At 39.0% G+C, this 72,089-nt stretch overlaps 1 protein-coding gene across 1 annotated transcript; it reads left to right on the top strand.

Annotated features, from left to right (window-relative positions):
• Nucleotides 1–9,365: 9,365 nt before the first annotated feature.
• Nucleotides 9,366–55,959, top strand: LOC143617110 (LEAF RUST 10 DISEASE-RESISTANCE LOCUS RECEPTOR-LIKE PROTEIN KINASE-like 2.4). The gene is made up of 7 exons (XM_077089766.1): nucleotides 9,366–9,383; nucleotides 10,510–10,695; nucleotides 19,965–20,156; nucleotides 22,046–22,050; nucleotides 42,645–43,291; nucleotides 54,597–54,626; nucleotides 54,702–55,959. Exons 1-7 carry the CDS (start codon nucleotides 9,366–9,368, stop codon nucleotides 55,832–55,834), a joined length of 2,211 nt encoding a protein of 736 aa, XP_076945881.1. The 3' UTR covers nucleotides 55,835–55,959.
• The last annotated feature ends 16,130 nt before the right edge of the window (nucleotides 55,960–72,089 follow it).

Raw genomic sequence — 72,089 nt, forward strand, 5'->3', positions numbered from 1 at the left:
AGAGATATAGATGGCGCGTGCTGATATTTCCAGATTACTTGAAGTCATGGAGGATGAGTTTATGTTTGATTTTGAGAAACATATGGATAGTGTTGGTGGTTTTGATGCTGTTCTTCATAACCAACCAATTCTGGAGGAGGAGTTAGGCAAAGAGCCTTTGACATACGCGAATGCTGATCATGAGATTCCTGAATTCGATGAAGAGTTTGATGAGTAGATTGACATGATAAGTCAGGGCAATCCTATTCCAGGTGATAAAGGAAAGTCTGTTGAAGAGGATGAAGTTAATAGCCAGGAATAGGAGGATTGGTTCGAGAGAAGAAAGATTGAGCCTAAACGTATATACTTGAAGCCAATCAAGTACAATAAGAACGAAAAGGAGGTGAAACTCGGGAAAGTTAGTATTGCTTACTTGAAGATTAAAAAGATCGTTGTTCGAAGGACATACCGAGTGCAATATTTTGAGAGCTTATGTGAGCTGAAACCTTTTCCCTTGATGGATGTGGTTGATATTGTGGATAAGAAGTTGTTATATTGACCCAAACGAGCCCATGTTAAGGAGATCTAGGAGTTTATTAAAAGGAAAGTTGTGTGTAATTCAGGAGTTGGACACCTCAAACACCGTTTCTACATGTGTCTCGCATCAAGAAAGATCTTGAAACTAATGATTTTGTCAAGACTTGGAAGGTACAAAAAGCTAGAGACTCTGAAGATCATTCCTATGTACCCGATAGAGCAGGATTTCCATGTTTATTTAGGGTGGTGGTACTATGATGTGAATAAAGGTGAGGCTGTGATAGTTTTGAATCGGGATGGTGTGTGGGATGTTATTGATGTCATGGATACCATGTGGCTTATCAATTTCTCAGAGAAAGACATCGATTTGCTATACAAGTACAAAATCCATATTGGAAGTCCAAAAGATGTAGAATCAGCTATGCAGCATCAAAGAGTTGTGAAAGTTTGTCATAAATACAAGATACATGCAGGTCAAGTATGGAACAGCAAATAGAGGAAAATGGGAAATGAGGAAGAGCGTAAAGGGAAAGAACGTGAGGAGACTATCAAGGAGAATGTGACATGAGTTTCATGGTCAAAGTTTAAGTATAAAGGGATTGGTAGTTCGATTCCTACCAATCAAAAGCCGTCTAACAAGCGTTCGTGGGAAGATTTGAGGAGGGAATACGGGGAAAGAGTTTTTGGTATGAGGGAGTGAAGAATTTTGAAGACTGAAGACCTAGCAGCATCTAAGGGGGAGTTTGTAGAGTCATAATTTTGTTTTGTTTTGCTTAAAGTCAAATATATGTTATGTAATAGTTGGTAGCGCGTAAGTAAACTATACCGCATAAGTTATGCGGCGCACAACATATCCACCGTATAACATATACGCTATAGTGTGTTTTCATGTCAAACCTATATATAGTTTGACTTATGCGTGAACAGGAACACTTATGCATATTGTCATATTCTAGAGAGAGAAAGTGGTCTGTAAAAGTCATATCTTTTGTAAATCTTTGATTACGTTAATGAAGATGAGCTTAATGTTTCTTGTGCTCTTCCATCCTTGTTGATTTTCGCACTTCAAGGCTCGAGCGATAACATTCAGATCCGTACGTACGTCATGCGTCACCCTTCAACGTCTTTTCATAAGTGATGATGTTAAAGTATGTGACGATACCGTGTTATGTGCTTATGCGGACATGCATGAAACTGGTATCCTAAACATCACCAAATACACTTGCTTTGTATCTCAGATAGAGCCTACTAGTGTTTCTATGGAACTGAAGGAACCATCTTGGGTTGAAGCAATGCAGGAGGAACCGCAACAGTTGTAAGACTGGGTGTATGGGATCTTATTGATAAACCTGATAGGGTGAAGAAAGCGATTCCTACCAAATGGGTTTATAAGTGTAAAAAGGACGACCATGGGGTGATCGTGCAAAATAAAGCACGACTAGTCGTATTGGGTTATAATCACTAGGAAGGCATAGACTATAGCGAGGTGTATGCTCCAGTGGCATGACTCGAAGCTATATGTGTCTTTCTTGGCTACGCAGCTTTCAAGAACTTTAAGGTGTATCAAATGGATGTTAAAAGTGCGTTTTTGAACGAAGAGATTCACGAAGAAGTGTATGTGAAGCAGCCTCCCGGGTTTGAAGACCCTGACTATCCTGAGCGTGTTTATCGTTTGAAAAAGGCTCTGCAGGGTTTACACCAGGCCTTGAGAGCTTGGTATAACACACTTGCTGACCATTTTATTAATAGCGGTTTCAAATGGGGGACTGTAGATTGTACCTTATTCTATTAAACTCTTAGTGACGATCTGCTCCTCGTCCAAATATACATTGACGATATCATTTTCGGCTCAACAAACGACAAGTTGTGTAAGGAGTTCGAGAGAACGACGCAGACGAAATTCGAGATGAGTTCGATGGGGGAGATGAATTTCTTCTTGGGGCTGCAGGTTCACCAGTCTGATTCGGGAATCTTCATTCATCATACCAAATACGTGAACGACGTCTTGAGCCATTTCAAACTACCTGCCATAAAAATCCCCTTGACACCTCTACCCGTGGGTCACAATTTATCACCGGTTGAATTGGTGGAAACCGCTGATTCAACCCTGTATCGAGCGATGATCGGATCTCTTATGTATTTAACTGCATCTTGACCTGGCATAATGCTTGTTGTTTCCTTGTGTGCCAGGTATCAATCGAGTCCCCGAGTGACTTATTTGGCGGTTGTGAAGCGTATCATGCACTATCTCAGGGGTAGTCCTGACATCGGGTTACGGTATCCCAAGTATGATAGTTTTTATCTTACCGCTTACACCGACATGGGCTATGAAGGATGAAAGATCAACTTTAGATCGACTACAGCAGGATGTCAATTCTTAGGAAACCGGCGGTTTCCTGGCAGTGTACGAAGCAGATATCAATCTCCACTTCAAACGCTGAAGCCGAATACATGGAAGCCTCGAGTTGCTGTTCACAGGTTTTGTGGATCCAGCAGCACTTGTGGGATTACGGTTTGAAGTTTCTTACTACTCCAATTTTTATTGATAATTCTGCTGCAGTAAGTATAAAAAAGAATCCCGTTCAACATTTAAAAACAAAACACATTGAGATACGATATCATTTTATCCGTGACTGTTTTGAAAAGAAACAAATTAGTATTGATAAGATACACACCGATTTTCAGAAAGCTGACCTTTTCACCAAAGCCTTTGACAAAACGCGATTTCAATATTTGCTTGGTATAAATGGTTTAAAAACGTTAAAGAAAATTCAAACGCTTGGTTAATCATTTTATGGTTTGTACAGTTTTCATTTGTTTTTATTTCTTTATATTTTTTTCTTTGAGGGAGAAAATACAGAAAAATCCAAAAATATTGTGTTTTCTATTTGTACAGATAAAACCCAAAAACATTCAAATATTAAAAAATCCAAAAACATTTAAAAATGGCTTCTCAAAATGAGTTCTTGAAGCATAAAGGGAAAATGATAGTACATTGATCTTACGGACCTAGCACATGAATAAATTAGACTGAAAAAATTGTCGTAAGACCAGCAATATGATATGTAAGATAGGCTTGACAGATTATACAGGTGCTTAGAAGATATAAACATAAAGAATTGTCGAATCTAGTGGTATAACATCTTAATGCATAGTTATACATCTGATTTGACATATACCAAACCGAACCAATTCCACTCTAACCTATACCAAAACACTCGAAACTACAATCCAAACCTATTCAAACTCGTCCGAAATCACAATCCGAATCACAACCTATCCAATCAAATCCTCAAACTCAAACACACTTTCCCTCCATTATCCAAAACTCACAAATCATCCAAATCACACACTTATAATACAATTAATCCTTTCTAAACTGATCAACAAGTGTTCGAAGCAAATCCTCAATCCATTACAGATTCAATCAATCACAAACACTTGGTTAATTGATCAATTACGTTACTATTGAAGTCTGAATAAGATTTAAACAATTAATTGACCTATTAATCAATCAATTGATCTCAATTTCGATACTATTAACTCACGAATCAAGCAACAATCAGAACACAAAGCTCTGATACCAATTGAGGGACCATTGTGTTCATGATTATCGTTACGGATCTAGTTCAATGATATGTAGCTTGATTCGTTAGAATGAATACGTTTACGGAACGAAGGTGTATGGAGAGAATTCGGCAGAGTAACGAGGCACAGATCAATAATAATAACATTTCGTTTATTTACAATACGTTTACAGGGTATTTATAGATATGAGGTTCATTCGTTAAACAGACTTAACGAATGAACCCTCATTCATTACACTACTTTAATCGCCTAACGAATGACCTCATTCGTTCATCCCATTCGTTATTACTCATAACAAATGAGGATATACATTAGTGAATGGCCACGTTCGTTAAGACTCTTAATGAATGTGCCTTACATTAGATAACGAATGAGGCATCATTGACTTATACATTTACCAAAATGCCCCTATATATTTAATCTAATATAATAATACTTAAACAAAGATTGAGACGGAAAAACATGTACTAACATACTCTAAGTTAATTTGGCATTTGGAGTAGGCTACTCTGATCCCGGCGTAGCTTACTCTGGGAGCTGAAATCCAACCAATTTGTTCCTTTTTATTTCCAACACTTGTGTAACGGCTCCGATCTTCCCAAAACTTCAAATCATGCTCGTAAATTCCTCTAAATAGTATCTTTAACTCTCATCAACCTACAAATCAAAAGCATACTTGAAGTACCAAAATTCTAAATAAAAACCATGTAAAACTACTAAAATAAAACCTAAAAATACATGATTTACACCCGATCGTCACATTTTCATTAAAAGCAAGGGAAGATTTCAAGGCTGCAATATTAGAATCAGTAAGAGAGCACTTATCATGTCCAGAAAGATTAAGAATGCGTTTATCAACGAACTCATCCGTCGAAACATTCGAAGTAGATGAATGAAATTTAGGCGTCTTCTTCCCCATGATCTACCAAAGGAAAAAAGCAAAGAGAAAGCAGGGGAAAAGGTGAAAGAATTACCTAGAGAATATCGAAGAACCGACAAGCAAGGGCAGATTATGATCTTGATGAAGTTAATAAACCACAATTGCAATGATCGCACCTCGTCGCACCATGTCATACCAAGTTAGCATAACCGTCATTATTGAGAGGGAGTTTAAAATATTTGAAATATTGACAGCCACAAATAGTTGGATACGGTTGTAAATATTTGGGCAATTGTTGTGGGTAGAAATGTCAAGGATCATGACAACCAGAATCCTCACAATGCATTAGGATCACAGACAGACAAGATTCTCAGTAAGTATCATTATTAACTATCATTATCCTTTCACCCTTGACTAGGTCTTGCAAGAACCGGTCGGTAAATAATGCTTAGCTGAAGACATGGTCAAACATTGAAGATTATGAACATTGGAGGCTATTACAACATTATTAAGACAAAGATATGCAATCCGTAACCGCTCCAGGATCCTCGCCAAGGCAATTAATGCTCATTATTACTAGTTATTATTAGTTATCCTTCTTTTAACTATATATAGAAGATGTTTAGATCGCATAAGACACATTCCACACACCTGAACGCACTTACTTGTATTCGTAGTAGCAATTAAGCACTTCCAACACTTGTATTCACCGTTTTTTACTTAATATAATTGTGGCAGGTGATAGTCTTCCCCTCCCGAGGTCTTTGCTGGAGATCCTCTAAGGATCAAGGGTTTTTTCCTCACTAAATCGTTGTCAATTGCAGCATTTACTTCTTATTACGTGTACATCACCAAGAATCATACCTCACATTTAAAGTTTGGTTACTTGATTATCCTTGTGTAATTTTTGACCAAAATAGTAGGAAATCATTGTAACGATACCCTGGTGATCCTAATGCCTCGAAATTCAAGGCTCTGGGCTGCAACAGAGTGAATGATTCCTCCGCCGGCTTCTTTACTTGTGCCCGGATATCCCGGAGCGCCCTCATGACAGAGTTGTTGGTTTCCTTCTGAGTTTCCATATGCTCCATCAACTGCATTAAAATATCAAGTATATCATCGTTAGACATGAGAACAGATCTCATGTTGGAAGACCCTGATCTTTGAGTTGGAACGCCAGTGGAAGGCCTTGTTGTAGGAGGAGGCATGCCACTCGATCCTCTGGCTCCTGAGACGTTAAGGTCGGCATTGGTCATCTTTCTCTTGGAAGCATGTGGAGGAGAAAGTGGTTGAGTGACTCTGGAAATTGCAGACAACATGGAGGAAGAAGCAGCTTTGTATTGAGAAGCCATTTTTAGTATAGTTTGGGAAAGTAATGGTTTAGAATGAATTTAAGTAAGGATTTGAAGATGAAAAACACCATTTATCCCACGGTGGACGCCAAACTGTTTTTGGTCAAAAATTGCCGAAGCAAATTAATGAACAGATTCGTTAAGTGAGGTAGAGTGTTCTTCACTAATATGGTAAGTACGTGCAGTAAAAGTAAAGGGTAGACACGCAATGTAAACCTTAGATCCTGGTGAGGATCCTCAGAAAAAAAACCTCGGGAGGGGAATTATCCACTGCCTCAATTTATTAATGGTGAAACAGTGATTACAGATCGAGAACTTTGATGAAAACGATGACTAGAGTACAATAGCAGGTGTTGGTTGTGAGTGTAGATAATGTGTCCTATATCGTTTCATCAAGCCCCTTTATATATAAAATAAAAATAACTAAAACTCCTACAAATTCGGGAACCCTAGCTCTAGTGAAAGTTAGTGGACTTGTTCTTCTATCCACCTGTGCTTCAACTGGTTCTCCGGAATTAGGTGAGAACTAATCATTCTAGCCGTTGTAAATTGTTATAGACGTGAGCAGCCTGCAAGCAAAAATAAATACAACTTATAGCCGGTTAGTTCAGGATTCTGGAGCTTACTAGGAATCCCAACTGCCGGAATGCTTGTCAGGGTCATGCTCGAGATAAAATTAGCCCTAACAATATATAGAACCAAACTTAGAAAATTCCATGTTGATTTGGATCTGTCTCCAGGTCACCAGGTTAGTTTGACGGCTCGGATTAGCAAGGTTAAAGAAATGACCTAAAATTTCTCGTTTTCAGATTCATCTAAAGTGTTAAAACCCTAAAACTAACTGTACATAAAACGAACAACCCTAGACCCTAATTTCTGAACAATCAAATGAAACTCAACTAAATAATGTAACCCTAAATCATAATTCCTAAACTAATCAACAATGAACAATAAATTGATACTAAACTAGAATGAACAATCAATTGATACTCAACTGATTAACTAAATATAATGATCCACACGTGATAATTTAGTTAATGTTTCAACAAATTAAACAATGAACAATTGTGATAATTTAGTTAATGTTTCAACAAATTAGACAATGAACAATTGCTGAGAAGGAAGTTCATTCAAATCTATTCTTTAGGGTTTACTACATGAAGATGATGATTAAAGTTTGATGGTTCAATTTGAAAAAAATCTCTTAAAATTCATAAAACATACAAACGAAATTCAAATTTCAACAAATTAACATCTACAACTCAAGTTAGATCAAATTTAAAATTTAACATCACTTACTGTCTAATTGAATGTTAACATAATCATTCTATTTTCAACAAATTAACAAAGCATGTTTGACTTAAATATCCAATTCAAATGGAAAATAAGCCTACCTTAATGAGTTAATGGACTTATGGAGGCTGTAGCATGTAAGACGGCAGGCGGAATTCATGGTGGTCCAACAAAGGTGGTCGTTATATGGGCAGAATCTGATTGTTGCCGTGGCAGAAACCTATAAAAGTTGAAGTGAAACCCTAACTTGTTACGTATTTAAAAAAATAGTTAAAAAAAAGGATACACGCTGGAGAAGACTTGATCCCTGGTCTTCAAGGTCTTCAGTTATAAAGCATAGCATTAACAACCGGAGACCTCGTTCACTTTGTATATGGGTTCACCCCAGGCTGGCTTAACGGACACGAAGGCCTAAAACCAACTAAAATGTTGAGGCCTTTTTCTCCTTTCTTTATGCATATAGCACCCAAAAGTATCCAAAAATTATGGAATATGAAGGATATGCACTCATAATTGATATGAGACAATCCTCCTTGGCTTGTGGCTCATCAATGAGTTAATAATTCTATAAAAACCTCTACTTTCAAAACCCATTATATATAACCCCTATTTAAGATTGAGGCCCTATAACTGGAGGCCTAAAGTTGTTGCCTCATTTAGCGGACCCATGACATGGCCTTGGTTCACTCTACAATTTGTTTACAGGTTCACTCCAGCTTTTTTTATATATAGCCAGTTTACTACAATTCCAAACTTCAGCGCGGGTTCCGGTGAACCCAGAATCTACTATGTCGGTCCCCCTTGGTTCTAACTGCAATTTGTTGTATTAGCTGATTGACATGGCAGAATTTTATCCTCTTAATATCGAAGCCTTGATCGATTTTCAATCAAAAAAGCAAAAATGTGAAGATGGTAGCAAACAGTTGAAGTCTTCTAATCAATAAACTTCAAGTAAATCATAGTCTCAAAATGTTCGAACAGAAATAAGTTTATGTGTACTATATAATAGGACACCTTGTATAGCAAACATTTGAAGTCTGATTTCTAGCTGGAAACAAATCTAGAGAGTTCGAGTTTGTCTCGAGCTCGTTTTATTTATTATATACTTAATTATTTTATTTTTACACATATATAATTATCTTTTCTTATTATGTATAAAATACCATAACTATTTTGTTATCATTATCATAATGTATTATTATTGCTTTGATATATAAATCTCAACTATACATAACTAGGGTTTTACCAGCGCGTTGAGTCGGGCAGGTTGTAAAAACCAGTGTTATCGGTCCCGGGCAATGAGGTGATAAGTCGACGCGAATTCAATCGGTTTCAGTGTCGTGTATTATGATATCGTAACTACAAAACAAAAATAAAACGAAAAAAATATAAAAATTGAGGTGGGCCAGCAGGTGGCATCGGTCGCTAAAACCCGAAAGTTGGGAACGCTCGAGCATTGAGACAATGAGTGTACGCAAATTCGACTGGCTTGTGTCATGTTCGTTATGTTACCAGAGCTAAAACAAAAAAAAATATTGGCATTCGGTTGGTTTTCGTTACGTGCGTTACATTACCAAATTTAAAACAAAATGCGGCGATTCTACGTGAATTCGTTCGGTTTCCGTCACGTTCGTTAGGATACCGAAACTAAAAAATAACAAAATTGGCACTAGGTCAGTTTTCATTACGGTACCAGATCGAAAAAAAAGGGATAATATAAAAATTGAGGTGCATAAATGGGGTGGTGTCCGTCGGTAAACTCGAGTGGTGTCCGTCTCGGACGTTGAGGCGATGAGTATAGGCGGAATTAGTTGGTTTAACTTCACGTTTGTTACGGTACCGGAATTCAATCAAATAAAAACCATAAAATTGACGTTTAATCGATTTCCGTTATTTCGTTACAATACTATAACTAAAACAAAATAAACAGTAAAAAACATGAACATTAATGAAACAAAATAATTGACTAGCATGATGCCGCTAAGTGGTCTAATCAGAGCTTAGCTGCACCAAACTTATCAATTATTATATAATAATACAATACACTATTAACTGTACATTAATTTACGTTTGAGGTCGCGTTGAGCACCCTTATGCTTGATTTTAGCTTATCGTAAGCTAAGCTCGAATAGGTCATTAGTTGGTCCTTTGCCGTTAGGGTTGTGCATAATTAGGTCCGACCCGAAAAAACCCGATGAACCGGCCCGAAAAAACCCGATCCCGACCCGACCCTAATTAAGGTCACCTAAAATCGGTCTTAGAAATAACATCAAATCGGTTATCGGGTCAGGTTCGGTCCTTTGCTCATGAAATAATGTATAGTGGGCCATAACCCTAGAATAATATGTAGCGGCTGTAACTATAATACATAAAAATCCAATTTAACCTTATATCAAACTCACTGTTCGATCATCAGAGGGTCTCCATTGTATCCAAATTAAGCTGCTAGTATTGCTATTGTGGGTATCTTTGCTTCACCAAATCACCAGGTTTGCATTTAACTGTTATCATCAATCAGTTATCAAGAATCAGTTATGATCAAATCACATATTTTTGTAAAACAATGCGTGCTTTCAATACCTGTTGTGATCTTTTTTAATGAACGAACAATACATGTTGGCTGCTATGATCAATTACTAAATAATCCAATAGAGGCTTTACCTGCATATATAAAATTGATAGTAAGTTATATAACAATCACATATATTAATGCAATCATTATATTTTTATAACATCTACAATACAGTATTGCTTCACCAGTTTACCTAATTAATCCATAAATACATATAACATATTATACGTTGCACAATCTGGTATATTTTATGTGGTTGATGTTATTCATATGTTTTCATACTGTATTTTTTTGTTAATTAAATGTAGATGGAGTCAATGAATGTTGAGAACTTATCAAGTGATGAATCTCACGGAAGAGATAAGAGGAAGTCCCCGCCTGTTGTTGAAATAGAAACTGAAAAAAGAAAAGAAAAACCACACGTTCCAATAAAACGGCAAGATCCAACAACACGGGTGCTTCTAAAAACACAGGAGTTTCTAAAAAGACCGGAGGTTCAAAAAAGCCTAGTGTTTGGGTTGATTTTGATAAGTTTGAGGACGAGGACGAGAAACAAAAAGCAACATGCAAGCATTGATCAACTGAATTGGCAGCGGACCTAAGGTTAAACGGCACATCGGCGTTGCGTCGACATACCCTTAGATGCGAAAAACACCGCGATTACATGAAAAATCAAAGCAACATATTTCTCAAAAAGAACGATGATGTTGAGGGTGGTACTTGTGTGGTCAAATCTTGGAAATTCAATGCCTATGCATGTGACAGAGCTATAACTGAAATGGTCTACTTGATGAACTTCCATTTTCATTTGTGGAGCATGTGGGTTTTAGAAGGTTTATATAAACTTTGAATCCGAATTATAAGGCACCTAGCAGGACCACTGTTGGGAGGAATACTGGGAATATATATTTGTAGGAAAAGGCGAAACTGAAGTCATTTTTTTGCAAATAGTAATAGGAGGATCTGTCTAACCACCAACACATGGACATCGATCCAAAATGTCAACTATATGAGCGTAACAGCTCACTTCATCGATGACAACAGGGTGTTGCGCAAGAGGGTCATTAATTTTAAGTACATCACCAGCCACAAGGGAGAAGATATCAGTAGGGCTCTAATTTAGTGTCTAAAAGAATGGGATATTGAAAACATCTTAACCATTGCAGCAGATAACGCTTTGGCAAATAATACGGCAATAGAGTTTGTAAAAGGTAGGTTAAACAATTTATTGTGCGACGGGAGCTATGTACAAGTCAGATGCATGGCGTACATTATCAACCTGATTGTGAAAGACGGCTTACGTGATGGCGCCACCCCAATTGAGCAGATAAGAAACGCGGTTCGATATATCTGACATTCTTCGAAAAGACTAGACGCGTTTAAAAAATGTGTTAAAGCAGAAAGGATTGAAAGTAAAGCATTATTATGTTTGGATATGCCCACTGGGTGGAATTCCACATATGACATGCTGGGCAGGGCCGAAAATTTTGAGAAGGCGTTTCAGGCGTTTGATTTGGCACACCCAAGTTTTAAAAATGATTTGGGTGATGGTCTTCCTAAAACTACAGATTAGAGTTACGCGAGAAAGATAAGAGATTTATTAGAATTGTTTAAGCTTAAAACCACCAATGTTCTGCTACTAAACATGTGACTGTTAACATGTTTTATAGTGAGATAATGGATATCTACAGGCATTTAAGAAAAATGAGAGGTACAGACCTTGAAAGTAAACTTATGGCTGATAAGATGCGGGATAAGTTTGACAAATATTGGGGGACTAGTAATAAAGGTTTTAATTACATTCTCTACTTTGCCGCTATTTTAGATCCTCGGTTGAAATTGCGTGTTTAATCATTTGGATTTGAGAATGTATTTAGGGCAGAAAATAGGAATGAGACAAATGATGAGCTTAAAAAAAGGATTGAGACTGCAGTTAAGTTTATAACAGATGAACTAGAGATAATGTTTAAGCACTATGAGTATGAGTTAAATAGTGAAAGGCCAAGTTCAAGTTAAGCTTCTCAAAAGGCAAGTAATGTTGCGAGTTCAACAGATGGATCGAGTAGTTTTTTTGCTCAGTTTAAATCCGCTGGCGGTTCTAACTCGTATGAAACTAAAACAGAACTTCAGAAGTACCTTGAGGATATAGAGGAGCCTGATTATGAGGGATTTGACATTCTACAATGGTGGAAAGCTTCGTCTTCAAAATATCCGATAGTAGCGAAAATGGCGAAGGGACGTTTGCCAGTTTACTAATAATTAATTTTTGCCTTTTAAATTAACGTATCATCCATTATAATTGTTGTAGATATATTAGCTATCTCGGTTTCTAGTGTGGCTTCGGAGTCTACTTTTAGTACGGGTGGGAGAGTTGTGGAACCGTACAGAAGTTCTTTGACCCCTTCGCTTGTTGAGGCATTCATATGCACGGGGGATTGGATTGGCATGTCAAGCAAGAAGATAATCAAAGAAAGCCAGACTGATTTTGACGATATTTGAAAAGGTATGTCTACAATACCTACACTATTGCATGCCTTTTTGTAGTTTGTTTGTGTTGTATTTATATTTATTAATATATGAATTTTTTGTAGAAATTTGTGAGAAAGCGGAACCGAGTAACATGAATCCATGGGTCGAATAATCGGTGGCTGTGTGAATGTCGGTTTGAAACATGACGGCTGTTTTTTTTTTGGGTTTGATTAGATTATTGGTTTATTTTGTGTTTGCGGGAAAGTACTATTGTTAGGTTTAGACGTTTAGTTAAAACATATTTATGGATAAATCATTTGGGTTAGCTTCTTTGATTTGAGTGCTTCTTTATTAATTTAAAAACGAGCAGTTATGAAAAGTTATGAAAAGGATTATTGGTGTCTATTTATCTAATGTCATTTTGTTTGCTATTATGGTATACATTTCATTAATTGCTGTGGAATTGTTATCTCCATCTGTTCCAAAAGAGCTGGACTGTTGGAGTATATTATATATCGTTGTTCGGACCCTTTTGAGTTTTGACTCATATTTTAGTGTAAATATCTCATTATTATAATATTAAAACTATTATAATCAACAGTGTCAAAATTTTATAGGTATAGCCGAAAATAAAGAGTCAAAACCGGTTATTAGTCAATGGTATATGACTATATTCTTACTTATCACTTTATCAGTGTGAAAATTTTAAAAATACAAAATATGGGTGATCAATTTGTAAGTGTAAAATTATTAAGAGAAATACAAAAAAAGAAAATCTGGACATGAAGACAAAATTACTAGATAAAAACCCTACAGTAAAAACATAATAGAAACGCAAAGAAAAACAGTTTTGCCATTCTGACTTTGAACTTTCCGTCCCCGTCCACCGAAAGTAATGGTTTGGTTTCAATTTTCCACGGTTCGGTTTTGGTTTTTGATTCTCAAAAACCGTTACTATCGGTTTGGTTCACGGTTTATACGATTACTCATATAACTTATAATTATATCGGCTGGATTATATTATTAATATAAGGGATATGTTATAATTCAAATATGTTATATGTGAATTATAATTCTACTTATAATTATAATTCAAATATGTTATATTTAAATAAGATAAACTTAAGCCCAACAAAATATTTTTTTTAAAAAAAATCTGCTAGAGTTAACAGAACCCTATAAAAAATCGCTCCCCACCCCCCCCCCCCTCCCTCCATTCATCTATAAATCAATATTTCTCCACAATTTTCAATCAACTCAATTTTATATTTGCACTACAATCTTTAATTTGATCACAGTTATAATGTATTAATGTTTATTCATTTGATTTATTTTGTTGTTTATGTTTGATCAAATCATGTATCAAATAAATGTTTTTTTTTCTTGTTAATTTAGCATAGATGGATTCAAGGAGAGTTAGGAAGATTTCTACAATTTTGACAGAGTTTGAGAGGTTTAGTGATGAGGAAGCCAAATAAAAAACAAGATGCAATCACTGCTCAAGGGTTTTCAATGCGGACATGGCTGTACATGGAATATCTTCATTGATAAGGCATCTTACTATATGTCCACAACTTCCGACTAATCGAGATGAGGCTTAGAAGATGGTTGTGGATAACTATTGAATAAAATAAATGATTGTTCTTTTTTCTTTTCCATAGACTTTATCATTGTGTTTGGTTTGAAGTTTGTTATTGATCTTGTGTTCATCTGTTGGTGCATTTTGTGACCGTCGCTATGCAATTCTGTTCAGTGGAAACGAAGTACGAAGTTAGAACAAATTCGCCATAGGCGAAGTTATAACAACTTCGCCATAGGCTAAGTTGTAACAACTTCTGCCATAGGCGAAGTTAGAACAACTTCGTCTTAGGCGAAGTTATAACAACTTCGCCTACAGGCCCAAGCCCAAGCCCGCGAAGTTTTGTATCTATATATAGGTGTGTCTTGTTTAGAGTTGGGAATCCAGAAAAGTTAGAGTGTGTTTTGTGTAGTTCAATTGTCTAGAGAGAAACAGAGAGGGAGAGTCGTGTGGGACGACCCGAGGTAGAGCTCACCTCGGGTCGGCCGTGTCTTTGTTTTCGTGTTTGGTATGTAACGAGTTATGATTATTATATGAAAGGATCTGCAGATTCGTTTATCCCGTTCTTGTGTTTGTTCGTGTGTTTATGTATGTGTAACTATGTTCTTCGTCTTCTACACCAATAAACGAGTCTAGGAGGATTCCGCACTCCTAGACATCGTGCGGATCTCGTATCGATCAGCGACGCCCCGCGGGAACCTACAAGTGGTATCAGAGCCTTAGGCTCTTATGCTATGGTTTGAGATCTGCGTTTTGGTGTTTCTGGCACGTTTCTGATGCGTTTTTGGCCGAACAGCCGCCGCATGCGAAGTTATGGGGTTCAGGCGAAGTTGTCGCTTAAATTTTAGGGTTTAGGCGAAGTTATCAGTCAGGCGAAGTTATGGACAGGCGAAGTTATGGACAGGCGAAGTTAAGGAGGGGCGAAGTTGACTTTTAGGCGAAGTTGACTTTTAGGCGAAGTTGACTTTAGGCGAAGTTAAAAAAAAAATAATAATAAAATAAAAAAAATAAAAAAAATAAAATAAATAAAAAATTGTTTGGAGTTTTCGTCTGTATGGCAAGGTGTACACGATTATTGTGAGACCGAAGACGTTGTTCCGTCAACGAGTGAAACTTGTTATCTCTTGGTCTTACGTGTGAACAAATACGTGTCAACTCTGGATATGGAGTTGAGGTTGTGAATGGGATATTGATTGAAACTGGATATTGACACATATTTGGGTGTTTGTGGGCAATGAAATAGTTGTTGTTCGAGGTTGACCAACTGAAGAAAGTCAAATTGAACTGAAGGTTTTTGTCATTACTAGATTGCGGTCAGAGCATATTATTTATGTTATTTTCAAGGCGTTCGAGAATTGGATCCTGAAACGTGATCCTTATTTATTAAAGTGAAAATTCTGGAACAAGTTGGATTTAATCGGGAATTAAAGTGTTTATGTTCTTGATCGTTATCCCTGGTGATTGAAGATGCTTCGGATTAATTAATGGTCATGTGTGTTAGATTCTGTCAAGGTGGTTTTGTGATGAAATTGATCACTTGATGTTGAGTAGTTGAAGATTAAACCTTATCGTATGCCGACGTGTTGGTGAAGTTGTGGAGGGAGCCCAACTTCACGTGTTGGTGAAGTTAGAAGAACTTCACGTGTTGTGAAGTCAGAAGGACTCACGTGATTGGTTGAGATGATCAATTAGGCACGGAGATGCATGCATTTCAAAGACCTCAATCTATATAGTCGGAGAAGCTTACACTGAAGGGGAGATCTGATATGGAAGACGCTGGGTGATTGGTAGATTTGTGAAGCTACAAGACAGTTTCAGACACGGCTGGTTGAAGAGCAAACAGAAGATCATCAGTTAAGAGGGAGTCTGTTGGTGCATGTTTTGTAACAGATGATCTTTTGTGTTTGTTAGAATTGAGAGAAACGGTCAAAGGGGAGTCTGTTGGTGCATTTTGTGACCGTCGCTATGCAATTCTGTTCAGCGGAAACGAAGTACGAAGTTAGAACAACTTCGCCATAGGCGAAGTTATAACAACTTCGCCATAGGCGAAGTTGTAACAACTTCTGCCATAGGCGAAGTTAGAACTTCGCCTTAGGCGAAGTTATAACAACTTCGCCTAAAGGCCCAAGCCCAAGCCCGCGAAGTTTTGTATCTATATATAGGTGTGTCTTGTTTAGTGTTGGGAATCCAGAAAAGTTAGAGTGTGTTTTGTGTAGTTCAATTGTCTAGAGAGAAACAGAGAGGGAGAGTCGTGTGGGACGACCCGAGATAGAGCTCACCTCGGGTCGGCCGTGTCTTTGTTTTCGTGTTTGGTATGTAACGAGTTATGATTATTATATGAAAGGATCTGCAGATTCGTTTATCCCGTTCTTGTGTTTGTTCGTGTGTTTATGTATGTGTAACTGTGTTCTTCGTCTTCTACACCAATAAACGAGTCTAGGAGGATTCCGCACTCTTAGACATCGTGCGGATCTTGTATCGATCGGCGACGCCCCGGGGGGACTTACATCATCTTTGAAATATTAAGTTATTAAGTTCAATTTCGATTAGATTATTTATGTTTTCATGTTATGTTTATATGATTGTATCAAAACATTGTGTGTTTGAGTGACGAATCGCAAGTTGTTAATCAAATATTATAAGAAACAACAATTATCAAACACGTTTTCATTAAGGCATTTCATTGAACACTTGGAGTGCATACTAATCAAATAGTAGATTAAACCTATATTGATCTATTCTAGTCCAAATTTGAGAAATCACTACGTAGTAATCAAGTAACAAAGAAGAATCATAGACCAAATTAAACATAAGCTTAACAAATTTTACCAGTTGAACAGTTGTCTGTTGTTTGTGTTTGCTTGAAGAGTAGCCCATGAATTGCATCCAGATTTCGTTGCTGAATTGAATTGCCATGGACTGAAGATGGAAATCAGTGAATTGCCATGGATTGCCATCGGTGACATCGGTCATGTGTCAAAAGAGCCGATGACCGATCAATTTCAAGACCGATACCCGATCATTACATAGGTCATATATTCGGTCTTATAATTGTTTTTTACGATAAGGGAATATAAAGAATTGATCGGTTGACGGAGAAAAACGGAGGGGAAGTCAATTAAATCGGGTATCGGGTCGGGTTAGGTATATCGTGGGTCGGGTCGGGTCGGGTCGGGTTTTACAAGCTGCGCACCCCTATTTACCATACATTAACAAAAAAAAAATAAATAAATAAAAACTTGAAATGGTGTGGATAATAGAAAGTCGCAACACTTTTGTTCTAATAAATTTTGCTAACATGTGATTTGGAGCATATATGTTGTCGAATTTGAATATAATCTGACAAGTGTTACCCGACGCGTTGTGTCAGGACAATAGTAAAACCCAAGCATTGTCGGTCACAAGTGTTGAGGCGGTAAGTAGACGCGAATTGGTTGGTTCCGGTTACGTGTGTTATTGTACTAGAAGTAAAACCAAAATAAAAAAACTAAAAAAATTGAGGTGGACCAATGGGGTGGCGTTAGCTAGTAAAACTCGGGCATTGAGGCAATGAGTATACGCAAATTCGATTGGTTTATGTCACATTCGTGACGGTACCGGAACTAAAACAAAAAAACAAACAAAATCAGCATTTGTCGATTTTCGTTACGTTTGTTACAGTACTAGAACTAAAACAAAACGCCTTGAGTCTACTCGAATTCGGTCGGTTTCTATCATGTTCGTTACGGTATTAGAACTAAAACAAAACAAAATTTACATTCGGTCGGTTTTCGTTACATTTGTTACGGACCGAAACTAATTAAATATACCAAAAGGGACTAATACAGTGCCGCAAAGTTGCCCAATCAGGACTTTGCGGCACCAAATTTCTTGTTTGTATTATATAATAATAATAGTTTAATTAACGATAGCAAATAAATAACTTCATTTAATAATATACTGTTGTTGAAAAACTTAAAAATGTAAAAAAAAATAGAAAAAAACCCGTTTGACCAATCATATTCTTTAATTACCAGCCCTCAAATTTTACAAAAGCCCTAAATGGTAATTCCAAGAACAGCCGAACCAACCCTTTAAATATGTCGTCCGACGGTTTATGAAACTAACAAGATCTTAGACGTGTCCTTAAAACAACAAGATCTATCATCCTATTGATCTATTCTGTCAGCAAGCTAATCTATTCCATCGGCTGACTTGTTTATCTGGTCGGGTATTTCTGAAAATGACTAATTTTTAAAACAAATGACCTACTGAATAAATTAGTGTGCCAACAAAATGGATTAGTGAGCCGACATAATAAATTAGTTAGATGACATATTTTGTTGTTCTGAGAACACGTGTTAATATCTTAAGTCAAACGGTAGATTTAAACAATTGGTCTGACCGTTTTTGAAATGGCTATTTTGAGTATTTATAAAAGAGTTAATGTTCATTTTCGTCCTTGTGGTTTGCTACTTTCGCCACTTCAGTCCAAAGTTTGAAATTTTGTCAATTTAGTCCTTATAGTTGTAAACATTAGCCAATTACGTCATCTTATCTAACGGCATCCAACTATGCTGTTAGTTTAAGGGGTATTTTTGTCTTTCTCCTGTTTATATTTAGTTAATAGCCAGTTTCGTCCATGTGGTTTGATATTTTTGCTACTTCAGTTCAAAGTTTGAAAATTTTTCAATTTTATGTTTAATTTATTCAGGCTTTTTTTTTTGTCTATAGCCCTAAAGAGCATAATCCAAGCCCAAAACTATCGAGCATCGACCAAAACAGGTTTACGTTTACTCTATCGATAACAATAATCATACCCCCTCGTATTTAGTTTCTAGACATTTTCTAAACTCTCCCCCATGGTGGAATTCATTGGTAAAGTGGTCAAGGTAATTCTCTAAAACCGTACTATACCGATAAAACTAAAATCCTTTCTTTGGTTATGCATAATAGTTACGGTTTAGAGATTAACATATTGTAGCAAACATCTTGGTCGAAATCACATCAGGAGGTCGAATATCCCGCATTTCCATGTTTGCTCAAGAAATCGATACACTAGATCGCATGTGTGTTCTTCAAATCGTGGTGTTGTTCTTGAATTCTTCATATCGACTACAATTCTAAGGTTGAATTTGACGAATTCAAGAACAATACCACGATTTGAAGAACACACATGCGATTTAGTGCATCGATTTCTTGAGCAAACATGGAAATGCGGGATATTCGACCTCCTGATGTTGATTTTGATCCAGATGTTTGCTACGATATGTTAATATCTAAACCCTAACTATTATGCATTAATCAGAGAAACGATTTTAGTTTTTTTGGTATATTTCGGTTTTAGGTATTAGGGAATTACCCTGACCACTTTACCAATGAATTCCATCATGGACTGAAGTAGCAAAAAAAAAAAAAAAATTGAATGAATTAAACATAAAATTGAAAAATATTCAAACTTTGGACTGAAATAGCAAAAGTATCAAACCACAGGGACGAAACTGATCATTAACTAAACATTAACAGGAGAAAGACACAAATACCCCTTAAACTAATGGCATAGTTGGATGCCGTTAGACGAGAGGACGTAATTGGCTAATGTTTAAAACTATAAGGAATAAATTGACAAAATTTCAAATCTTGGACTGAAGTGGCGAAAGTAGCAAACCACATAAACGAAAATGGCTATTAACTCTTTATAAAATTGGGAGCTAGTTAAGGGAGTTGATTAAATAGGCCATATTGACCGTTTTTATACTATTGACTATATATACAATGGATGAGTGGACTCGTTCTTTAAACGTTTCCATAATCATGTCTCACCTCCTCTACCTCACCTTCCTTCTCCTCTCCATCTTCTTCATCTCCCTCTTTGCACAATTCGATAATCCGGATTACCCAAATTGCCCTTCATCCAGGTGCGGTGATGTTAGTGAAGAAGCGTGTATCGACTTACTTGTATACGATCAACGTTTCTCGGGTACGAGTGTGCTATATCACCGATGGTTTTCCGGGATACGAGTTCTTCCACCTACAAAACAAACAGCACCGTGAGCTTACCCCTCAGAAAGGGACAGAGGGGTCCTCTTCGGGGTAACCCTCCGGTGTGAGAATTAGATATTGTAGGAGAAGATAATAAGGATCTAAAAATGAGTGAAGGACTTAGAATATATATTTTCTTTTTTTCCTGCTTTCCAACTGTTGAGGTGGTGTGGTATTTATAGTATTAGGGTTTCCAATGATTGGGTTCAGACCCAATTAGGGCCTTTTTGGCCTCCTCCTATTGCTTCGCGCCACGTGTACTTAGGACACCTGGTGCTTTTTCATTGATTATTCTCTGACCAAGGTATTTCACCTGACCCATGTGCCATCACGTGGTGGCACATGGGCTTTGCTGAGTTGTCCACCCTTCATTGGCAGCTGTCAACATCAGCACATTCTTTATTCCTTAAAAGATACCTTCTGGAAGGTTGTCTGATGAGTACAATCATGGTTGTCCTTATCCTGATTTGGATTAGACTATTGTCTCATTTGTTGTGTGTCGCTTACGCGCGGCCTTTATGCGCCTATCCCGGGGATGCGCAGGGTCTTCTCTTTATTCTCACACTAAATGTGTATGTTGTGTGCATATGTGATATGCGCCACGCGCAGATGTTTCATGCGCTTGCGCATAGGTTTTGGCTTTGTGTCTTCATGACATCCTGATTTCAAGCCTCTTGTCTATATCTTGTGGGTTGACCCGCCCCGCTCGATGTTAAGGCGGGTGCATACCCCTTCAAGCCCCCCCAGTCTAATGTGTGTCTTGTCTCGCGCGAGCGAGGTAAGATAGATATTAGACTTAATAGTTTGCTTTTTCAATAGGGCTTGTTTTTTCTTTTTCTTTTCTTGTACGCGCGTTGCGCGAAATTCCATCCCTTTGGTTAAAACGAATCGTCAATGCATGTGGTTGGTTGGTGTTGACATGCATCAGAGATGGAGACGTTATGTGTCAGACCTTTCGTGTGCTCGAGGTGCTACAGTGGCTTTTCACGTCTCCTCATACAGTGTCAGGAACACGTGTCGCGCTTATGTTGACCTACGCCTGCGAGTGGGGGCGCGTGAGCGTAGATCTGATTATTACTTGTTTCTCTCTCTCTCTCCTGGGCCTATAAAACCAAACCTTTTGAACGGTTTTTTCTTCATCTCCATTGTCATTTTCAGAGCTTTTGCCTATCATTTACATTCCGATTAAGAGCTTTCGTCTTTGTCCCTGAATTCCGTGCTTAAAGTAACCATATTGTTCGATTCGCAATTGTATGTCTGATAACCCAGACACCACAATTTCCCCTAGTAAAGGCCGTGTAAAATCAGTGGTTATGTCTACTTTGAAGAAAACCGGCAAGGGTACTCGGGTTGCCGAGGCCTCGTCGGAGGAGGGAGGGAAGAACAAGACGGTGAAGAGATGGGATGAGATTCCCTGCAAGTTGAAACAACCTGATTTTGATAATCTCGTCGCCTCTCAGGGTTTTCTCCCTGAGTATGGTTGTCTGCTGACCGGGCAAACGGCGGCGGATCCTCTCGCCGGCTATATCTCTTTATATTCTCATTTTTTCACCCACTGTAATCTTCGTCTTCCGATGACGAGGTTTATAGGTGCGCTCCTCCAATTTTACGGGATTCATATATCTCAAGTCCATCCATGTGGATTAGTGCGCATGACTCATTTTGAGTTCATGTGCAAAGCTCAGCGCGAGGAGCCCACCCCTCGGCGCTTTCAATATTTTTATAAGCCGAAAATCCAAGATTCTTGGTTCTCGTTCACACCGCGCAGTCAGAAGGTTAAGTGCTGCACTGTTACCTTCAAAAGCCTTCATGACTGGGCTGAAAAATTCTTTTATATCAAGGCTGGTGTTATTCCCATTCGTATGACCATGCGCGCGATTACTTCCGCGCCCGCGGATGATGACGTTCTTAAGAATCCATCTGGCGCGTGGGTTAAAAAATTAACTGCTGAACCATCCCCCGCCAAGAATATTTGCGAGGAAGCGTTGGTGGGGGTTGGTATGAGCAAGAGGTGGACTGACAGCGAGACTGAGCCTGTCATCCATGTTGATGGCTCAGGTGGGTTGTTTGTTCATTGCATTATTTTTTGCGCGAGTATAATTCGTTTTGCTGATATCACTTGTCTTGTTTTATGCAGGAAGCAAGGAATACATCCACGCCGCCTATGACGAGCATACAGAAGGTGGCTCTGTTGCCCTGAACGCTGGGGAAGTTGCTTTCCCTGATCGCTTCGATGATATGTTCATCCCTGTCGACTTAGAATTTTGCTTTGACAGCGATGCGCCTGGTAAGCCCTTGTATTTGTGCTTAGGCCCTTAGAATACCAAATTTGGTTTTAACATTTCTGTTGCGCGTATTGTAGATGCGCTCGCTAATTATGAGTTGGAGCCTGTGGAAGAGGAAGGGGAGGAGGAAGAAGCTGAAGCGCAAAAACTCAAGCGCAAGGCTAAAGGCAAAACTGGCGCAGGGGCCAGTAAAAAACAGAAAAAAAATGATGCCTCTGTTGCCCAGAATCTTCCTCCTACTCAAGTGAAGGAACCTGAGAAAACCAAGGGTTTTACTTCCAAGTTTTCCTTGTCTTCTTTGCCTCAAGGTGTGGGCAATCCTCCAGTCCACACGAGGTATGGTGCTGCAACCTCATCTCTGCGCGCGGCGGACAAGGGAAGCGGTGCTGCGCCTGCTGTTTCGTCTTCTCCAACAGGTATACTTTGTTTATATTTTGTGGTTTTATGAGTGTGATTCCAATGGAGTTATTAATGAAGCTTTGTTCACTCAAATGTTTGTAGAGCCGGCAACATTGGTGGCTCAACCTCAGGCGCAGCAAGGTGCCAAGGTTATGCCGAAAATTGTTTTGAAGTCCTCTGTTTTGCCCTCAAAAAGGGGAAAAATGGACTTCATGGCGATGCTTAATTCGCGGACTGCGGTGCGCCAAGGTATATATTGCGCTTTGATTGTCTGATTTTTTCCTTTAGTTCAGGTCATGAATCATTTCTCCTTGTTGGTTTTTTCATAGGAATTATAACTGGCACACAAGCTGCTGGTGGCACTGCTAGCGCTGGCGCCGTTAGTTCTGCTCCTGCTCCAACAAGTACTGAATCTCCCCTCATTGGGTTCACTAAGGAACAAGAGACTATTTTTCGCGCTGCTCTAACGGCGTCAGACCTCCCTCACCTCCTCCTGCGCGCAGCCCTCCTCGTGAGACTATTTTTGATTCTTCCAAGTCGCAGGAGAAGAGACCTGTTATAGAGGATGATGAGGAGGTTGATTTTGAAAATTCTGATGGTGGCCGCGTAAGCCCTATAGCGCCGCGCGATTTCGTGGCGCAGCCTTTTTCTCATGGGGCGGGCAGGAGCTCATCAGCTGGCGCTAATCTTTCTGCCAGTTCTCCTCAGGTATAACTTTATTTTGCTCCGCTGCGCAGACTTCCAAATTAGTGTTTAGATAACTAAAACGTTTCTTTGCGTTGCTTTGTGCTTGTAGGGAGCCGATCACATATACCGCCCGAACTGGAGTATCACTGAAGAGAGCTCATTCCAATCCTTGGGCGTATGTGAAGACTTTTGGGCTCACTCTGTTCCTCCAGCTGAAAGGAGGTTTCAAAAGGACAGCGCTCGCGTGGATTTGCTTAATGACCACCTTTTTGCTGGGTCTGCGTTTTTTGCTGCCTCCCAAGAACTTCGCAATGATTATATAAAGGTACGTGATGCCCTTGTGGAGGCCAAGCAAGAGGCTAAGATTTCTGCTTGGAATATTTCTGATGCCCGAGAGAAAGCTGAGAAACTCCAAGCAGAACTTAGCGAGAACCGGGCAAGTTCCAACGCTGCTTTTGTGAAGCGCGGGCTTGAGCTGCAAGCTGCGCGGGAGAAACTGCAAGTGGCAGAGGCAGATGCGGCAAAGCACACGCGTCAAGCGCGTGACCTGGAGTTGGCAGTGGAGGCGCGTGACCGAACTATTGCGCAGGTTAATACTGAAAAATCTTTGTTGGAAAGTGAGGTTGCGCGCCTGAAAGAAGAGCTTGTTGCTGCGCAAGCAGAGAAGAAAGAGGCCTTGGCGGCGGCGGCGTCCGAAAAGGAAGAGCTGAAGCAAGCCAAGGAAACTGTTGAGTTGTTAAACTCTCAGATTCCTGCTTTTGAGACGTCTGTCTCTTCTCTTGCGCAGGATCGTCATTGGCTGATTTCACAGGGTGTGACTCGTTGCGCTTATGCCATGAAATATTCAGACGAGTTCCAGACCCTTGTGATGGACTGTAATGCGGCGTCGCGCTTGGTGGGTCGGGCTGAGGGGTTTAAGGATTGTTATGAATATGACATGCTAAAGAAGAATCCATCCGACTACCCTTATCAGCTTGACGCTGTCTGCGCTGACATGGCTGAGGTGGGGGAGAAGTACTTGAATACTCCAATTCCCATCCTTGAGCAGGTATTTTAACCTTAATGAGTTTACTTGAATTATTTTCATAATCTTTTGTACTTATACTGTTCCTTGTGACTTGCAGATAGCCGCGCTTGCTGACCAGCCCGATCTTGGCGCTTTAAAGAAATTACTTGATGAATGTGAAGGGACTGGTGGCAATGATGATGGCGCGGGCAACGCTACCTCTGCCAGCGGCTCTGGCGTGGCCAAAGGACCTACTCCTGACGCTATCATGACAGAAGACGACTATATTCAAGACGAACAGCTTGATTATGGTAAATTTGGAGATGACGAGGAGCGGGCTGCGCCAGATGCTGAGGGAGGAAATAATGATGAGGAAGATGAAGAGGCTGACATTACCATAGAGACTTGAAAAGCTCTTTTTTTTTTTTTGTTGTGTTTGTAGTTTTTACCTCATCATTTGTAAATTTGTAAACTTCTATATTTTGGAATGAAATTTTGTGTTTCCCTTATTCGCATCTTGCGCATTCCCAATTCATCTCTTTATATTGCATGCGTGTGCTTGTTGAATATAAGGTATGCTTACACATTGAAACTTGAACAAGGTTGTAAGGAAATTATTTTTACTTAATCCTTAACAGTTGTCATATTTCAAGTTATTTTGCGATATTCTGAATATGCTGACACGTGCGTTGGCATTTCATTATTCCTCTTTTGCGCAACGTTATCGTGCATTTATTATAGGGAATTATGAATGAGTTTTTTAGCCTTTACGTGTCAGTATGTGTTACTCTGCCTATATCCATTATAATCCCATGCACGGCCCCGACCTGAGACCTTAACAACTATGCTTTGGCATATGCTTGCCTTAGTTGTGCTTAGGTATTTTTATGGTCCAGCTGCGCAATACGTAGGATGGATGCTATGAGTAATTTGAGCTAAGGCTCATATTATTGGGCTAAGGCCCTGACGTTTTAGAGTTAAAACTCGTTAACGCGTCTGAGCTTGAAGCTCGCGCATGTATGTTTTACTTCGTTTTATTTTTAGTTTGATGTCAATACAATGTTGTCATATTGTTCAAAATTAATAAAAGGAAGTGTGAAACATGCATGCAAAAGGTAATGGAACACATATTAAGAAAGAAAATAGAGCATATCATTATTCATAATGGCTTAAAAAGCCTTGATTACAAACTTGACAACTTTTACATGAAACATTTTCTAAGTTGTGCTGCGTTCCATGTGTGCGGGATCTTCTTTCCTTTTAAATCTATTAAAGCGTATGCGCCTTTTCCCAATTCTTTCGAGACTTGATAAGGTCCCTCCCAGTTGGGAGACATCTTTCCCGGGGGTATTGCGCGACTAGCTTCATTGTTTCGAAGGACAAAATCATTCTTCTTGAAGTGGCATTCTTTCACGCGTTGATTGTAGTATTTTTCTAGCTTTTTCTTGTATTTGGCTTCACTGATGATAGCCGCCTCTCTGCGTCCCTCAAGTAAATTGAGATCCAACCTCCTTTCTTGCTCGTTATCAGTCTTACTCATCATGAGCACTCTATAGGATGGGCATCCAATCTCTGCTGGAATCATAGCCTCCGTTCCATAGGTTAGGCTGAACGGGGACTCGCCATTGCTGGTTTTGCTTAATGTCCTGTGCGCCCACAGGACATTGGGTAACTCCTCGACCCATGCATGGGACTCTCCCTCCAACCTTTTCTTCAGCCCATTCAGCAAGCTTTGGTTCGCGCGTTCCACTTGGCCATTCCCTTGAGGGTGGTATACTGAAGTGAAAACCTGCTTGATGTGCAATTCCTTGAACCAATTGGATATCTTCCTGTCAGTGAATTGTTTGCCATTGTCGCTCACGATTTCCATGGGCAGGCCAAAACGGCATATGATGTGGCTCCAAATAAATTGCTTCATTGCCTCGGCTATGATTTTTGCCAGTGGCTTGGCTTCAACCCATTTTGTGAAATAGTCTACTGTCACTACCAAGAACTTTACTCGCCCTGGCGCTTGTGGTAAGGGACCCACAATATCGATTGCCCACTTGTGGAAAGGCCATGCAGAGGTCACCGGAATCAAGTTGTTCTTTGGCCGCATGGTATTTGGCGCATAGCTCTAACATGCTTTGCATTTTTGGATCTCTTTTAACTCGTCCAAGTACATGCCTGGCCAGTAGTAACCTGCGTTCATTGCCTTGGCGATCACCATGCGCGGGCCAGCATGTATTCCACAGATTCCTTCGTGTATCTTTCTAATCACATAGCTTGTTTCCTCAGCGTCTAGGCATTTCATGAGCGGTCCAAGATAAGAGCGTCTGTATAACGTACCATCGAGCATTTCGTAGTTCTGCGACTTGTGTCTTATCTTCCTCACCTGTGCGCGATCGTCTGGTACCTTTCCCTCCTTCAAGAATTCCATTATTGGAGTCATCCACGATGAAGGTATTGTATGAATTACAAGAACAGACTTCGCTCCCACTAACGGGCTGCTCATTACTTCCACCCTGACATCTTTGCCAAAATGATCGAAGCTGGTTGATGCCATCTTACTTAGCGCGTTGGCAGACATATTTTCACTGCGCGGAATGTGTATTATTCTGAAAAAGTCAAATTGTTCGGTGAGTCTCTTCGCCTGCTCTAGATACAGAGGCATGGTGTTCTCCTTGGCATCATAAAGGACCGTTGACTTGTGCTGCTACCAGGTATGAATCTACATGAGCCTCTAGCTTTTTAACTCCGAACTTGTGTGCGATGTTCAAACCAGCCAGCAGGGCTTCATACTCAGCTTCATTGTTGGTGCTCTTGAAATCCAACCTGATTGCGTAAGTATACTCATGATTTTCTGGATCCACCAGTTTGAGGCCTGCGCCGGACCCTTCGTTGTTTGAAGCTCCATCAGTGAATAATCTCCAAACGTTTTTTCATCATTGGCTTGCGGAGGGTCTACTTTGCGCTGAGCCTCTTCGACTTTTCCTTCAGGGATTTCTGCGATGAAATCAGCTAAGACTTGTCCCTTGATTGCTGGACGAGGCATATAGGTGATCGTGTGCTCCCCTAATTCCAGCGCCCATTTTGTCAGCCTTCCTGAGAGCGCGGGACATCGCAAGACTTGCTGGATATTGTAATCAGTCAGGACTTCAATAGGATGACCATTGAAATATCTGTGAAGCTTGCGCGACGCATGCGTTAGTGATAAAACTAACTTTTTTATGATGGTGTAGCGTGTCTCAGGATCTGTCAGCACCCGACTTACATAGTAAATTGGTGTTTGGATTCCCTTGCGATCCACCAATAATACTGCGCCAATGGCGCGCTCTCCTACTGACAGGTACAACGTTAAAGTTTCACCAGGTAGTGGAGCTGTGAGCGCAGGCAGATTTATCAGACATTCTTTTATCTCACTGAAAGCTTGCTCGGCCTCAGGCGTCCACTTGAATTGGCTTTTCTTTAAGCAATTTCTCAATGTGTTAATGAATGGGGTAGATTTGCTTGCATGGTTTGCTAGGAACCTGTTAATTGATACCAATCTACCATTCAACTTTTGAACTTCCTTCATGGTGGATAGTGAGGGCATGCCAAGGATAGCCTCCACCTTCTCTGGGTTCCCCTTGAAACCATCCTTGGTGATCATTACGTCAAGAAATTTTCCTTCTTCCACGCCGAATGTGCATTTGCTCGGGTTGAGCTTCATGTTTACTTCCTTTAGGCGCCGAAGGGTTTCTTCGATGTCTTTGAGCATTTGTTTTTCCTCCCTGCTTTTAATCACCAAATCATCCACGTAGACTTCTATGTTTTTTCCAATCTGCTCGTTGAAAATTGCATCCATGAGTCTTTGGTAAGTGGCTCCTGCATTCTTCAAACCAAAGGGCATTTTTGTGTAACAGAAAACACCCTTGTCAGTTCTGAAAGCAGTCTTGTCTTCATCCTGTGGTGCCATTTGAATTTGGTGATAGCCCTTATAGGCATCCAAGAAACATTTGAGCTTAAATGGCGCCACAGAGTCCACCTTCATGTCAATGTTTGGGAGGGGGTAACAATCTTTTGGACACGCTTTGTTGAGGTCCTTGAAATCAATGCACATTCTCCATGACCCATTGCTCTTCTTTACCATCACAGGATTGGCTACCCATGTTTGGTATCGTATTGGGCGAATGATATTCGCGCGCAGTAGATCTTTTACTTGCTCATTCATGGCCTTTGTCTTCTCGTCTCTCATGACTCTTTTCTTTTGAGCAATTGGCTCCACGGACTTGAATGTGTTGAGAGAGTGCTGCGCCAGGTCTCGCGGAACCCCAGTCATATCAGAATGTTGCCACGCGAAGACTGACATATACGTTGTGAGCAATCTTTTCATTCTCACTCTTGTGTCATCTGATATCGTAGCTCCGATTGTGATTGTTTGTTCTGGGAATTTTGGGTTGAGAATCCATTCCTCTGGCGCGTTGTTTGCCACTGGAAGCTTCATTCTCCCTTCTCGAGGTATACTTGTTACTGCGCATAAATGATCTCGGTACACAAATGTTACTCTTGTTGGTGTTGGGTACCCCAACGCGCCATGCGCTGGTGACGGTATGGCGTTGAATTGGGCAATCGTTCCTCTACCCAAGATCATACTATGGCATGAAGTGGTGGGCAAGACCAGGAAGTTGACAATTTCAGCTCGCTTGTGCTTCTCATCCCCCATAGTTAGTTCGAATTGTATCTGACCTAGGGGGTGAATAATTTCGTTTGAGACACCCGAGATTGGTGCATTCACAACTTCGAGCCTTGCTTGGTCTGCTGGATCCAACTTCCTGAAACATTGCTCATACATGATGTCTGATTCACTACCGGTGTCCACCAGGACTTTTGACACCTCATAATGAGCGATGTGTGCAGTGATGACTAGAGGACTGCTGATAGACGGGCCTCCCCTGATTCTTGGAAAGATTACTTGTTGCTCGCGCCAATCCCCTTGGATTTGCGCGCTTCTCTTCCTCGATCCTTGCCCTTGCCTTCCTCCTTCAGCTACACATATTCTTTTGAATTTTTTGCTGGCTGAGGTTCCTTCTGGTTGTAAATTCTCTGGTCTTGGATTTTTTACCAGGTGAGCCAACTTGCCTGATTTCACATCTTTTTCGATCGCATCCTTCAAATGATGGCATGCATCGGTGTTGTGCCCTGTGGATTTGTGAAACTCACAATATTTGCCACTGTTCGGTGGTCCCTTATGGAGTAATGGCCTGGGGTTTTTAAACTGGACATTCTCTGTGTTTAACACTTGCGAAGGCGTTTTGGTGAGGGGAGTCCATATTCTTGGTAGAGGTCTGTTAGGCTCTCTGCCGCCTTCCTTTTTGTCACCATCTCCGCGATTAAGAATGTGACACTCGTCAATTTCAGGTTAACTCCGTTAATTCAAACTTAAGATCACACGAACCACAACGCATATCTCATTACATTTAAACTAGGGTTTAGATGACGCATGACAATCACTACACAAGTAGTCTTTCAGAATTTCACCGAAACACACACGAGTCGACTCAAACCATTGGTGAACAAACGATGAATATTATAAACAAGTACTTGAATAATTATGTGTTACGTTTATATGTATAAATGTGTACTTGTATGCATGTCATTATATTATGGAGGTGATTTATGTTTTATGCTAGAATTATACAAAATAGAAGTTGAGGGTGCTAGTTGTAACTTGTCATTTATTTAATTAATATATAAACAACCTTAACCATAAACCCTAACCCTCTTCTCCCTCTCCCTCTCCCTCTACCACCTGCGACGGCAGCCCCCCTCCCCCTTGGATCGACCGATTACCACACACACACATACACATACAAGTTGTTTAGAAGGTTGTTGAAGGATCCAAGGTGATAACTAGGTAAATAAGCTTCATATCTAATTTATTCTATCATTTAATTGTATGATTAAACCTGTAAACATAAACACTAAGTGTTAAATATGTTGTTTGTTGATGATTGAGGGTTACATGCATGATTGTTAGTTCATATGTTAATTGTTTATTGAGTTTTGATGAAAACTGATGCTGGACAGATTATTGAATTAGTGTTTGGATGACTGTAACTCGATGTTAATGTTATGTTTTGATACGATTGTTGATACTACAGTATACTATGTCGGGTCTAGTTTCGGAAAAGTCCAAGTTTGTAATTTTTGGACGTATAAATGTCTGTTTTTATTATTTTATAAAACTGTTGTGCAAGGCTGATTTGGGAGACCTTCTGTTAGGCTGTTTTGCGACTAAGATATCTCATGAAATACAAGACCAAATGGGTTGGTTCCACTTCTGGAAGAAAATTTATTGAGTTAGGAACCTAACCCAATTGGTCTTGCATTAATTGGATTTTTCATTTAACGGAAATAACAAATAACATTCTGTTGCGCATGATTCTGACTGCTGTGAGTTTACTGTAATGTTTTGACCATTGTGAGAAATCTATGTGGAATAAAAATACAATAAAATATTTCTGGAAACCTGACTCATGTGTGCTTTTATGACGATTTTTGGTGAATTAATTGATATGTTATGATCTGTTGAATAGAGTAATCTTTCAAGTAGAAATCTTTCCTGATAGAACTAGCTGCTGAACTATATGAAAATACATGAAACGTGCTTGTTGCTAGATAATTGCCATGTTTTTGACTAAATTGCCCTTGTGGGGAATGATTGCTAGTAATGTACAATATTAATACTTGACACGTAAGTAGTTGTTCACACATGTAACGTATCACCAATGTGTTTGTTGAGTCACACACAATTCACAAACGAAACACGAAACGTATCTTATGCATAGGTATTATGTGCCGAGTCTAGAGACTCAATAATAGTTCCAACACTTAGAAAATCCCATTCTTGTTTTAGAACGCTAGTGAGGATTTTCGGTGACGCGCATCTCTTGGTTGACTTGTTTTTGAATTCTTCGCAAACAGTGAGTTTCACGTTTCCCCTTTTACTCTTTTAAACGCTTTTACTTGGGGGAGAATACATACTCCAAAACGCTTTAGATTTTGTTATTAGATTATATATCACTTGTAAAGGCTAAGTGGCAAACGAAACAACTAAAGTCCTTCATAACATCGAACCGTTTAATATTGGATAATAGCGAGTCACTGTTGAGTAATACTACTGGGTTTGACAAACCCCACCCAACGCTAAACTCGACTGGAGGTCGAGCGGGTGTAATCTTGGCTAACACATTTTCCATGGTCTGGATAGACATGGTGGCAAGGCAATTGATAAACAGTCAGCTTCGGTGTCAAACACTTAGTAATACTTGTTTTATAGGCTAGCTACCTATAGATATATAATTGATTTAACATTATCTTGTAACGCAAACGCAAAACGCAAACGCAAACGAAAAACGTAAATGCAAACGCAAACGCAAACGCAAACGCAAAACGTAAACGCAAAAGCAAACGCTTTATTTATATAAACTTGTGAACTCACCAACCCCGTGTTGACACTTTTAGTATGTTATTCTCAGGTAGCCGAGGCGGGCGCGCGGTATAGGATCATGTATTACCTTGAACTCTATCGTTTTTGCAAACTTGTTTTTAAACTGTTATCAATTGGGTTTTAAGTCGTCCTGCGTGACGCAACACTTGGTTTATGATTTTACGCTTCCGCACTTATTTACACTTAAATGTTTCGTGGTTTGAAAACTTTACTTATGGTTTGATTATAACTAATGATTCCGATCCTCTTAGTTCACACCCTCTGAGGGTAAAACTCCGTTAGTGGATTTTGAGGGTGTGACAGATTGGTATCAGAGCCATTGGTTATAGCGAACTAGAAATTGCATGCATACTAGACTATAACCGCAACGACCCATTAGTTATGATCTTACGCACTGCTTATAAGTATATAGATATGATATATATTTAGTTACTCATTTTCTTTATCTCTTAACCTCGTTCACTCGTACGCGCGTAACCCATACACGACTTATCCTGTAAGGATGTCGACGCCATCGTTATCATCATCAGACCCGATGTCTCACGCCCCTGGAAAGGAACCGCAGCTACCTACCTCATCGCCACCCCGAGTAGTCCCAGAACTAGAAGCCCCTGCACCGAAGAGGTATCGCCTGTCTGGAGGCATGTACGATGACGACGTTAGCTGGGATTGGTACCCGAGTCTGATTAGGTGTATGGTTTACCGTGAGCAAGTTCCCCCATTACCTCCCCCGGGCTGTCCTATGTCCTTCAACACACTACCACCCATAACCGAACCAATGGAGCGTGCTTTCGCAGCTCTCGCCTCCTGTTTAGAGCGTGAAGTTGACATTATGTACTCGACAACAGTGAATGTTACTAGATTGATATGGGATGGAGCAAAGGCTAGGAAGAGAATTTCCCACCTGACTGAAGCCATGAAGGAAGTTCAGGATGCTCATGTACAGCAAATGGAGATAATGAACAAATTGCAAGCAGAGATGGTAGATTTGCGTGACCAAATTTTTAGTGCAAGAGCCCTTGCAGCGACAGCTCTAGCCCGCTGCGACACACTAGGGGCGCAGATTGCCCCGGATGCAGAAGAACCTGAGGAAGAACCAGAGGAAGATACTGAGGAGGATGCACACTAAGACGTGTTCTCAGGCGACGACATCTCAGGATGATAACACCTAGATGTCTAGAAGAAACGCTGGTCATGGTCGCGGTAACATCAACCTAACCACAGTAGAACTCCAAACCCTATTGAATGACCATGCGGCGGCAGCTCTAGCCGCACATATTCAGAATCAAGCCGGAGCATGTACTTTCAAGAACTACCTGGATTGCAAACCCAATTCGTTTAAGGGCACTAAGGGAGTCATAGGTTTCCTGCGTTGGGCTGAGAAGGCCGAGTCAGCTTTCGAGATGTGTAACTGTCCACCCGCCAGTAGGGTCAACTTGCTGCTGGAACACTGGAAGATTCTGCTCTCACTTGGTGGAACTCCAATATGCAAATTCTTGGATTGGAATTGGCGAACGCTATGAACTGGGAAGAGTTCAAGAATATGATGCGGGAAGAGTATTGTCCTAGAGAGGAAATCGCGAAGTTGGAATCTGAGTTTTGGTCGTTGAAAATGGTGGGTTCCGATATTGAAGCCTACACCACCCGTTCCCATGAGCTAGCAGTAATGTGTCCACAGATGGTAGACCCGCCGAGTAAGAGAATCGAGATGTATATCGATGGGTTGGTACCACAAATTCAGGGTATGGTGACGTCTTCCAAACCGGCTACAATTCAACAAGCGATCCGGTTAGCTCACAAACTGACGGACCAGGCAGTGACACAAGGTGCGTTACCACCTAGAGGTTCAACCTCTAAAACCCGTGACAACTCAAGCACTAACAACAACAACAACTCGGGTAATGGAAAGAGGAAATTTGACAACACCAGGTCCTCATCATCGAACCCCCCACAGCAACAACACTACCGTATGCCCGAACTCACTCGGAGCTTCAATAATCAGGGTTCCAACAATAACAACAACGGTGTCGGGCAGGTTTCGAGTGGCTATGCTGGGAAATACCCGAAATGCAACAAGTGCAACTATCACCATGCTGGCGCATGCGACCGTATCAAATGTCTGAGATGCGGAAAAATGGGTCATCAAGCCAAGGAATATAGGGGAGACCTAGCGGCAAAGGGTGCTCCTAAACAGCCTACGGCGACTAAAGTGTGTTTCGAGTGTGGTCAAGAGGGTCATTTGAAGAAGGATTGCCCCAAACTAAAGCATAATGAGAACAATGGAGGCAGCAGCAGTGGCGGAAGCAGTGGTAAAGGTAGAGCTTTCGTCATTGGGTCGGGCCAGGCCCGCAACGATCCGTATGTGGTGACCGGTAAGTTTCCTGTGAACGACTGTTTTGCTTCTGTTTTGTTTGACACTGGAGCTGATAGGAGTTTTGTATCGAAAGCCTTTAGTAAACTCTTAGACTTAACTCCAACCCCGTTAGATGCTATGTTTACTGTTGAATTAGCTGACGGTAAGTCTATAGAAACAACTCATGTACTTGCGGGATGTAAGTTGAAACTGTCGGGTCATACTTTTGATATCGACCTCATACCTTTTACACTTGGTAGTTTCGATGTCGTTGTCGGCATGGACTGGTTATCCGAGAGCCGAGCGGAGATTATATGTCATGACAAGATAGTCCACATCACTACCCCTTCCGGCGAGATCATTTCGATCCAGGGCGAGAAGAGCGGCATGACCACCAGCGTCATCACCCTCATGAAGGCGCAGAAATATCTACGAAAGGGTCATCCGGCAATTTTAGCCCATATTGCCGAGAAACCCGCGGAGGAGAAACAAATCGAAGACATACCGATTGTGCGAGATTTTCCAGAAGTCTTCCTGGAGGATTTGCCTGGACTCCCACCTATTCGACAAGTCGAGTTCCAAATCGAATTGACCCCCGGTGCAGCACCCATAGCACGAGCCCCGTATCGGCTTGCACCGGCAGAGCTTCAGGAGTTGTCTACTCAATTGCAAGATTTGTTGGATAAAGGTTTTATCCGAACTAGCTCATCACCATGGGGAGCCCTGTCTTATTTGTCCGAAAGAAGGACGGGACTTTCCGCATGTGCATCGACTACCGAGAGCTGAACAAGGTGATGATCAAGAACCGTTATCCCTTAACCCGAATTGATGATCTGTTTGACCAGCTGCAAGGATCGAGTTACTACTCGAAGATTGATCTGAGATCTGGTTACCATCAATTAAGAGTGCGCGAAGAAGATATTTCAAAGACGGCCTTCAGAACTCGGTACAATCACTACAAGTTTTCGGTTATGCCTTTTGGCTTAACCAACACACCAGCCGTATTTATGGATCTCATGACTCGAGTATGCAAGGCGTACCTCGACAAGTTTGTGATCGTTTTAATTGATGATATCCTCGTCTACTCCAAGAACAAGGCCGACCACGAAGAACACCTGAAGTTGATCCTATAATTGCTGAAGAAGGAACAACTGTACGCTAAACTCTTGAAATGCGAATTTTTGCTTCGCGAGGTTCACTTCTTAGGACATGTGATCAATGAGAATGGTATCCATGTCGATCCCGACAAAGTAGAGGCCATCAAAAACTGGGAAGCACCTAAGACTCCGACTGAGGTGCGACAATTCCTAGGACTGGCTGGCTACTACCGACGTTTCATCGAGGGATTTTCAAAGATTTCTCAACCCCTCACCGCTTTGACACACAAGGGTACTAAGTACAATTGGGGTGACGCGCAAGAATCCGCTTTCCAACTGTTGAAAACCAAACTCTGTAGCGCCCCTATCCTAGCCCTTCCCGAGGGAACAGCAAATTTTGAGGTACATTGTGACGCATCGATACAAGGTCTCGGTTGCGTGCTGATGCAACTCGAAAAAGTTATAGCCTATGCCTCTCGACAACTACGGATTAACGAGAAGAACTACACGACCCATGACTTGGAACTCGGAGCTGTGGTGTTTGCTCTTAATATATGGAGGCATTACTTATACGGTACCAAGTTTACCATTTACACCGACCACAAGAGTCTCCAACATATCTACGATCAGAAGGAGCTGAACATGCGACAGCGTCGTTGGGTCGAGCTGCTTAAGGATTATGATTGTGCAATCAAGTACCACCCTGGCAAGGCCAATGTAGTAGCCGATGCTCTCAGCAGGAAAGAAACCGATAAACCTAGGCGAGTGCGTGTATTACAACTCACGATTCACGCCAACTTACCCGATCAGATTCGCGATGCGCAACCTGAAGCCTAGAAAGACGATAATCTTCCATCAGAACTCATGCGAGGCATGAACAAGCAACTTGAAACCAAATCGGACGGGGTCCGATATTTCAAAAACCGGATTTGGGTCCCTCGATACGGAGAGTTGAGAACTCTAGTGATGTACGAAGCACACAAGTCCCGATATTCCATCTACCCTGGCTCAGATAAAATGTACCATGACCTGAAAGCACTTTACTGGTGGCCAAACATGAAAGCCGACATTGCCACCTACGTGGGCAAATGCTTGACTTGTGCAAGAGTCAAAATAGAATATCAGAAACCATCTGGTCTGCTACAGCAACCGGAACTTCCAACGTGGAAATGAGAGCACATTTCCATGGATTTCATTACGGGATTACCCAAAACACCGACGGGATGCGATACCATCTGGGTGATCGTTGACCGGTTGACTAAGTCCGCACACTTCTTAGCAATCAAAGAATCGGACAAAATGGAAAGACTGACTCGCGTCTACATTAAAGAAGTAGTGTCTAGAAACGGAGTGCCTGTCTCAATCATATCTGATCGAGATTCCCGTTTCACTTCGCACTTTTGGAAGTCACTACAGAATGCACTAGGCACCCGCCTTGATATGAGAACAGCATACCATCCTCAGACGGATGGGCAAAGTGAGCGCACCATTCAGACCTTGGAAGACATGTTGCATGCATGCGTGTTGGATTTCGGAAAAAGTTGGGAACCTCACTTACCTTTGGTAGAGTTTTCGTATAATAACAGCTACCACGCAAGCATTAAAGCAGCGCCGTTTGAAGCGTTGTACGGACGGAAGTGTCGATCACCTCTCTGCTGGGAAGAGGTGGGTGATAGCCAAATCACTGGTCCAGAACTAGTACTTGAAACCTCTGAAAATATTGTTCAAATCCGAAACCGTATGGCAGCAGCACGAGATCGCCAAAAGAGTTATGCCGACAAGCGCCGAAAGCCTCTTGAATTTCAAGTGAACGACCAAGTATTACTCAAAGTCTCATCTTGGAAAGGTGTGGTTCGCTTCGGAAAGCGAAACAAACTCAATCCACGATACATTGGCCCTTACCGGATAACTGAGCGCATTGGTCCGGTGGCGTATCGACTGGATCTACCAACGGAACTCAGTGGCGTACACAATGTATTCCATGTATCCAATTTGAAGAAATGCCTTTCCGATGAAACCCAAACAGTCCCTTTGGACGAGTTGCAAGTTGATGAACAGCTACGCTTCATTGAAGAACCAGTCGAAGTTTTGGATTGGGAAACCAAAACACTCAAGCACAGCAAAATTCCAATCGTTAAGGTTCGTTGGAACTTGAGACGTGGACCGGAGTTCACGTGGGAACGCGAGGACCAAATGATGAAAAAGTATCCTCACCTTTTTGAAGGGTTGACCAAACACCGAAAAACGCGAAAGCCGTCAAAAATCACCGGAGGTATGAATTAAATTTCGGGACGAAATTTCTTTCTACTAGGGGATGATATGACAAATTGAAAATTTTTCTTGCTTTTTCAGACACCCATCGCGACTTGACTCAAATTTTCGGGACGAAAATTCTTTCAACATGGGAATGATGTGACACTCGTCAATTTCAGGTTAACTCCGTTAATTCAAACTTAAGATCACACGAACCACAACGCATATCTCATTACATTTAAACTAGGGTTTAGATGACGCATGACAATCACTACACAAGTAGTCTTTCAGAATTTCACCGAAACACACACGAGTCGACTCAAACCATTGGTGAACAAACGATGAATATTATAAACAAGTACTTGATATAATTATGTGTTACGTTTATATGTATAAATGTGTACTTGTATGCATGTCATTATATTATGGAGGTGATTTACGTTTTATGCTAGAATTATACAAAATAGAAATTGAGGGTGCTAGTTGTAACTTGTCATTTATTTAATTAATATATAAACAACCTTAACCATAAACCCTAACCCTCTTCTCCCTCTCCCTCTACCACCTGCGACGGCAGCCCCCCTCCCCCTTGGATCGGCCGATTACCACACACACACATACACATACAAGTTGTTTACAAGGTTGTTGAAGGATCCAAGGTGATAACTAGGTAAATAAGCTTCATATCTAATTTATTCTATCATTTAATTGTATGATTAAACCTGTAAACATAAACACTAAGTGTTAAATATGTTGTTTGTTGATGATTTAGGGTTACATGCATGATTGTTAGTTCATAGGTTAATTGTTTATTGAGTTTTGATGAAAACTGATGCTGGACAGATTATTGAATTAGTGTTTGGATGACTGTAACTTGATGTTAATGTTATGTTTTGATAGGATTGTTGATTCTACAGTATACTATGTCGGGTCTAGTTTCTGAAAAGTCCGAGTTTGTAATTTTTGGACGTATAAAAGTCTGTTTTTATTCTTTTACAAAACTGTTGTGCAAGGCTGATTTGGGAGACCTTCTGTTAGGCTGTTTTGCGACTAAGATATCTCATAAAATACAAAACCAAATGGGTTGGTTCCACTTCTGGAAGAAAATTCATTGAGTTAGGAACCTAACTCAATTGGTCTTGCATTAATTGGAATTTTCATTTAACGGGAATAACAAATAACATTCTGTTGCACATGATTCTGACTGCTGTGAGTTTACTGTAATTTTTTGACCATTGTGAGAAATCTATGTGGAATAAAAATACAATAAAAATATTTCTGGAAACCTGACTCATGTGTGCTTTTATGACGATTTTTGGTGAATTAATTGATATGTTATGATCTGTTGAATAGAGTAATCTTTCAAGTAGAAATCTTTCCTGATAGAACTAGCTGCTGAACTATATGAAAATACATGAAACGTGCTTGTTGCTAGATAATTGCCATGTTTTTGACTAAATTGCCCTTGTGGGGAATGATTGCTAGTAATGTACAATATTAATACTTGACACGTAAGTAGTTGTTCACACATGTAACGTATCACCAATGTGTTTGTTGAGTCACACACAATTCACAAACGAAACACGAAACGTATCTTATGCATAGGTATTATGTGCCGAGTCTAGAGACTCAATAATAGTTCCAACACTTAGAAAATCCCATTCTTGTTTTAGAACGCTAGTGAGGATTTTCTGTGACGCGCATCTCTTGGTTGACTTGTTTTTGAATTCTTCGCAAACAGTGAGTTTCACGTTTCCCCTTTTACTCTTTTAGACGCTTTTACTTGGGGGGAGAATACATACTCCAAAACGCTTTAGATTTTGTTATTAGATTATATATCACTTGTAAAGGCTAAGTGGAAAACGAAACAACTAAAGTCCTTCATAACATCGAACCGTTTAATATTGGATAATAGCGAGTCATTGTTGAGTAGTACTACTGGGTTTGACAAACCCCACCCAACGCTAAACTCGACTGGAGGTCGAGCGGGTGTAATCTTGGCTAACACATTTTCCATGGTCTGGATAGACATGGTGGCAAGGCAATTGATAAACAGTCAGCTTCGGTGTCGAACACTTAGTAATACTTGTTTTATAGGCTAGCTACCTATAGATATATAATTGATTTAACATTATCTGGTAACGCAAACGCAAAACGCAAACGCAAACGCAAAACGTAAATGCAAACGCAAAACGCAAACGCAAACGCAAACGCAAACGCAAAACGTAAACGCAAACGCAAACGCTTTATTTATATAAACTTGTGAACTCACCAACCCCGTGTTGACACTTTTAGTATGTTATTCTCAGGTAGCCGAGGCGGGCGCGCGGTATAGGATCATGCATTACCTTGAACTCTATCGTTTTTGCAAACTTGTTTTCAAACTGTTATCAATTGGGTTTTAAGTCGTCCTGCGTGACGCAACACTTGGTTTATGATTTTACGCTTCCGCACTTATTTACACTTAAATGTTTCGTGGTTTGAAAACTTTACTTATGGTTTGATGATAACTAATGATTCTGATCCTGTTAGTTCACACCATCTGACGGTAAAACTCCGTTAGTGGACTTTGAGGATGTGATAAAGAATGTCTTTTTGGGGTTGGGGTGAACTTTGTTGCGCTTGCTTTTCTGCGGGAGAATAATTAGTTTTTTGCAACCTGGACCATACGGAGTTTTGTTTGCCCCTCCTTTCATTGTTGCGTGGTGCTTCTGCTTGATGCCCTTTATCTCTTGCTCTGTCTTGGGCAATTTGTTTTTCATTTCTCGCGAAGACTCGCGATGCTTCCAAAAGCTTAGCCCAAGTGGTTGGCATGCCTTCTCTGCTCACGAGAGCTCTGCGGTGTTGATCACTGCGCGCACCTTGTAAAAAGGCTACGCGCAAGAGTTGCTCAGTGATGCCTCCAATTGCAAGAGATTCCTGATTGAAACGAGTTATGTAGTCTTCAATGGTTTCATCATTCCTGCGTACGCAGTGCATGATGTCATCAGGGTCGCGCGTGTGTCTGCGCTGCTGTACAAAGTGAGCCTGGAACTTTTCCAATAGCTCTTCGAACCCATCGATTTGTCCTGTCGGCAAGCTTTCGAACCAGACACGCGCTGCACCAGTGAGGCAGCGAGCAAACATGTGACACCATGTTGGCATCGTCCAGCTTTCTAAGTTTCCAGTGTTGTAAAAACCTTGTAAGAAATCATCTGGATCTGTTGTACCATCATACTTGCCTAAACCACTTGGCATCTTGGTTTTGTGTTGAATGGGAGCCTTCGCAATGCGATCAGTGAATTTTGAATGTTTTACCAAGATAGCTGGCCTATATGGTGTGGTTACGTCCACTTGCCCCTTCGCTTGTGGGTTGTATGGTGTGTATAAATCCATATCAGCTTTGGCTCCAGGTGCTATGTGCATGCGTGCGCGAAGTTGTGAACCTCCTGCATGAGCATCTCGCGTCTTCTTCGTGCTGTGCACCTCTTCCTCATCAGTAATATCAGCTTGTTCGGTGTGAACAGAATGACCGTCTTCCGGCGCGCACGTCTTTTTTGTTGTTCCCTGAATAGTTTGTTTATCAAATGCGAGCCTTTGTGTTAAATCGGCTAACTTTTTGTGCTTTACCAACTCATTGTATTTGTCTATTAAACGCCGTTGTTCGTTTATGAGCCATTCTTTAGGGTCATTGGTTTCAACTTCCGGGCCCATTGGTCCTTTTTGTTTTGTACCAGTCAGATTTTGGAACGTGAGATCGTCTAGGGGAGTTTCAGTTTGATTATGAGGTGTTGTGTTGAAGGGATGGTTACTGGTGGTGCGCGCAGTGTCACGCAGCGCCCTCAGAACCTGATGTCCCTCATTAACATCCTCAAGCTCATTATCTTCCAGAACTTGATCGTTGTTTCGAACACCGGAAACCATGGTGAAAAATTTTCAGAGAGAAAATTGATGAATTAGTGGTTTTGTTGCCGTTGTAACAGGTGATGGCGCCAATGAAGAAGCGTGTATCGACTTACTTGTATACGATCAACGTTCTTCGGGTACGAGTGTGCTATATCACCGATGGTTTTCCGGGATACGAGTTCTTCCACCAACAAAACAAACAACACCGTGAGCTTACCCCTCAGAAAGGGACAGAGGGGTCCTCTTCGGGGTAACCCTCCGGTGTGAGAATCAGATATTGTAGGAGAAGATAATAAGGATCTAAAAATGAGTGAAGGACTTAGAATATATATTTTCTTTTTTTCATGCTTTCCAATTGTTGAGGTGGTGTGGTATTTATAGTATTAGGGTTTCCAATGATTGGGTTCAGACCCAATTAGGGCCTTTTTGGCCTCCTCCTATTGCTTCGCGCCACGTGTACTTAGGACACCTGGTGCTTTTTCATTGATTATTCTCTGACCAAGGTATTTCACCTGACCCATGTGCCATCACGTGGTGGCACATGGGCTTTGCTGAGTTGTCCACCCTTCATTGACAGCTGTCAACATCAGCACATTCTTTATTCCTTAAAAGATACCTTCTGGAAGGTTGTCTGATGAGTACAATCATGGTTGTCCTTATCCTGATTTGGATTAGACTATTGTCTCATTTGTTGTGTGTCGCTTACGCGCGGCCTTTATGCGCCTATCCCGGGGATGCGCAGGGTCTTCTCTTTATTCTCACACTAAATGTGTGTTGTGTGCATATGTGATATGCGCCACGCGCAGATGTTTCATGCGCTTGCGCATAGGTTTTGGCTTTGTGTCTTCATGACATCCTGATTTCAAGCCTCTTGTCTATATTTTGTGGGTTGACCCGCCCCGCTCGATGTTAAGGCGGTTGTATACCCCTTCAGTTAGCATCAGCTACCCGTTTTGGAGGATGGATGAACCAGCCTCCCGGTCCCAGTCCTGCGGTTATCAAGGCTTCGGAATTGATTGCTACGCCACCGATGGTGATTCAAGTGTTCCCAGAATTTCTTTGAGCGGCAGTTATTACAACGTTCGGAATATAAGCTACCATTACCCATACAACACCATCCACCTCTCCGCGGTTGACCAACTCCCCGACGACTGCCCTGGGGTGCGCCATAACATTACCTTAGGAACATTGCCTCTCATTTTCACCATGATTACCGTTAATATAAGCTTCCATTTCAATTGCACTGGATTTCCTTCTTTTGCGACCGAGATACCGCGCTTGGGTAACAATGAAAGAAAGTCATGTGTTCATGTTATGAATGACACTACGGAGGAAACCGATTGGGGCCAGTACTCATGTTCCGAGGAAGCCATAACAGCCGTGGTCAAGGACCGCACGGGCAGTTTACCTGATCTTTCGAGGGGGCTTGGAGAGCTCTTGCAAAGAGGATTCGAGCTAGATTGGGGAAGCATGGATGATGATCAATGTGACAAGTGTGAACAGTCCGACGGTCGGTGCGGGCACGACACTAGGGGGTTCATATGTTTTTGTTCCGGCGGAAGCATCACCAGGAACGACTGTGAAGGTACCTTCAGTACATTTTTTAATTTTCCCGTTTCACCCCTGATTGGCAAATATAATTGAGGGATGTAATGACACGTGGTGGAATGAGCAACATACAAAATCCATTGGTGACTAATAAGTCACTGAAAAGCTTCAGATATTTATTAAAATAAAGCTATTCTAAATATACAAAAATAGATAAGCAATTCAAATTTAATTTCTCTTTGAATATTCAATACTCCAAAGTCACGATTCATTGCTTTCTCTTAATATCTTCTACCTTCTAGAATTTTTACTCCATGGAATTTCAAGCTACCCATAATCCACTTTCATTGATTTATTATAGGGTGTGATATTTACGATATTTTTCTTAAAACAGATTACATATCTTCATTTCTCTTAAAAGAAAAAGTCATGCTCATATGATACAATAACCAAAATAGTGTATATTGCCGGACAAGACAATTGTTATGATCGATTTTATAGAAGAAGAGTAAACCTTAAATTATTGATGCCGATTCTCATTACGATTCGTTATTAAGTACAGCCGTTACGGACAAACCCTCTGTTAATATTGACCATTCTAGTCGTCACACTATTATTGCATGATATATTGATATTGTTAGTCCTCGTATTAGTAGCATCGTAACAACAATATTACATGAATCCTAAAAAACATATATATAGAGAGAGAGTTTATTATTGTTCATAACAAACCTATTTTTAGCATCTTATACTAGATCTATGGCACAATTTGGGTGCCCAAGTTTTCCGGACAATACTAACTCTTTCGACTACTGTATATATATTAAGAACAGGATTTGCATTGATACACTAAGACTCTATGTGTGACCATGCGTAATGGGGCGTTTTCTCCATCTAAAAAGCCCTCGCAGGCCAGGAACACCGCTCCCGGGACGCTATCAGCTGTTTTGGGGTGGGGGCGCCTCCCACAAAGCGAAGGATGGGGGTTGTGAAGTGGTTCCAACAGATAACCGATTTGCCAAAGAAAACTAGAAGGAATCTAGATTAAAAAATAGAAAGATAACAAGACTTAATTCATATCTTCATTGATAATTCCACTTTTAACGTGCATGGCAATTTTATAGCTTACAAATCACAATATAAACTACCCACTGCTATCTAAATTTACCCACTACTATTCTAGACAAGCACAATGAACAGAAATAAATTAACTAACCAACCACCCCTTTACTTCATATTGGTTGGTTGGTTGGTTGGTTTTATTTGTTTATTTTTAATATAAGAGTAATAATAAAATAATAATAATATAATGATTTGAAAAGGCATCATCCACTACACCTCTTTTAGTATGGCCGGCTCTAGGGTGGTGCAGCCCGACACCCGGCCGGGGCACGACTTTTTCGGGGGCATGTTGGAACCACCGGAGAGTTGACATCGTTATTGTAGTTTGAACTTTCAATCTATTGTTGACAAAGTAGTAGAACTAAAAGAAAAAAAAATAAAAGACAAGTCGGAAAATTTCCCGGTGACCGAAGAGCAATGTTTTAACAACCCGTACGTACTGACCGGTTAAACTGGTTATGCCATGAAAAAGATAAAGTGTATTGTGAAGATGAAGTAGTAATGGGCCCAAACTTTTTTTTATCCATAACATTAATTGTCATTAAAAAAATTTAGCTTATATATATTTTTTATTTCTTATAGGGTATATGGGTCTTTTTATTTCGGCTCGGCCGAGGCATTTAAATTCTCGAAGTCGGCCCTGGACTTTTAGTAAAAGAAACACCTATGATGGAGTGGCGCCAAATGACACAAAACGCCATCATAGGGCCTCCATATGTTACGCACGGTATTGATGTCACACCCCCCGGCTGAAGGTGGAAACGTCGGGGCGTGCGTAGATTGAAATCATGCAAATGGTATTAAATGTGAAAACTCTTATTAAAAAAACAAACGCATTGCTCAAACCAAACATAATCCAAATAGAAAACATGACATAATAATTCATTAAACTTCTAAGTTTGACTCATCCTATATATGAAACTTCAAGAATCTTCCTCACTAATTTCCATTACCTGAAAAACACGCGAGAGTGTCAACTAAATATAGTTGATGAGAACATAGGTTTTAAATAATAATAGAAAAATAAGTTTTATGTTGAAAACATTCCTTATATGGTAAGTTACTTGTATACTTCTGTGAATATAACCAAACCTTTGACACGTTTAGTGAGTCGTCTAATCCACGATTAGACTATTATGTTTAGAATCATATAACATGTATAAGTTGCATGTTCCACCGCAAAGTATAAAACGTTTAAAAGTATGTAAAATGAGCTATGAGCTCACTTTGCTTGACGGATGAACATGAACACGAGCAACAATTTGTTGAACCGGTCTCGGCATGCCTTTGATTATGTTTGAGATTCATTTTTAGAAGCCAAGTGACGTGGACTAGATTGTTAAAAAAACAAAGAAAACCGATCAAAGTTATGTAAGTTCGTGTGACATATGACATGCTTTGGCCTAATATGTTCCAACACTCTTATCGCCCCCTCCAGGAAAGTACCCAGGTTCAGCGTCTGATTGGATATATGCGCATTACTTTCCTTAGATTAAATAATCTTTTTGTCAATGGTGTGAATCGCGGCATTGTCCCCCTTCCAGTTACTACATGTCGGCCACGTTAAACTTAAACTTTGATGAGTTGAAAAATTGAAAACAATCGAAAAGACCACATCTTAAAAATATATATAAATGATCGAGTTTTAACTTCAAATATTTATAGTTTTGGGTGTGATTTGATATTTATGTAAGTATAGGGTTTAAAGTGTAAATATTATAGTTTAAGATGTTTATAGACATTTGTGAAAGTATAGGGTTTAAAGTGTAAATATTATAGTTTAGAATGCTTATTGACATTTGTAAAAGTATAGGGCTTAAAGTGTAAATATTTAAGTTTAGGATATTTATTGACATTTATGAAAGTTTAAGGACCAATTATATAAATATTATAATTTTTAGTTATGATAACATTATGAGTTTTTGAAGATCATAAGAATATTCATAGTTGTTCATAGAAAAATTCTACTTTTGATTCAAGATCTAGAGAAAATAATTGTGGATTCTTGGAATAACACGATCATCATAATCTTTTAAAGAGAAAAAAAGTAAAGTCTTTATTAACAATTTATGATGATCATGATATATGAAAAACTAAGAAGATTCAAAAGAAAACTCAAGAGCATAAGAACAAACTAAAAGAAATTCATAAGAATAAGATCAATATCAAAGAAATATGAAGAACAACAAAGAAACATGTAAAACTTACTTGATTATGCTTAAAGAGAAAGAGATAATGAGATTTGGTATGAAAAATAATGAGAATGAGACGCTCTGTTTATAGTGGAGTGTAGGAGGTTTGAATACAATTGAGATAGAGATAAAACTTGTTTAAAGATCAAGAGATAACTTAATGATAATCATAATAATAAAAAAATAATGACAATGATACTGTGGTGTGATGTGCGCGTCCAAAATCACGTTTTTCAAACTTCTTTTTTTTCAAATTTCTTTTTTTTTTTCAAATTAAAGAACTAGATAAGCTAAAGCTTAAGGAACAAGGTGAAGTTAGAAGGTCCTAGAATGTTTCATATTTTAATTACATGATTAGTTTAAATACTTAGGATAAAAATAATAATAACAAAATATTTTGTTACATGTTAGAAAATATTAATCTAGGCATTCCGGTTCAATGTATAATATCAACGATTAAGCATGTTTATGATGAAATGAATATAGGTTCATATGATTACGCATACAAAGTTAGTGTTATTCCGTAAATAACATATTATTCAACACTAATAAATGTAGACGATGAAATGAATATGAGATAAATGAGTACAAAAGACTAGCATTTTGCAAGAAAAATCCATAGATGTTACAGTCTCCCCCACTTAAGGGAATTTCGTCCCGAAATTAAACATTGGAGACTGCTTAAAATGAGGGTATTTCTATTTCATTTGATCTTTAAGTTCCCAAGTAAACTCGGGTCCTTGCTTATAGTTCCAATTGACTTACACTAGACCAATGTTGTAAAACTCCCTAGAGTAGGCCGCCGAGTACTCCCCGATTATTCCCCGCCTAAATCGAGTACTCCCCGCCTTGGCCGAGTACTTCGTAGGTATTTTCCGAGTGATCTCCGACTATTCCCGAGTAGTCGCGACTCCCCGGTCGACCACCTAGGACCGCCTAATGACTTTTACAACCTTGCACTAGACAGATTCGACTTCGTTGAGTTTCTTGACATCACGATCCACGATTTTGATAGGTTCCTCAACAAAGTGAAGTTTATGATCAATGCGGATATCCTCAAGGGGAACAGGCTGAGTGTCATTAGCTAAGCAATTCCCGAGGTAGTTTGAGTTTGTATACCACTTGACCAATCATTTTAAGAATCTCAAAGGTCCAACATACCTAGGAGCGAGTTTTTATGTTTTTCCCAAATCAGACAACTCCTTTCCAGGGCGAAATTTTGAATAAAACTCGGTCGCCAACTTGAAACTCAAGTGGTTTCCTTCAATTGTCGGTATAACTCTTTTGTCGGTCACGAGCGACCTCAAGTCTTTCTTGAATGATAGGAATCCTATTTGAGGTTTCCTGAACGATTTCGGGACCAATAACTTGCAATCACCAATCTTGGTCCAACACATGGGTGTTCTACGTTTCCTACCATACAAAACCTCAAAATGAGCACATTTGATGCTAGTATGGTAGTTGTTTTTATAGGAATAATCAATGAGATATAGGTGATTATCCCAAATTCCTCCAAACTCGATTATATAAGAATGGGGCATGTCTTTCAAGGTTTGGATGACTCTCTTGGTTTGACCATCTGTTTGGGGATGATAATTTGTGCTAAGATCCACACGATTCCCCCCAAAGATTTTTGAAGGGATAGCCAAAAGTTGGAAGTAAAACGACTGTCACAGTCGGAGATTATGGATCAGGGTACACCATGACGTGTCACGATTTTGTTGATGTAAATTTGAGGCAACCTCTCCATCTTTTTAGGCTTCACTAAGAGGGATGAAATGAGCTGATTAGGAGAGACGATTGATTATAACCCCAAGAGAATAATGCCAACGATTGGTTTTTGGTAGTTTAGTGATAAAATCCATGAAAATTTGATCCCACTTCTAGGAGCTGATAAAATGAACGGCTTGCCTTTTTGAGGTAATGTGGTGAGAGGTAAGACTATTTTTGAGAAATTCGAGATGAAACGACGATAATAACCAACTAGACCAAGGAATGGACGAATTTCTGATGGGGGTTTTGGAGCTTCCCAATTTTTGATGGCTTTGATTTTTGCGGGGTCCACGTGTATACCTTTATCATTGATAACATGACCCAAAAATTGAACTTCGTGAAGCCTGAATTCACATTTCGAAAATTTAGCATAAAGCTGTTATTTCTTCAACAGTTCTAAGGTAAGGCGAAGGTGTTGCTCATGATCGATCTTGGTTCTAGAATATATGAAAATGTCATCAATAAAAACGATGATGATTTTGTCGAGATACGGTTTGCAAACATAGTTCATAAGATCCATGAACAGTACGGGTGCATCAGTCAAGCCAAAGGGCATAACCATGAACTCTTAGTGTCCATAGCGAGTACGAAAGGAGGTTTTGGGTTGTCTTCATCGAGAATTCGTAGTTGGTGATAACCCGAGAGGAGATCTATTTTTGAAAAAAAAGTATCTCCTTGAAGCTGATCGAACAGATCATCAATCCTTAGTAGTGGGTACCGATTCTTGATGTTGAGTTTATTTAACTCTCGGTGGTCAATGCACAAGCGGCAAGATCCGTCCTTCTTTTTGACGAAAAGCACAGAAGCTCCCCAAGGTGAGAAACTGGGTCGAATAAATCCTTTGTTGAGAACTTCTTGAAGTTGGCTAGAGAGTTCTTGCATTTCGGACGGGGCTAAGCGGTAGGAATATTTGGCTACAAGAGTTCTTGCATGTCGAGAAGTTCAAAAGACTACGGGCCTTCATGAAAGAGATGATTTTTATGTTACGATTGGGTTTTTCTCCTTGAATAATTAGTGTTCCACCGGATTGTGACGGGATACGTATGAGCTTCTCGGCACAGACAATTTCGATTTGATTACGGGATAACCAATCCATTCCCACAACTAGGTCAAAGCTACCAAGCTTAAAAGGAATTATATCGATATTAAGATTAGGGGTGTTCAGCGATCGGTTTAAAACCGCGAAACCACCCAAGCCGGTCATCGGTTTGGCTTGCGGTTTTTATTGAAAACCGGCCGTAAAAAACCGGATCGGACCGTAGGATTTATTTATATATAAATTTTATTTTTTTGATATTAGATTTATATAATTATTTATAATATATCATACATTTTAAAAATTGGGCTTCTTGTCTTAGCCAACTATAAGATGCTAGTGTGTAATTTAGCGCAACTTTACTAAAAGTCCAGTATCCCGTCATGTTCTAGGCTTAAATTCTGGACAATATGATTAATTATGGGGAACTTGCATTTTGGTTATTTTATTTTTGGACAGCTTGAAATCTGAACTTGTGAATTAGAGTTTAAGTTTTTGACAATAGCATATTAATGCCTAAACTGTGAAACCGACCGGAGCCAAATCGTTAGTAACGGTTCGGTTCGGTTCGGTTCGGTTTTTATTTTTAACGGTTTGGCTTCGGTTTTTGATTTGCAAAAACCGTACTAACGGTCTGGCTTACGGTTTGACCCAAAAACCGTCAAAACTGGACCGTGAACACCCCTAATTAAGATAATGGTCATCAAAAGTCAATCGCGTATAATAGTGTTAGCTTGGACGGCGTTACCATTGGCTAAATCGACGGTGTAAGGAAAGTATAGTTTTTTAGGTTTCCATTTAACAAGGGTTCAAAATTAAGTGATATAAAGCTTCTTTCTACACCCGTTTCAAATAGTATGGACGCAATGTAGTTAGTTAAGAGAAACGTACCAGTTATGGCATTGGGATCTTGACGTGGATCCGAAGCACCAATAGTGAAAGCTCTACCACGAGTGGCTTGGCTATTTGGAGCCAATTGGGGATAGTTGTTCTTGAAATGGTCCAAACCACCGCATTGAAATCAAGCACGAGCATTGTTATTGTTTGCTGGAGCGGGGTTGGTCACCATAGCTTGAACAGCAGCAGGGGTAGTTCGACATCGAGGGGCTAGATGCCCAAATCGACCGCAATTGGTGCAATTCCAGCATTGGGAACATGGTGGGTGATGATAGTTGCTAGTGGAGCATAGGGGGTTAGGTCCAGAGTACCCTGCGGCTAGCTGGGGCTTGGTTAGTAGGAGCCACAACTTGGACGGGCACAGCAAGGGTGACTACGACATAGTTGGTGATGGAGGTTTCAAGGGCACGCCCATGTCTTCAAGAGCAATGTAGTCTTCGTCCAAAGGTGGTAAAGGGATGTGGGAGTTTTAGGAAGAATTCACGGGATCGAAAGACATGCTACAATTGAGAAGTTAAAACATTTAATAGCATGTAATTTCAACCTAAAGGACATTCCTAGACATAGGTCGATTACTAACTCTCTACGACCAAGACTCTGATACCAATCTGCCACACCCCCTGGCTCAAGGCGGAAACTCCGGGCTGTGCGTAGATTGAAATCATGCACATGGTATTAAATGTAAAAACTCTTGTTAAAAAAAAAACCATCACATTCCTCAAACCAAACATAATCCAAATAGAAAACATGACATAACAATTCATTAAACTTCTAAATCTAACTCATCCCCTACATGAAACTTCAAGAATCTTCCTCCCTAATTTCTGTTACTTGAAAAACATGCGAGAGTGTCAACTAAAAACAGTTGGTGAGGACAGATGTTTTAAATAATAATAGAAAAATTAGTTTTATGTTGAAAACATTCCATATGTGTTAAGTTACTTGTATAATTTTGTGATTACAACCAAACTATCACACCCCAACCTAAGGCGGCAATGGCGGGGTGCGAACCATTGGTTCCCAGCTCACAAGGTACTATCATACAATTTAAATATGACAATATCTAATTATTTATTTATTACAAAATTTCAAACAAGTACACAAAGTTTAAGAATTTACCAAAATAAAAATAGTACACAAATCCATTAACTAAGGTCTCTCTAAGCGTTTCTTCAACTTAGTTTCAAACCAAATGATAACCTGCAATTGTGTACAAAATAATATAGATTTGTCAACACGAGGTTGAGCGAGAAAAGTCACCGGTTTTGATATAATAATAATGTATAAGTAAAATGAGCAAAATTGATATTGTGAGTATAAATCAATCAAACCATCTGCAAATAGTTGTGTCAATTGATGCCTAGCAAATTGGGCTTTGACTAATATGACAAGCAAATACAAATAAGGGTGTCAATTGACCATTGCCTAGAGAATCGGGCTTTGGCTACTAAGACAACATATGATCATACTGACATGCTAGACTTCTGATGGACCTCTTCGAAAAACAATGAAATAAAACAATCAAACGAATAGCAATTAATCATTCAATTGATAACACACAACATTCACATTTTGCTAGTGCGAATAATATATAATGTGTAGATACTGATAAGTACGCAAGTGTCCCTAAAATGTTTAAAATTTGTAAAAAGTGGGAATGACTTCTCACCTTATTACTTAGGTGAGTTTAGATAATAGTAACAAGAATAAACGAGTAAGCCGTCTTTTAACGGGCTTACTGAGTTCATCCAAATAGGCCTGTAACTTAGAGATAACAAACAACAATTAAAACAGAGAACTTAGCCGTTAGATACAATCCAAACGGATGCCTAGAACTCCAACTACGATATTTCTAGTAAATAAGCGAGCTGGTATTGACCAGAATCCGAACAACGAGTCGGAATTCAGGTTTTGGTTAGTAAACTCAAAGTCTCGAGATAAAACAAAAAGTCTTCTGGATCTATAGTCGGTTCCGACCAAAAGTGATAGAAATTGATTGGTCAACTTTGTTGACCAATATGCCCTTAAACGGGTCAAAGTCCAATTGACTCGTCAATTCCCCTCAATCTCAGAAATTGATTGAGGTTTATTGATCATTGAACAATAGGGAACAAGTTTACAGAAGACAACTTACCCGAAAAGTGCTTAGATCGATGAGAAAATGGAGTCAAACACTGGGAAAACACCAAAGTCAAGTTGAATACGAGCAATCTTGAAGAAAATAATAAAGAACAAAGGGGAAATCAGGTTTTTCTTGAGGATGACGGCTGCTAAAGAATATATTAGGGTTTAGGGAATAGAGTTTCAGGTTATTATAACCTTGTTTATATAGGAATAGTAAACAAAAGCTAATTTTAGTCAAATGACTCGTTTAACCAATAATATCTCATTTAATGAGCAAATCAACTGAAAATAAACCAAAATTCATTCTTGAAGAAGGGGAAATTGTGTATGGACATGTACCAAGTCTAGGAGGGTTTTCTTGGAGCTTAAAACACGCGATTTGGTCCCAAAGTAAGCGATTTAGCATTAAACACAAGTTAGGACTTAAAATAAACAATCTTGCTGATCTGGGGGTCTGGTCGCGCCCCGCGACCAGCTAGGGTCTCCTACGTCGCGCGATGCGGCGTGGAGAAAAATCTGGTCTTTTCGTTTTCGTGATTTTGGTCCCTGAAGTTTCGAAAATACATTTTTAGCCATTTTAAGCGATTTTAAGAGTTTCCAAGGAATATTTGGCATGATTGAAAGTTATGAAATTATAAAATAAGTTAGACCAAGTTAAATACAAGTTTTTATTAATACAAAATGCCCTATTTATATTAGCAGGTCAGGTAAACGAATACGGTTATGAATATGAATACAGTTATTAATACAAAATACCCTATAATTGTCCTTTAAAAACTGTCCGCAAAGACAAATTTTGAACCAAATCCATTTTGGCCGACACGTTTTGAACCATATATGTCGAATCAGATAACTTCAAATTAAAACCATCGGATCCGACGACTTTTCAAAAGAATCTATCTTTTTGAAATCTATCTTTTTTCTTGGAATCCGGAAACTTAGAAATTTTGTTTTTTGTTAACATTCAATTATTATAGTTAAATTTACTCATTTTGAGGTTTTTTTATAACTTTTAAAATATAAAGTTTTATAAAATTTTGAACATACCATTGAGACGAGTTTGTTTTTATATATGTGCCAATATAAAATTTATTCAAAACCGAGTCGGGTCAAGTTTTTATTGAACGTTTCGCATTAATTGACATGAGTCGGTTTTGAGTAGCATTTATGTCGACACGTAGATAAAAATAAGTTCGTCTTAACGGTATATTAGAAATTTTATAAAACTTTATATTTTAAAAAGTTATAAAAGAAATACTAAATATGAGCAAAATTAAATATAATAATATTATATTAAAACCCATCTCCCTATGCTATTTTGATTGAGATGGTTTTCGTATCAACTTTAACGGGTCCGACGGTTTTCGTATGAACTTTGTATGATTCAGACATGTGGCATAATGCTATTAGATCTTGAAATCCGTCATCACGATTCCAAATGTGTCTCCTTCGTTTGTTTTTGCTAAAACTTTAATGGAACGCTTTTAATCTTCGGGTCAATTTTGATTTTTCTCTCTAAATTTGGTCCATTTTAACCATTGGCCTTCTGGCTCAATGGCATGAGATGATGGTTAAGGCTTGGGATTCTTGAGGTTTCATGTTCGAAACCTGACTTAAAGGGGTTTTCTCACAGTGGTGTGAGTTTCCTCTTTAATAGTGTCCTTGAGTGGGTCAGGCCTGGAGCGTCAAAATCAGTATGGACGGTTGACATCCTGTCTTAGGAAGGCTCACGCAGGTATTGGCGGGGGATCCAAACGATGTTAAAAAAAAAATTTGGTCAATTTTAAGAATTTTCCATTATTTTATTTTTATTTTTTGGTTACCAATAGTAATCCTTCAACCCTACACACACGTTGTATACCATATGATTTTCAGATTTTGTGGTTTCTGGGAGAAGTAAAAGTATATATCGTGATTGGTGAGACGCAAAGGCTAAAAGCGCACCATTTTCATTTTGGAAGAAGAAAAGAAAAACAAAAAAAAAATAAAATAAATAAAAATTAAGGCTGCTACTTTTCCCCATTAACAACTTCTTGATTTGCATTGAGTGGGTGCACAGAACGGTCCGGCCGCTTCACTCTCTTGTCTCTATAAATTGAGATCTCACTATTCATCCTCTTAATTGTTCATATAATTGGTGCACACAAGCAAGACCAATTTTTTTTTTTAAGTTTCATGTTTTTTTCTTGGCATTCCAGGTTCCAATATAAATTTCAAAACGAAACTGGGTACGTTTTGTCTCCTTAACTATTATATCCTCTTTTGGTGTTAGAATAGAACTCATACCTTTTCCTTTATTGCAGTTATAGGTTTTGGATCAGTATTAGTTGGGGTTATTTTTTTCGTAATATACTGTCTTTGGAAACTACCATCGAGCAATTGTGTCGCCTCACAAAAGCACAAAACCGAGGACGACAAAAATGTTGAGGCCTTTGTCATGCATTATGGTTCCTTAAGTACGAAAAGGTACAAGTACACTGATATCAAGAAAATGACAAACTCGTTCAAAGTTAAACTAGGACAAGGAGGTTTTGGACAAGTGTACAAAGGAAAGCTACCTGATGGTCGACTTGTGGCGGTTAAAGTTTTAAACTCCTCAAAAGCAAATGGACAAGAATTCATAAACGAAGTTGCAAGCATTGGTAGGACTTCTCATGTTAATATTGTTACTCTTTTGGGATTTTGTTTCGAATATAAAAATAGAGCTCTTGTGTATGAGTATATGCCAAATGGATCATTAGAGAAGTTTATACATACTCACGCACCTACAGAGACAAGTGAAAACATAGGAGTAAAAAGGTTGTATGAGATAGCACATGGAATAGCATGTGGTCTTGACTATCTTCATCGTGGGTGCAACACTCGAATTTTGCATCTTGACATAAAGCCACATAACATCCTCCTCGATGAAGATTTATGTCCCAAGATTGCAGATTTCGGACTTGCTAAGCTATACTCAAGGAAAGAGAGTATTGTTTCTATGTTGGAAGCTAGAGGAACAATCGGGTATATTGCGCCAGAAGTTTATAATAAAAACTTTGGAGGAGTGTCCCATAAATCTGATGTGTATAGTTATGGTATGTTGTTACTAGAAATGGTAGGAGGAAGAAAAAATGTAGATGCGGATGTCGGTTCTGGACGAACCAGCGAGATATATTTTCCTGATTGGATTTACAAGCGTCTTCACAAGGACGACTTCGTATTAGATAGTGTAACGACTGCTGAGGAAAATGATTATACAAGAAAGATGACAATAGTTGGTTTATGGTGCATACAACCTGCACCAAATCAAAGGCCATCCATATATGAAGTCATAGAGATGTTAGAGGGGAGCATGGAAGCGTTGAAAGTTCCACCAAAACCGTTCTTTTCTTCTCCTCCGCGATGGCCAGCTACCGTATATAGCACATCAGAAAGCATGTTAGAGGTAACCTAATTCAGATTGATGTGAACCATGAGGATTTTATGCCTCTTCTTGTTCAAGTGAATTATCTATCTTGTTGGAAGTCTGATATACTTTAAACATCAAAATATTCACCCTTACCTTACCAGCAGTTAAGTTAGTATGTTACTTTATTTTTGGTGATTCTTGTATTTGATAACCGAAGTAATGTACTAATGTTTAGTTCTATTTTTTTTTTTGCATTCTTAAAATGATTTATTCCTTATCTTCATGTGGGAACTGATTTCCACATTAAATTTTTAAGACCTTATGTGATTTAGATGTGGCTTCATGATGTGATTAAAACATACAAAACACTCACACAACTGAGGATGAAATTAACAGGTTCTTTCAATCACACACAATATTTGAAACAGTATGTAGAAAGGAGGCGTCGATTGACGTTTTCCAGTTGAGCGCAGCTGTTCGATCCATTCCTAATCACAATATTAACATTGGAGCCTTACTTTTTAGCAAATCTTTTGGCCCAATTTTGGTAAAATACGCCAAAATGTGATTTTGACTTTGGAGCACATATATTTTGATAACAGTTTAGATAAGTTTTCATTTGTTTAATAATAGACAATAGTAAATAAATAAAATATATTTGTTTAAGAAAAACTACGTACGATAACATTTACATGTGAGTTTGCCGTTTAAAAAACGTTTTGTATCTATACTCTATATATACATAACACAATATAGGGATGGACTGGTTCTTTCAAGATTTCCAAAACCATATCTCACTTCCTCTCCCTGCTTCTCCTCCTCCCCCTTCTTCCTCATCGCCCTCTCTGCACGATCCGATAATCCAACTTATCCAAATTGCCTTTTCTATTACATGTTCGGTGATGTCAATATCAGCTACTCCTTTTGGAGGATTGAAAGCGAACCCCCAGCCCAATTCTGCGGTTATGAAGGCTTCGGAATCAGATTCTTCGAGGACAGTGGCCAGATTAGTCCGAAATTGTTTTCGGTCGTACTCCTTACTTTGTACGGTTAATAGACTGTTTTTGGATTAATGGGAAAAAATGAGTTTTTTTCATCAGGTACAAAAATGTATTTTTTGCATTTTGGACATAGTTAAAATATATGTAACTGCGGTTAATATAATTGTTAACTATTTCGTTTGCGTTCTATGTTGTGAGATCTTCTCAACGAACCAAACCTTTTCCAAAACGTACATAAGATGAATGAGATATCGATGCTTGAATTTGAGTGTTTGAAATGTTAAAGCTGTCAACTTCAACAAATAAAGTGAAAGAAGTGGGAACCTGTCTCACATTGGCCGAGAGACAAAACCTTAAATGGTTTATAAGGGTGGAGCGCTCCTTACTTGATGTACTCTTTAAGAAATCACATTCTTGTGAAGCCTTCAAGAGCATCTACTAGTCTAACTAGTTGGGGTAAGCAGGGTGCTGTACACTTGCACGTGTCTCGTCTGCAGCGGTTCAAGCTCTTGATTAGGTGTTTCGTGACTGTTGGGATTCTCTACTAAATGATTCATGTGAAGAGCTGGGAGTTTGAGTTAGTTCAAGCTCTTGATTAGCGGTTTCGTGACTGTTGGTATTCTCCACTAAGGCTGTTCTCTATGGTGGGGTGCTTCACGTGGGCACTGGGCCTTCGAATCGTTGCTTCTGCCCCCCACCCACCCACCGCGCCACTTGACGGTGTGCGTCCCCCACCGTTCCTTCGAATCTTTTCTTTTTTCTATCTGACTTTGTACATAAAATAGAAATTATTTATTAGTTCATTCTATTCCCAATATATTACCCATAGCGAGGGGTCTAAATGATTCATATAATGAGTTGGGAGCTTGAGTTAAATTAATTAACTAATAAAAAACATTAAAGACGTTTAATGCTAATTATTAAGTTATTATTTTTTCATCCAACTCAAAGGACTTCACATCCACTATAAAGTATAAGGACTCTTTCATTTTGTATGTAGCTTTTTACACTCTCATTTTTGCAAGATCACCAACTTATATCAAAATACAAACACTCGTAAAGGTTGTTAAGTTCGTTTTTACTCCTTTCTTTGAAGTTTTGAGTTCCAATCAGGAGTTCGGTCCTCCCCGGCAGTACTATCTGCTTCGGCTGTTGTACCATGGGAAACAAACGGATTCTATTGGGAGACCCACAAATTGTTTTAAGGGACCCATGTTGAACACGAATCCACAGTCCCGCTTTACTTGTTTTATGCATTTTTTTTCCTTGTATTCATTAAATTAGTTGTAACTTTCATTTCCAAGTATTGTAATTTACTGCTTTATATATTTTGTATTGTAGTTCATATTAATAAAAATTGTGTTTTATTATTGTTCTACGAACGGCACTCCTACATAGACTACACATACAGAACTATCTACCTCACTGACCCGTCGCTAGAGCCCCGAAGGACTGCCCTAGGGTGAGCCGTAACATTACTACGTCCTTAGGAACCTCGCTTCTCGAATTCACGACAGATTGGGTTAATCTAAGTTTTCGTTTTGATTGCAATGGATATCCTGGGTTTCAACTTAGTTACCGTGCTTGGGAAATAATAACTGAAAGGTGTGCTAGGATACTAAGAACACCACTAGGGATGAATCGGATTGGGGTGTGTTCTTAGGCGATTGGGAAGTGGTAACGTTAGTGTTGAAAGAGTTCATTGAAATGTTCTCTGGTCTTTCGAGGAATTTCAGCAGAGTCTTGGATAAAAGGTTTTGGGCTACGGTGGGAGCAGACGGATGAGTGCAAGAAGTGCGAAGAGCCATATAGGCGCTGTGGTAAGGGGGTTCTTATGTTTTCCCCCAACGGTAACACTAGTACGGGCGACTGCAAAAGTACTTTATTACATCTCTTAAAATTTCTTGTTCTATCCTTGCTTGATTCACACCTATGCAATAATAACTATATAAAAAAGAAGAAAACAATATTAATGTTTTGGTAATTGGTAATGTAACAACTATACATGTTCAAGTCTCACTTTCAATCCCATTAATTCTTAAATCTTAATACCTATTTGAGTATTCAACAATACGAAAAGTTGTTTCTTTTTCTTCTCTCCTTCGTCCATGGAAAATTCCAACAACCTCACTTTCATTTAACATTCATCATTAGGAAGAATTAGATGATGTATAAGTTTTAATCCAAGATTTAAAAAGTATCCTTTTATTTCTTATTATATACACAATCGCAACAATACATTTGATAATTTTTTATTATTAGGAGTTATTTTTCTATTAGTTTTTATAAATGTACTATTTTACCTGTATAATAAACAAAATAAAAAGAAAAAAGGAAAACAATCACACACCTCTTCTTCATGAACACAAACACCCGGACCTGACAAAACCAACCCAATTACCAAATATTGGATCTTGATGATGATTTTAAAACTGTCTTATAGGCATAGCTATAACATATGAAGTAGTTAAAAAGTCTATACATGTTTCATACTTGTATTAAATGCGTCGTTTATAACCTATTAAACACGATAAGACTTGAATTGACAGCCCAAGCATTTATAATAACTTTGTGGTTTATTTTGGGTTACAAGGAAATTTTTACCGGTTATCTTAGTGGCAGCAAAAGATAACTTCAGATTCTCTTGTGTATAAAGCTCAATTATAGAACAAAATAAAAAATTTGACTACTTGATTGCACAACTAAGTATAAAGAACAGAACTAATTGGAAAAACTATTTAATGTTTAATCGAATATTTTGGTGGCGATCAAATATGTCGGCACCATTACATATGTAATATCATAAGATAAGCGGTTAATGGGGGTTAAATGGCGGAACCGTTGGAACGATTTTTGACGCCAACAACCGATAGAAAAGCTAAGACATCATTGTGAACATCCTATAACTCTAATTAATCTAATGTTACATAGTTCAACTAAGAATAATTATAAACATAATACTAATTTATTTTTTAATCGGACATGTTCAAGTTCAAGTCTGCATATGAATGTAACACCCCGTAACCGCAGCGAAAACGTAAACGGGATGCAACAGACACCTCTGATATCAACCACATTGTTTATAAAGAAAACTGAATACATTAATATACTTCAAATTACATTATCTTGTATTTCATTACCGTCTAGGTGATACACACATCATACAATACGATACACAATTCTATTTGTTATAATGTATCCTAATATCCTGCACGCAAATCTTACACACATCAAGCATTTAGCACGTAAGCAATCACTTCATCTTAATTGTACCTGAAAAGCATGTGAGAAAATGGGTTAACTACGAATAGTTGGTGAGTTTCACAATTTGAGTAAACCATGATAAATCCATATCAAAATATAATATTATCTGGGGACACTGTTAACCCAGTACTGTACTCATTCCGGGGGCAATGTTAACCCAGAATTACGATGTAATTATGCTGAGCCCACAAGTGAAACCTCTGACTATCACACACAACCCCCGTGGCATATCCCCCGCCCACGGAACTGCCCCAAACCGCTATGTCTAAAATTACATAGCAAAATAAATAACAACAAAATAGACATGTGCAATTGGCTGGGAAACATTAGCAAATCCATGCCGGACCAGTTGGGTTTGTCAGACCAATAGTACTATCCATACTCTACCGGCTTTCAGTTAATCACTCGTGTTCCGGGGCCTTAGAATGTTAGCAACTCAGACAATTACCATCTTAGTACATTTCCGTACGATTCCCGTACAATAAAATATATATAAATCCACGCAAATCCATGCGTTCAGTATGTACTTAAACATTTCAGTAATAGCATGCTTTCCGCCCCGGGAAAATATTTAAAACAATTCAGAAAAAGGGGCTCGTGAAACTCACCTTAGCACATGCAAGCAGGTAACAACAACCATTATCAGTTAACACGTCCAATCTGTAATATGATCCCTACGATCGTTACTATACACTCATTATTAATATAACTTTAACCAAGTTACCCGGTAAATCTGGGGACACTGTTAACCCAGCACTGTACCCGTTCTGGGGGCAATGTTAACCCAGAAACACTTCTCCGGACTCAGATTGTGATGTCGTTTAGAGTTCCATGGTCACAACTACTATTAGTCGTTTTCTCGTTTTGCGTGCCTAGCACGGTTATCCGTTTTTACGTTTCAAAAATGAGTTTGGTCACACACGACCCGAAAGTAGTGGTTGACTGATAATTTAATTAAAGTTGTGAGATTTGAGCTTGGTTTAGACGCCCCGATTGGCCGCGGGTCCCGTTTCCGTCTTTGACGTACCGGAAACTGTTAAATCGGACAAAAATTACTCAAATCATCCGAATTATTTTCGGATGATTTATTTTTACTTGTTTAACTCATTTATATGAAAATAGTTCATTTTTAGGGTTTTTATACACCAGTCACCTCGCTTAAGCGAACTTCACCGGTTTACGCGTTTTAACTTTAAAAGTTTGATAATTAGCACAAATAATTACCCGTTTAATCTCGGATCTTGAAATTTTGCACAAACCACTTTTTGACAGTGGGGAATTTTATAAAAATATTTCCAGAATTAATTTTTATATTTAAAATTTATTTATCTATTTTTAAACACCATTTAAACACTAAATATGTCGTAAATACCAAACGATCATAGAAAAATCCCAAATTTCTCCTGGATGTCCCCTGCCATCCACATAGTCCCCCGTAATTTTTCCAGAACCAAAATCTTCTTTTACATGCCATTTTCACTAAAACCGAGCTAGAAAACCCTAGAACTCGTTTAACCGAAAAGCCTACTTAGAATTCTCCAACGGACCTAAAATTTTGTGTGTGACTTATACATGATATAAAAAGCTTATCTGCAATTTTTCAGAATTTTTCATGATATTTAACTATTTTTCACCATTTTTGGCCAAAACCGAGCATTAAATTCACCAAATATTCATCCTTTGTCCAAAAATTACCAAAATTTCACAGAAATCTTATTTTCATGTGTAGAACATCCCTGTAAAATTTCATGACCTAACTCTAAACCATCAACAATCTGTCCCAAAACACATACACCGAACATAACCGAATATACCTTTCGTTTTCCGCCACTACAAGCTACAAACTCGTCTTTCCGCCTTATCTACCACTAAACACAGAGCCTACAAACAACATACCACAATACCAAGCAAGTTACACTCACGATCAAGCCATTTCTTTCATGGTTTCGGTTATGATTCCAAAAACAAAGATTTAACCGTAAAAATTCGTTTTTGATTCGTTTAACTCCTTTCTTGGACCAAGATCCCTTGTATAACCCGTATACATCACTTGATCATGCAAGAATCGGTTTTCATCTTAGAAACCTCATTTTCTTGCAAATAAACTCAAGAAACGAAGATGGAAACGTGAATAACTCGATCATTACCTCGTTTTCCTTGCTAGAACTCTCGGTTTTTGGATGAAATTGTTGAGAGAAGATGAAGATTGTTGAAATGTTTTGATGAAAAAAGAAATAAGGGCTTCGGGTAACACCCCTAAGTCCGATCGGTTTGGTTAGGGGGGTGGGGTGGGACCCACCTCTCCATTCTAGGCCACATATTTGGATTCTCGTAATCCGGATAATGTTTTGGATAATCTGGTTCAGTTCGTTTTTCGGTTAAACGTTTAATTCGGCTTAAAACGAGGCTAAAACGGTCGTTTTTCGGCTAAAAATGAAATTTATATAAAACCACTTTAAAAAAACTTAAACCATGACTTCCATTAACTTAAAATACCATGTTATTAATTATCGCGCATCTTTTCGGCTTGATCGATCATCTCTTGCTCGGTTTGGTATTAAAGGTTTTGTTTAATGTACCGACGTACCATTAAATCGAAATTCTTTTTCTGTGCTTTAATTCACTTATCCCGAAGCTTTAGTACTTCGTAAACATCACTAAATATTATAGATATCGTTTATAATTGAACCATCGATTCGTTCGGGTTTCAATAACTATCGATCGATTGATTGCATATTCAATACGATGAATTATATATTCACGTACAATCAATACAGTGAACCATGTATTCTCGTATAATTACTGTGGTAATTCATGTACCCGACATTAAATATGATGTAACTATTGTCTACCGATTAGGGTATACCGGGTTTCGTCGGAATCGTTACATTCTCCCCCCGTTAAGAAATTTCGTCCTCGAAATTTTACACGCCCACTATCCCCTTTCGAGAGAAAGGTGGGGGGGGGGGGGTTTCTTTCAGAATTCACCCTCGCGTTACCAGGTATAATCTGGTCCTCGCTGTGAATTCCACTTAATCTTAATTAATAAAGCTTGGTGTGTCCAAACTGTTTAATTTTCCCGTCTACTAACTCTACGGAATTATTTTTGATATCAGGCATGTCTTCCATGAGTACCTCCATTACTGGTACTTTCGTTGCCTCGTGGCATAGGTACTTTTCAATCCGTATATATGGCAAAACATCAAGTATAGTACTTAGCCCCTGGAGTATTTGATCGATAAACTAAATGACCTATCATGGAGATAGTCTCATGAGGTCCAATATATTAAGGAGCTATTTTCGGTTTTACCAAACCTCATATCACCTCTCTAAGGTGATGCCTTAAAAATGCCTTGTCACCTCTTTCCAGTGACAATGGTTTCCTATGAATGTTGGCATAAATCCTTTGCCAATCTCGCGCTACTTTCAACTTATCTTAAATATTATAAATCCGATTGGTTGATTCTCGAATCAATCCAAATATTATGGCTTGAGTGACGCCCATTTTCGATTTAACAAATTGGTGATAATCACTTTACCCATAGAAAGCTTCAAGCTCTCGATGCTTCCTTCCCCGTCTTCCAATATTGGAAGTAGGATGACCATTTCGATCTGAGATCATTGAAAATGGTACTCCACGACGAGATACCATTTCACCATCAGGAATTTGGGCGAGAATTCATTGTGGTAATCGTCATAGATTGGAATGAAATGCGAGGATTGGTTAATCGATCCGCGATTACCCAATTTTCCTCATGCCCTTGATATATCTTGGGAATTTGCGTCCCGAAATCCAATGTAATTTATTCCCACTATCATTGGCGAATTTTCTGTCGTTGTGGCGTTCCCAAGGGTTTTCGGTATGTAGCCTTATCTCTTGCATAACTTAAATTTTCACCAACATACGTATTCATATCTTTCTCCACACTCGGTCATTAACAAAATCCTTTCAGATATTCGTATCATCAATAGTCTAATCCGATCCCGGATGTATGGAATATTTCGATCTATGCGCTTCGTCCATAATTAATTCACGAAGGTCATGGAGGGTCGGGATCCAAACCCAATTTTTGAAATAGAGAATTTCGTCCACGCGCTGTTCGAAATTCTTCTCGTTGCCGTAAAGTCCCTCCTTTTCCAATTGTTCCTCTTTCAACGCCTCACGTTGAGCGACTCGTATCAGGTCCGAAAGGTTCGACTGGACTATCATCCCCAGTGCTCGCACTTGCAATGGCTTAACCCGATCTTTCCTACTCAAGGCATCGGCTACAACGTTAGCCTTGCCGGGGTGATAACGGATGTCACAGTCATAATCGCTTAACAACTCGACTCATCTTCGATGAATATGAGACTGCGGTCTCTTATCATCTATAAAATTTGTACATTTGCGTCGTACAAAGGATTATGAGTTGGGTAATGCTAAAATTTCTTTAATAAACCGCTGATAGTCTCCGGCTAGTCCTAAAAATTGGCGCGTTTCCTTTGGCGCCTTGGGTGATTGCCAATTTTAATGGTTTCTATCGTATTTGAATTTATGTGAAATCCTTGTTGCTTTACAACATGACCAAGGGATTATGCCTTCTTTATTCAAAATCACATTTCGAAAACTTCCCGTACAACTCCTCTGGCTTTAACACTTTCACAATTTTCCTTAACCGTCGTTCGTGCTCTTCTTTACGTTGCGAATATATCAAAATATCATCAATGAACGTTATGACAAATTTGTCAAAATAAAGTTTACAAACTCGGTTCATGAGTTCCATGAACACTGCCGGCGCATTTGCTAGCCCGAACGGCATAAATAAGAATTCATAATGGCCGTAACGAGTCCGAAACGCTGTTGTTGTAACGTCCTCCTCTTGGACTTTTCATTTGGTGATAACTATATCTAAAACCAATTTTTTTAAAAGTAAATCGCCCTTTGCAGTTGGTTAAACAGATCGTTCACTTCGAAGAAGTGAATACCTATTCTTGATCTTCACTTTATGCAATTCTCTCTAATCAATACATATCCTAACACCTCCGTCCTTCATTTCTCAAATAACACTGGTGCACCCCATGGTGACTAACTAGGTCGTATAAAGCCTTTATCCAATAATTCTTGCATTTCAGATGGTGCAAGTCGGTAAGATGATTTAGCAACAGGGCCAGCTTGAGGTATTAAATCGATTTTGAATTCGACCTGTCGGGTTGGCGGTAATCCAGGAAGTTCTTCTGGGAAAACTTTCGGATATTTACGTAACACCGGAATATCTTCTATATGTTTTCTTTTAAATACTTTGGCAATCACGTCCGTTGAATACACCACGTCTTCTTGTCGTAAATATTATAACATCTCAAGATGAGATTAGAGTGGTAACATAATACCGTACACTTTTCTCTGTATCTAATCGCCTTATCGTCCGAAAGAGAGCTTCTAATCATCTTCTTTTCATATTTGATTGCAGCTTCATGTTGAGTTAGCCAATCCACGTTAACTATTACGTCAAAACTTCTTAACTTTACTGGTCGTAGGTCAATAAGGAAAGGTTAATCGTTCAGAATAATAGGACAATTCCGAACAATTTAGTTAACCATTAGGGGTTTACCGTTAGCGATTCTACAGTATAGGTTTCTATAGTTTCACTTCGGTATCTTTCCAAATGATAGGAGGTTAACAGGAACTAACTTCTATCGACGACCGTAAAAACATCACTGAAGCCTATTGATTTAAAACTACAACATACTTAATACCACCTTTGGATCATGACGTGCTTTATTTGAATTACTCACAAAAGCACGGCTCCTTGCTTGATCAGAGGTTGATGCTTGTCATGAGGTTCATCTTCCACGACACCTTGGTTCAACTTTGGGCAATTTCTCTTGAAACGTTCAGTACTGCCACATTCATAGCAAGTACAACTGTTTGGCATAATTTGATTTCTTTGGATGGATTGTTATTGAAGTTGTTGGGTTCGAAGTGGTTGTACATGAATGGGTTGAGGTTGCCGGTTCACATGGCTTCAATTGGTTCTACAAATGGGGCATTACGTCCATCTTTACCACACCTGTGGCCTACTATCACTCGACATTCTTCTTCCTGCCGATAACCATATTTTCCACAGTTAGGGAAGGACCCTTCATGTGGTTCATGTTTTCACACCAGAACTAGTCTTAGTATAATTCTGGGTTGTAGGACATACCTACTTATTCAAAGCCTATCTTGCACTTTACCTTTATCATTTCTCTTCTTTAACACTCGACGTCTCACCTAACGTCCTTCCAGTCCGCTTCCCATAGAGTTAAATATATCAATGCTGGCTTGTGACACAACCCTTCCAAAGGTTGTATATTTTACAGGGTTGACTATACTCCTTATCGATGGAGTTAGTCCCCAATGTAGCGCTCACTTCGCTTAGTTTCAGAAGTAATTAGCCATTTACCAGACATGACAATTCCTTCAAACTATTAGCGTGTTCTAAGTGATCAGCACACAACATTTCTATCTTTCATAGCTCAGTTCCCAATCTCTGAACTTAATTACTCGAATAAAAGTGCTCTAGCACAAGAATTTTAAATTCTGACCATATCATCTGAGTAAAAATTTCCTAACTATACTTTTGTACCATTGTGTTCCATCACGATACAACATAATCTACCAACATATCTGTAGCATATTTCACTACACAATGTTCTAGACTCTTACCAATATCCTTAACCATTTCGATCTTTTCTATCCACTCGCTAATCTATTCCTCCCTTTACCATCAGTAAACTATTAATAATTTCCTTAACACAACCAACAAAATATCCTTCATACCGGATCTAATTTATTACGACTACCATTCATGTTTAGTTTATAACTAATACTTGTAGTCATAATAGTATTCGGTGGGACATTATCACTCTTAGTAATACCACTAAGAATTGAAATATTCATATTCATGTGATCGCTCGATCTATAATTCTGCGATCACATTTGCATCAACACTAACAGTGATCTGTGATACGACATCCGGTATCATCATCTGCTATCTTTGAGCAATCAACTGACTCATATCAATCTCCGTCGTTGGAGTTATTCTTTTTATGTCATTCTGCTGTACTCATCCCGTACGCAGTAATCAATACTAATCTCACCGTATAACTCGTTACCAGCTCAATCATATCAACAGGTACACATACACACCAAATATTATCATACATATTACACATACCAGTATCTAGTATATATATATGTCCCACAATAAAATAACATACGGACTTAACCTGACGTCGGTTAACGTTTAAATATATTTCATAACCCTTGTCACCAACTGACATATAGATCTTTCTCAACAAAGATTAATGTTTAATATACTTGATTTCAATATCCTTCTGCATGTCAGCATAACCGATACATGCTCACCGTGCGCACCAAACGATTACGTACCACGTTATAATATCCGTGTTTATTCGTATATCCGGCATACACAGTATACCACCTACGAACGAATAACCAACTATGCTATAATGATTCCAACACCTCTTTGTGTATGGGTAATCATTCTATTCGAGTATACATGGGTATAGGCATCTAACGGATGTAAGGTTAACATAGGGAGTTGCAAGGTTCAAGGTAATCGCGCAACATGGGTTGCCTTCAATATTATTAACTACCATTATGGGAAACTCTATCACTTGCTCAGTCAATGTTCTCAGGCGTTCTAGGTTTGCTAAAATCAGTAATTCTCGATCTGGAGGTGGTATGTCTCATATGTTTGAGAGTGAGCAATACATATATATATTTCTATATATTATTTTTAGCTGCTCATTTATTATCAAATTCATTATTATTATTATTATTTTATTTTATTTTATTTATTTATTTATTTATCTTAATGGAATAAGAATGGGTTCAGGTACAGGTCCATCCGTACGCGAGGGTCGGCAGTTCGGGTGATCATAGGGAGTTATTAAGATATACGGTACCGGTGTTGGTAGGGTAAGGGATTTATCAATTTTGGTTGGGAGTAACGGTTACTAGATATTTCTGGTTAATATCAAACGGGAGATCTAACTTGGTACTACCATAACTATGGCCCGATAAGTCAAACTTATCATCAACCGATGCTCTAGAAATTTCAGCATCCTCGGTACTTTTATTATTTCATCCCCCGGTTCCTTATCCGGGTCCCATTTCTCAATACATGTACCCACAAGATATGTACATATATATATATACACATTAGCACGTATAAATAATATTATATACTTTACACATATGTTGCCATTTTTACCTATTAATGTACCCAGTGATTTCCCCTGAATTTCCCTCGTGCAAACAAGTCTGTTATTATGTTCCGGACTATAATAACTCACTTGTCCATTCAAGTTCATCCAGATCCCGTCACTATATATTATTAGTTGATATTCTGATCCTATAATACTTGAGCTACTGGTTATATTTTAGGTATCTTTTAAAGACATCCTAATTCTTTTATAACCAAAGGCTCTGATACCAACTTCTGTAACACCCCGTAACCGCAGTGGAAACGTAAACGGGATGCAACAGACTCCTCTGATATCAACCACATTGTTTATAAAGAAAACTGAATACATTAATATACTTCAAATTACATTATCTTGTATTTCATTACCGTCTAGGTGATACACACATCATACAATACGATACACAATTCTATTTGTTATAATGTATCCTAATATCCTGCACGCAAATCTTACACACATCAAGCACTTAGCACGTAAGCAATCACTTCATCTTAATTGTACCTAAAAAGCATGTGAGAAAACGGGTCAACTACGAATAGTTGGTGAGTTTCACAATTTGAGTAAACCATGATAAATCCATATCAAAATATAATATTATCTGGGGACACTGTTAACCCAGTACTGTACTCATTCCGGGGGCAATGTTAACCCAGAATTACGATGTAATTATGCTGAGCCCACAAGTGAAACCTCTGACTATCACACACAACCCCCGTGGCATATCCCCCGCCCACAGAACTGCTCCAAACCGCTATGTCTAACATTACATAGCAAAATAAATAACAACAAAATAGACATGTGCAACTGGCTGGGAAACATCAGCAAATCCATGCCGGACCAGTTGGGTTTGTCAGACCAATAGTACTATCCACACTCTACCGGCTTTCAGTTAATCACTCGTGTTCCGGGGCCTTAGAATGTTAGCAACTCAGACAATTACCATCTTAGTACATTTCCGTACGATTCCCGTACAATAAAATATATATAAATCCACGCAAATCCATGCGTTCAGTATGTACTTAAACATTTCAGTAATAGCATGCTTTCCGCCCAGGGAAAATATTTAAAACAATTCAGAAAAAGGGGCTCATGAAACTCACCTTAGCACATGCAAGCAGGTAACAATAACCATTATCAGTTAACACGTCCAATCTGTAATATGATCCCTACGATCGTTACTATACACTCATTATTAATATAACTTTAACCAAGTTAACCGGTAAATCTGGGGACACTGTTAACCCAGCACCGTACCCGTTCTGGGGGCAATGTTAACCCAGAAACACTTCTCCGGACTCAGATTGTGATGTCGTTTAGAGTTCCATGGTCACAACTACTATTAGTCGTTTTTCTCGTTTTGCGTGCCTAGCACGGTTATCCGTTTTTACGTTTCAAAAATGAGTTTGGTCACACACGACCCGAAAGTAGTGGTTGACTGATAATTTAATTAAAGTTGTGAGATTTGAGCTTGGTTTAGACGCCCCGATTGGCCGCGGGTCCCGTTTCCGTCTTTGACGTACCGGAAACTGTTAAATCGGACAAAAATTACTCAAATCATCCGAATTATTTTCGGATGATTTATTTTTACTTGTTTAACTCATTTATATGAAAATAGTTCATTTTTAGGGTTTTTATACACCAGTCACCTCGCTTAAGCGAACTTCACCGGTTTACGCGTTTTAACTTTAAAAGTTTGATAATTAGCACAAATAATTACCCGTTTAATCTCGGATCTTGAAATTTTGCACAAACCACTTTTTGACAGTGGGGAATTTTATAAAAATATTTCCAGAATTAATTTTTATATTTAAAGTTTATTTATCTATTTTTAAACACCATTTAAACACTAAATATGTCGTAAATACCAAACGATCATAGAAAAATCCCAAATTTCTCCTGGATGTCCCCTGCCATCCACATAGTCCCCCGTAATTTTTCCAGAACCAAAATCTTCTTTTACATGCCATTTTCACTAAAACCGAGCTAGAAAACCCTAGAACTCGTTTAACTGAAAAGCCTACTTAGAATTCTCCAACGGACCTCAAATTTTGTGTGTAACTTATACATGATATAAAAAGCTTATCTGCAATTTTCCAGAATTTTTCATGATATTTAACTATTTTTCACCATTTTTGGCCAAAACCGAGCATTAAATTCACCAAATATTCATCCTTTGTCCAAAAATTACCAAAATTTCACAGAAATCTGATTTTCATGTGTAGAACATCCCTGTAAAATTTCATGACCTAACTCTAAACCATCAACAATCTGTCCCAAAACACATACACCGAACATAACCGAATATACCTTTCGTTTTCCGCCACTACAAGCTACAAACTCGTCTTTCCGCCTTATCTACCACTAAACACAGAGCCTACAAACAACATACCACAATACCAAGCAAGTTACACTCACGATCAAACCATTTCTTTCATGGTTTCGGTTATGATTCCAAAAACAAAGATTTAACCGTAAAAATTCGTTTTTGATTCGTTTAACTCCTTTCTTGGACCAAGATCCCTTGTATAACCCGTATACATCACTTGATCATGCAAGAATCGGTTTTCATCTTAGAAACCTCATTTTCTTGCAAATAAACTCAAGAAACGAAGATGGAAACGTGAATAACTCGATCATTACCTCGTTTTCCTTGCTAGAACTCTCGGTTTTTGGATGAAATTGTTGAGAGAAGATGAAGATTGTTGAAATGTTTTGATGAAAAAAGAAATAAGGGCTTGGGTAACACCCCTAAGTCCGATCGGTTTGGTTAGGGGGGTGGGGTGGGACCCACCTCTCCATTCTAGGCCACATGTTTGGATTCTCGAAATCCGGATAATGTTTTGGATAATCTGGTTCAGTTCGTTTTTCGGTTAAATGTTTAATTCGGCTTAAAACGAGGCTAAAACGGTCGTTTTTCGGCTAAAAATGAAATTTATATAAAACCACTTTAAAAAAACTTAAACCATGACTTCCATTAACTTAAAATACCATGTTTTTAATTATCGCGCATCTTTTTCGGTTTGATCGATCATCTCTTGCTCGATTTGGTATTAAAGGTTTCGTTTAATTTACCGACGTACCATTAAATCGAAATTCTTTTTCTGTGCTTTAATTCACCTATCCCGAAGCTTTAGTACTTCGTAAACATCACTAAATATTATAGATATCATTTATAATTGAACCCTCGATTCGTTCGGGTTTCAATAACTATCGATCGATTGATTGCATATTTAATACGATGAATTATATATTCACGTACAATCAATACAGTGAACCATGTATTCTCGTATAATTACTGTGGTAATTCATGTACCCGACATTAAATATGACGTAACTATTGTCTACCGGTTAGGGTATACCGGGTTTCGTCGGAATCGTTACAATGAACCCCATAGTTGATTTCTAAACTTACATGTTATGACCCATCTCCATTGTAACCCGACATGCTGTCCGACCGCCAGGTCTACCAGCACCAATTACGATGACGAACACCATTTTGATAAGAACCATCGACGATGAAAATCCCCCCTTTGAACATCACCCTAATCTTCCCTTAGTCGATGATGCTACTACCAAGCCTTTCTCTTCTCTTTATTCGTCGGATATTTTGTTTATTAAATCTACTTCTGTTTATTGAATCACTTGTACTAAGGTCTCTCTCCATCACTATCACTCTCTCTCTCTCTCTCTATTATGTAAGTAAAATTCTGAAAGACGTTTCAAAATGACGTTTGCAACGTATTAACACCTTTATCGATAAATGGACTACTTATAACATGCCCAAG

The sequence above is a fragment of the Bidens hawaiensis genome, unplaced genomic scaffold (assembly GCF_021521415.1).
Source record: "Bidens hawaiensis isolate Kalapana, Puna unplaced genomic scaffold, B.hawaiensis_p1.1 tig00002307_1, whole genome shotgun sequence".
Lineage (NCBI taxonomy): Eukaryota > Viridiplantae > Streptophyta > Magnoliopsida > Asterales > Asteraceae > Bidens > Bidens hawaiensis.

Bases quoted from the DNA above. Each gene is read 5' to 3' on its own strand.
- LOC143617110 (XM_077089766.1), top strand. The intron at 10,696-19,964 runs GTTCAAAAAAGC...TTGATTAAATAG, and splicing joins AGTTTCTAAAAAGACCGGAG to GCCATATTGACCGTTTTTAT. The intron at 43,292-54,596 runs GTACCTTCAGTA...TTGGCATTCCAG, and splicing joins CACCAGGAACGACTGTGAAG to GTTCCAATATAAATTTCAAA.